The 72,089-nt window shown below is 42.9% G+C and overlaps 3 protein-coding genes, 1 long non-coding RNA gene and 1 pseudogene across 5 annotated transcripts in view; 1 reads left to right on the top strand and 4 right to left on the bottom strand.

Moving 5' to 3' along the window:
* Positions 1 to 25,500: 25,500 nt before the first annotated feature.
* On the top strand, positions 25,501 to 26,799 carry LOC311128309 (prolactin-releasing peptide receptor-like; the record flags this gene model as incomplete). The annotated part of the gene is made up of 2 exons (XM_084160399.1): positions 25,501 to 25,946; positions 26,163 to 26,799. 2 exons carry the CDS (start codon positions 25,501 to 25,503, stop codon positions 26,797 to 26,799), a joined length of 1,083 nt encoding a protein of 360 aa, XP_084016525.1.
* A 4,526-nt stretch (positions 26,800 to 31,325) lies between these two features.
* brf2 (BRF2 general transcription factor IIIB subunit) lies at positions 31,326 to 34,189 on the bottom strand. Its single transcript, XM_084160398.1, has 4 exons — positions 33,925 to 34,189; positions 33,509 to 33,568; positions 33,054 to 33,375; positions 31,326 to 32,919 (listed from the first exon to the last, which is right to left on the bottom strand). Exons 1-4 carry the CDS (start codon positions 34,079 to 34,081, stop codon positions 32,049 to 32,051), a joined length of 1,410 nt encoding a protein of 469 aa, XP_084016524.1. The 5' UTR covers positions 34,082 to 34,189; the 3' UTR covers positions 31,326 to 32,048.
* A 325-nt stretch (positions 34,190 to 34,514) lies between these two features.
* rab11fip1b (RAB11 family interacting protein 1 (class I) b) lies at positions 34,515 to 60,276 on the bottom strand. The gene is made up of 5 exons (XM_084160391.1): positions 59,784 to 60,276; positions 52,538 to 52,971; positions 50,287 to 52,414; positions 46,078 to 46,192; positions 34,515 to 35,984 (listed from the first exon to the last, which is right to left on the bottom strand). Exons 1-5 carry the CDS (start codon positions 60,131 to 60,133, stop codon positions 35,787 to 35,789), a joined length of 3,225 nt encoding a protein of 1,074 aa, XP_084016517.1. The 5' UTR covers positions 60,134 to 60,276; the 3' UTR covers positions 34,515 to 35,786.
* Positions 60,277 to 68,325: 8,049 nt separating this feature from the next.
* LOC311128313 lies at positions 68,326 to 69,221 on the bottom strand. The gene is made up of 4 exons (XR_014613201.1): positions 69,146 to 69,221; positions 68,874 to 69,026; positions 68,705 to 68,771; positions 68,326 to 68,454 (listed from the first exon to the last, which is right to left on the bottom strand). It is a non-coding gene; the product is annotated as an uncharacterized lncRNA (long non-coding RNA).
* A 2,084-nt stretch (positions 69,222 to 71,305) lies between these two features.
* Positions 71,306 to 72,089, bottom strand: part of LOC311127440 (E3 ubiquitin-protein ligase NEURL3-like) — a 12,652-nt pseudogene continuing 11,868 nt past the window's right edge. The window contains exon 3 of the transcript XR_014615295.1: positions 71,306 to 71,470. The product of XR_014615295.1 is annotated as an E3 ubiquitin-protein ligase NEURL3-like (transcript). The remainder of the gene's footprint in view (positions 71,471 to 72,089) is intronic.

Below are 72,089 nucleotides of genomic sequence, written 5' to 3'. Positions count from 1 at the left end.
AAAACCCTTGCTGGCAATCACAGAGGTCAGACGTTTCTTGTAGTTGGCCACCAGGTTTGCACACATCTCAGGAGGGATTTTGTCCCACTCCTCTTTGCAGATCTTCTCCAAGTCATTAAGGTTTCGAGGCTGACGTTTGGCAACTCGAACCTTCAGCTCCCTCCACAGATTTTCTATGGGATTAAGGTCTGGAGACTGGCTAGGGCACTCCAGGACCTTAATGTGCTTCTTCTTGAGCCACTCCTTTGTTGCCTTGGCCGTGTGTTTTGGGTCATTGACATGCTGGAATACCCATCCACGACCCATTTTCAATGCCCTGGCTGAGGGAAGGAGGTTCTCACCCAAGATTTGACGGTACATGGCCCCGTCCCCGTCCCTTTGATGCGGTGAAGTTGTCCTGTCCCCTTAGCAGAAAAACACCCCCAAAGCATAATGTTTCCACCTCCATGTTTGACGGTGGGGATGGTATTCTTGGGGTCATAGGCAGCATTCCTCCTCCTCCAAACACGGCGAGTTGAGTTGATGCCAAAGAGCTCGATTTTGGTCTCATCTGACCACAACACTTTCACCCAGTTCTCCTCTGAATCATTCAGATGTTCATTGGCAAACTTCAGACGGGCCTGTATATGTGCTTTCTTGAGCAGGGGGACCTTGCGGGCGCTGCAGGATTTCAGTCCTTCACGGCGTAGTGTGTTACCAATTGTTTTCTTGGTGACTATGGTCCCAGCTGCCTTGAGATCATTGACAAGATCCTCCCATGTAGTTCTGGGCTGATTCCTCACCGTTCTCATGATCATTACAACTCCACGAGGTGAGATCTTGCATGGAGCCCCAGGCCGAGGGAGATTGACAGTTATTTTGTGTTTCCTCCATTTGCGAATAATCGCACCAACTGTTGTCACCTTCTCACCAAGCTGCTTGGCGATGGTCTTGTAGCCCATTTCAGCCTTGTGTAGGTCTACAATCTTGTCCCTGACATCCTTGGAGAGCTCTTTGGTCTTGGCCATGGTGGAGAGTTTGGAATCTGATTGATTGATTGCTTCTGTGGACAGGTGTATTTTATACAGGTAACAAGCTGAGATTAGAAGCACTCCCTTTAAGAGTGTACTCCTAATCTCAGCTCGTTACCTGTATAAAAGACACCTGGGAGCCAGAAATCTTTCTGATTGAGAGGGGGTCAAATACTTATTTCCCTCATTAAAATGCAAATCAATTTATAACATTTTTGACATGCGTTTTTTCTGGATTTTTTTGTTGTTATTCTGTCTCTCACTGTTCAAATAAACCTACCATTAAAATTATAGACTGATCATTTCTTTGTCAGTGGGAAAACGTACAAAATCAGCAGGGGATCAAATACTTTTTTCCCTCACTGTATACACACATGTCACATACACTCATTAATCTCCATTAGAAAGAACAACCTGGTAGCACTTCATAATAATTGGCTGAGAGTTGCAAGGTTTGAGACTTCGCAAACACATATGGAATTGAATTTAATCACACAGCTGCCCAAATGATGCAATATTTTAGTTCTGGGTTAACCAATATTAGACTGCTCTAAGGAGTGACTGCAAACCACATTGGTTGAAAATGAATTGCCAAGAAACGCTTATGTTAGCATTTTCGGACTAAAAACTTTATTTTACTCAGCATAGTGTCTGAAGTTACACATCACACTATTACAACAGTGACTGTTTTGGAATAAAATGTTCAATATATTTTCTTATTTATTTATTTTATTTTATTTCACCTTTATTTAACCAGGTAAGCCAGTTGAGAACAGGTTCTCATTTACAACTGCGACCTGGCCAAGATAAAGCAAAGTAGTGCAATAAAAACAACACAGAGTTAAATATAGGGTAAAAAAAACATAAAGTCAGAAATACAACAGAAAATATATATACAGTGTGTGCAAATGTAGCAAGTTATGGAGGTAAGGCAATAAATAGGCTATAGTGCAGAATAATTACAATAGTATTAACACTGGAATGCTAGATGTGCAAGAGATTATGTGCAAATAGAGATACTGGGGTGCAAAAGAGCAAAATAAATAACAATATAGGGATGAGGTAGTTGGGTGGGCTAATTTCAGATGGGCTGTGTACAGGTGCAGTGATCGGTAAGGTGCTCTGACAACTGATGCTTAAAGTTAGTGAGGGAGATAAGAGTCTCCAGCTTCAGAGATTTTTGCAATTCGTTCCAGTCATTGGCAGCAGAGAACTGGAAGGAATGGCGGCCAAAGGAGGTGTTGGCTTTGGGAATGACCAGTGAGATATACCTGCTGGAGCGCAGACTACGGGTGGGTGCTGCTATGGTGACCAATGAGCTAAGATAAGGCGGGGATTTGCCTAGCAGTGATTTATAGATGGCCTGGAGCCAGTGGGTTTGACGATGAACATGTAGTGAGGACCAGCCAACAAGAGCGTACAGGTCACAGTGGTGGGTAGTGTATGGGGCTTTGGAGACAAAACGGATGGCACTGTGATAGACTACATCCAATTTGCTGAGTAGAGTGTTGGAGGCTATCTTGTAAATGACATCGCCGAAGTCAAGGATCGGTAGGATAGTCAGTTTTACGAGGGCATGTTTGGCAGCATGAGTGAAGGAGGCTTTGTTGCGAAATAGGAAGCCGATTCTTAAAGGTGCAATATGAAAAAATTGCTCTGACATTGCCTGGTTGCTAAAATTCGAATAGTTGGCATAATTTCAGTTTATGTGACAAAACAGGCAATGAAGACAATCATTGTACCATCTCTAGTCTGCTGTGAAATATCTTTTCAATAATCCAAAATTTTGTATTTTCAGCTGTTTGAAGCTGGTGTACAAAACCAAAAGTAAAAGATGCAAAAACTAAATTTAAGAACGGGAAGCATAGAAATAGCGCACATAGAGCAGATCTACCACTTCTTAGACTTGCTTTCAATGAGAATGACAGAACTATAACTCACATTTCTATGTGAATTTGGTCAGTCGCCCAAAAAGTTACACATTGCAATTTTCTTAAACATCCTCGGTATTGTGTGCTTGTTGTGTAGACCTTTACACTCTACCCGTATACGGCTTGAAAATGGCAGATTTGGGCACTGATAAGCCCTAAATTGGAACGCAGGGGCTTACAGTAACATGCTATCAATGACATCAGAGCTCAGGCTCTGCGCTTCACAAAGCTGTCTCATTTACACTATACAAATGGCACTTAACCTAGCCACGCTAGCCTCGCCCTCCTGTGGGTGCTAACAAGCTAGCAAGCATGCTAGGTAGTGCTACATATCAACAGCCATTGTCAGCCAATCCAGTAGGGGTTGGAAGCTTTGGTGAGCTTCGATTGGTCACTCGCGTCGCGATATTGCGGACGATTTGAATAAAGTTAAGCTTTCCACAATTTTAGTCCCACAGTGTTCAGCTCCCTCGCCCAACACGCTACAGCCGTTCTGAACATGAGCACTGCATGCAACAAGAAGTTGCCCCCATCCCTCCCGCTAATTGGGCAACTTTTGTACAGTTTTCGTTGTCTGAGTGATGGAAATGCTGTAAATTAAGGGGACTCTATGTATTTTGAAAGATGAGACGTTAAGGATTATAATAAATAATGCTTTAATGTCATACAAGCCAAACACCCGTGAGACCAAATGTGCACTTCACATTTCCATATCATAAAACTCAAGTTATATACTGTTTATGTTTATGATCACTATGTTTGATGTACAGTTACAAGATGACATGGCGTCATACCCTGGGTTGTTCTGAACAGAATGAGCCTATGTTTGTCTATTGTGAAGAAAATATGCCGCGGAACACGCATCTGAATGCACGCATGACTCCTTTCTATGCGCACCAAAATTACGATCTGTTTCTCTGAATTGCCCTGTGAAAGCCTAACACTGTAAAATCGCATTTTATAGATTTATAATGATGCCCACCTGACCCAGATTGAGATTTATAATGTGCCATTTTTGGATTGGGTAAGCAACAACAGTAATTATGTGATGGTGTGGATGCAAGGTTGTGTTCCAAACAAAACAACTACAAGTGTGCTTGCTCTAGTTCCTCAACGGCACAGATAGGAGAGCTTAAAAAAAAGCACCTTATAGTTGAAGACTCTTCTTTGAGTCAAAAAAGTGCATTGAAATTACTTAACAGCTGTGCACACTTTGGAGATGTGTGTGGCCACTTCGAGACACCAGTTAGTCCTCTCCTTCAAGCCCTTGTAATTTTGTTATCTTATGTTGCACCTACAGTACCCCACATTTTCCAGGAATATTCTTATCATGTTATTGAATGTATCCTGAGTATTTTCAGATTTCGTTATCAACAAATGTGGCAAAAAGTACATTTCAATTTAGCCCTATCCATATACAATAGGCCAAATGCCACGAATGTAAAGGGTTAACCATTGATATGTTCTAAGGGCCATTTTGAGACCATAAGGAGCATCAGGTACTGCTGGAATGTCTAGCAATGGCATGCCCATCTTTTTGTGAGAAATTACACTGGTCACTCAAAACATTTATACAATATTTATCAAGTTTAAATAGCCCTCACTTTAGATGAGGCCATGCAAAAATACGTAACTAATGATTAGTAAATGGTTTATAAGGACATATATTAAACATCTTATGAATGATCGTATGAATTGTTATTAAATACTTTAAAAGTTGTTTAGAAATGTGTGAATAAATAGGTTACCAACATTTATAAATGTGGAAGTAATGATTAATAAATGATTAATAAACTATTTATTCATCCATTATAAATGCTTTATTACGTGGAGTTATTATAAAGTGCTACCGAACCTCTATTGGGAGACAATCGCGAATAGTAGACAGCCATTAAAATCAACAATTTAAAGCTGCAATATGTTACTTTTTGGTGCGACCCGAACAAATATACTTAGAAATGTGAGTTATTGAACCTCATTCTCATTGAATGCAAGTCTAAGAAGTGGTATATCTGTTCTATGTGCGCTATGCCTATTATTCCTGTTTTTAAGTTTTGTTTTTGCATCTTTTACTTTTGGTTTTGTACACCAGCTTCAAACAGCTGATAATTCAATAATTTTGGTTATGAAAAATATATTTCACAGCGGTTTAGATGCTACAATGATTCTCTACACAATGACTGCTTGTTTTGTCACATAAACTGAAATTAGGAGAACTCTTAGAATTTTAGCAACCAGGAAATAGTGGAACAATTTCTGCATATTGCACCTTTAAAATATATACACTACTGTTCAAACATTTGGGGTCACTTAGAAATGTCCTTGTTTTCCATGAAAACATACATGAAATGAGTTTGAATAGGAAATATAGCAAAATGAATAGGAAATGTAGTCATTGACAAGGTTAGAAATAATGATTTTTAATTGAAATAATAATTGTGTCCTTCAAACTTTGCTTTCGTCAAAGAATCCTCCATTTGCAGCAATTACAGCCTTGCAGACCTTTGGCATTCTAGTTGTCAATTTGTTGAGGTAATCTGAAGAGATGTCACCCCATGTTTCCTGAAGCACCTCCCACAAGTTGGATTGGCTTGATGGGCACTTCTTACGTACCATGCGGTCAAGCTGCTCCCACAATAGCTCAATAGGGTTGAGATCCGGTGACTGTGCTGGCCACTCCAATATAGAAAGAATATCAACTGACTGCTTCTTCCCTAAATAGTTCTTGCATAGTTTGGAGCTGTGCTTTGGGTCATTGTCCTGTTGTAGGAGGAAATTGGCTCCAATAATGCGCCGTCCACAGGGTATGGCATGGCGTTGCAAAATGGAGTGATAGCCTTCTGTCAGAGCTGGCGTAGGGGTGGTGTGGAAATCAGATGCAGGATGCAGAAGTAGTCCAAAATACTTTAATAAAGTCCACAGAATGAACGGCTACAAACAGAGCCGGAGGCACAAGAAAAATAACGCACTCAGCGTAATAAACCAAACACGCACAATAGTGCGGACTCTCTACAGAAATAGAGCATAAACTTGACATGGAAACACCTGCTGACAATGAACAACTACACACAACCACAAGACAGAAACAACGAGAACTTAATGGACACATAATCAAGACAAAATGAGAAACAGGTGTACCAAAACAGACCAAACCACACGAACACAGAAACAACGAATGGTGGCCGCTAGTACTCCGGGGACGACGACCGCCGAAGCCTGCCCGAACAAGGAGAAGGAGCAGCCTCGGCAGAAACCGTGACACCTTCCTTCTTCAAGATCCCTTTTACCTTGTACAAATCTCCCACTTTACCACCACCAAAGCACCCCCAGACCATCACATTGCCTCCACCATGCTTGACAGATGGCATCAAGCACTCCTCCAGCATCTTTTCATTTGGTCTGCGTCTCACAAATGTTCTTCTTTGTGATCCGAACACCTCAAACTTTGATTTGTTTGTCCATAACACTTTTTTCCACTCTTCCTCTGTCCAGTGTCTGTGTTCTTTTGCCCATCTTAATCTTTTCTTTTTATTGGCCAGTCTGAGATATGGCTTTTTCTTTGCAACTCTGCCTAGAAGGTCAGCTGATAATTCAGTCGCCTCTTCACTTTTGACGTTGAGACTGGTGTTTTGCGGGTAATATTTAATGAAGCTGCCAGTTGAGGACCTGTGAGGCGTCTGTTTCTCAAACTAGACACTCTAATGTATTTGTCCTCTTGATCAGTTGTGCACCGGGGCCTCCCACTCCACTTTCTATTCTGGTTAGAGCCAGTTTGTGCTGTTCTGTGAAGGGAGTAGTACACAGTGTTGTACGAGATCTTCAGTTTCTTGACAATTTCTCACATGGAATAGCCTTCATTTCTCAGAACAAGAATAGGCTGACGAGTTTCAGAAGAAAGTTATTTGTTTCTGGACATTTTGAGCCTGTAATCGAACCCACAATTCCTGATGCTCCAAATACTCAACTAGTCTCAAGAAGGCCAGTTTCATTGCTTCTTTAATCAGCGCAACAGTTTTCAGTTTTCAGTTTAAAATGATAAACTTGGATTAGCAAACACAACGTGCCATTGGAACACAGGACTGATTGTTGCTGATAATGGGCCTCTGTACGCCTATGTAGATATTCCATAAAAAACCTGCAGTTTCCAGCTACAATAGCCATTTACAACATTAACAATGTCTACACTGTATTTCTGATCAATTTAATGTTATTTTAATGGACAAAACAAGGACATTTCTAAGTGACCCCAAACTTTTGGACAGTAGTGTATATATATTTCAATGGTACACAGTGGGTCACTGGGAAGAATCTTGCTGTTCTCTTGACTTATTATAAAAATAGGGGATTACTCTATACAGGGTTTAGTCCATTTCTGTTCAACTGACTTCTAGTTGATTTTACAAGAATTCGTTTTGCAATGGTCAAAAAAGAAGCTGCATGGATGTAAAAAATGTCAGACAAAATGTCACTCTCAAGTTCATTAGTAAATCCATACAGATTTGACAAAACATGAAAGTGTCAGAGGAAGATTTTAACTGGACCTCATGGGGGCTTCGATGACACAAACGAGGGCTGGTATTGAATGAAAATCAGTGTGTGCTCACAGTCACCTAAGTCTTATTCTAGAGAAGCTTCCGCTGAAGAGAGCAACAAATCAGATATTAGAATTCTCACTCACTCTTCCATATTACAAGGGCAAAATGTGGATAAGCTTAAGTCTGGGGCTGTTTGTGATTTTAAGAAGAAAATTGAAAATGTTTTACAGTAGTCATGTCCTATTATAACAGATAATTAATATGACTAGAAATAGACTGAAACTGTATAACAACTTGAAACTTGAAATGAGAACTTTTAGAGCCAAGAATGGTAGCTTGGCAAGCAACAGATAGACTATGATGGACACCATATCATCTGCACAGGCAAAGAAAATTGCTTGCCCATTTTCATGACAGATTATTGACATTGCGGCAGAAGAGACGAATGGAGTTTAAAAAACGTAGTTTTGACGTAGGCAGGCAGTTTGAGGCGATCTAGAAGAGAACAGAATAAGATGCTCTGTGAATCGCGACTGATGGAGTTATAGAGAGAGGGAAATACAGAGATCGACACACTTGATAACAGCAACAGGCGTTGTTGGACAAGCCCAGTGTGTGATCATGGTAATAGAAACAGTGTGATTAGTGCTGACAAGATAAGATTATATTTAACCCACCAATCAAAAGTGTGGGATTACTTTGCTTTTCTCTTACTGGGATTCTAAGCAGTTTTACATAGCAGTTTTGCATGCTAATATTATTCCATAGTAATTGGATACTCTTTTTCAATATAACTGGGCTCTTTCTCTCTTATATTTGATCATTCTCTGCCTAAGAACTCAGAAGACAGTTCATACCTCAACAAAAGCCAGAGGCAGAAGAGGCAGACAGCAAATAATTCGTTCTGAGACAACAAAATAATGACACTGACTGCATTTAAAATGAAAAATGAATGAAAAGATATATCGAAAATGAAAAGATTAAAAAACCTGAGGGGTTTGTCATCTCATTCTGCTGCTGCTGTAAATAGTTTTCCTCAGTAATGACTTATAACATTTGTGTGACTGTCCTTGTCTATAAGTGTATCATTTTGTTAGTTGTCATGTTTTGTGTTTTTTGTGGAACACAGGAAGAGTAGCTGCTGCTTGTGCAAAAGCTAATGGGGATCCAAATAAACAAATAAAATGATGAAAATGAATCTAGATATGATTGCCTGTCAAAACCAGTGATGTATATAGACGGGTTAGCTGACAACGTCATGAAAATGATGCGCGCCGATTGATGGGGGAGGAAGCCGTGCTTTGTTATGATTCTTGTCGGTCAGATAGCTAGCAACAATGACAATAAGCTGTTATGTGGGGAATCGTAGGTGGCTCATTTCAGCAAGTTTTAGCTTGTTCTTAATACCATGTCTTGTTTTGAGGTGGTTTGACTGATTTCATATCAATGCTAATATGACAAAAAACTGGCTAGCTAGTTAATCAACAACTGTAACAATGTATTTGAGAGACAATAAGTGCTCATTGTGCAAATGTATTTATGTTTTCAATAAACATTTGGAGACTAAATATAGTTTACATGTTGTCAAAAAATCTAAGCCAACCCTGTCTGTTTTGCTCCATAGGTGCGGACGTGTCGGTTTTGTTGCTAAACAACCAACCCGTCTATAAACCCTGGATTGCTGACGCTATGTATTGGCCAGTGAGGGTTTTGATGCCAACGCTCGGCCATATTGGTACTCCCCAGAAGAAGCAGTCCCCCATAGGAATGAATGGAATTCTACAGTATTTCAATTCAATGTTTCAAGGACAAAATTACATGTATTTAAATATTTTGTTGTTGTAGTGGGGGGACAGTGACATTATAAATATATATATATATATATATATATATATTTATTTATTACATTTTGTATGTCTAGCTCACATAATATTATGCAGAAGTATGCATTAAGGTTTCTGTTATAGAATACAAACGGCAAAAACAAATATAGACATTTCTATAGCTTCCTAAATATATTTTTTTTAAAGGTGGGGGAGTGCCAAGATGGAGGCCCAGTGGCTTCAAAACAGCGCCCCCTGACTAATCTAGTTTTATAATGTAGTTTATATATAAATCATTTGTCAAAACAATGACAGCTCTTATAACTACTTAACAATTTTTCCACTGTTCAACAAACTAATTTAATGTATTATCATTTGTCTTGAAGGATAAATAAACACTACCCAAAATGACTGCAGCCCTGTCATCTAATGCTGCCAGTGGAGGTAACAGTGCTGACATAGACAGTAGCCTCTGCCAGTGCAGGTAGCAGAGTTGTCATCTACAGCAGCTTTTGCTGGTGAAGGTGGCAGACAAGCCATTTTTAAGATACATTATGGTGTCACGGCAGAAGTTGAGGGTAAAATAAATGGAATTTTCTCTATTGGAATCGCTTCATTGACCTTGCTCTTTTCTATTTTTAGCTAATTCCTCCTCCTAAAATGTCTCAGCCTCAGTAAATGTCAAGGGTAGTTTGTTTGAACCAGTCATTGGCAAAAACCTTTAAAGAGCAACTGCCCCTAAAAACCAACTTCTCATTTAGAAACAGCCTACAGTATGTGACATTGATAATTTTGGTCATAAAGTCAGTCTTGTCCATAACAGAGTTTTGTGAGACTTGTGGTCGTGAGAGCATCACAACATAAATTAAGGATGGGTTTGTTTCAATCCTGCCCACATGCCCACAGCTGGCAGAACAGAAGTAATCATCAATTCAGAGTGCAGCTTCATGCGACCCCATCGTAATGCCTGTGGTAAATTTGGGTTGACTTTGGATATCCCTATGGGGCTAGTAAATTACACAATATACATGGAACAATATGTAAAAATTCCAATAGCTCCAAATGTCAATGACTTAAAAACCTCAAACCAACTATAAAATGTAGAAACCATATAAAAATACTGAAAGCATTTAATGAGAAAACGAAAAGGTGTGCAACACGAAAATATTGTCTCATTTACGTTGTGTAATTTATTGACAGTCTCTAACTAGCCCCGGAGATAATCTATCCAAAGTCAAATCAACTTTGCCACTGTTCAAATCAAATCAAATTGTATTTGTCACATACACGTGTTTAGCAAATGTTATTGCGGGTGTAGCGAAATGCTTGTGCTTCTAGCTCCGACAGTGCAGTAATATCTAACAAGTAATATCCAACAATTTCACAACATAGAGTATATCCAATACACACAAATCTAAGTAAGGAATATAATTAAGAATATATACATATATGGACGAGCAATGAGAGAGCGGCATGGACTAAGATACAGTAGAATATTATAGAATACAGTATATACATATGAGATGAGTAATGCAAGATAAGTAAACATAATTAAAGTGACTAGTGTTCCATTTCTTAAAGTGGCCAGTGATTTCAATAGGCAGCAGCAGCCTCTAATCTGCTAGTGATGGCTATTTAACAGTCTGATGGCCTTGAGATAGAAGCTGTTTTTCAGTCTCGCGGTCCCAGCTTTGATGCACCTGTACTGACCTCGCCTTCTGGATGATAGCGGGGTGAACAGGCAGTGGCTCGGGTGGTTGATGTCCTTGATGATCTTTTTGCCTTCCTGTGATATCGGGTGCTGTAGGTGTCCTGGAGGGCGGGTAGTTTGCCCCCGGTAATGCGTTCGGCAGACCGCACCACCCTCTGGAGAGCCCTGCGGTTGCGGGCGGTGCAGTTGCCATACCAGGTGGTGATACAGCCCGACATGATGCTCTCAATTGTGCATCTGTAAAAGTTTGTGAGTGTTTTAGGTGCCAAGCCAAATTTCTTGAGCCTCCTGAGGTTGAAGAGGCTCTGTTGCGCCTTCTTCACCACACTGTCTGCGTGGGTGGTCCATTTCAGTTTGTCAGTGATGTGTATGCCAAGGAACTTGAAGCTTTCCACCTTCTTCACTGCGGTCCCGTCGATGTGGATAGGAGGGTGCACCCTCTGCTGTTTCCTGAAGTTCACAATCATCTCCTTTGTTTTGTTGACGTTGAGTGAGAGGTTATTTTCCTGGCACCACATTCCCAGAGCCCTCACCTCCTCCCTGTAGGCTGTCTCGTCATTGTTGGTAATCAAGCCTACTACTGTTGTGTCGTCTGCAAATTTGATGATTGAGTTGGAGGCGTGCTTGGCCATGCAGTCATGGGTGAACAGGGAGTAAAGGAGGGGGCTGAGCACGCACCCTTGAGGGGCCCCAGTGTTGAGGATCAGCAAAGTGGAGATGTTGTTTCCTACCTTCACCACCTGAGGGCGGCTCGTCAGGAAGTTATGAAAGGAACTAGACACGGACACGAATGATCTGTTTAGTGTGTTAACACACTATTGGTAGTCTGTTGTAACCAAGTATTGGTGCTAAACTGTGTGTTATTGGATGCTAGCATGCTAGTTAGCTATGGTGTCATAGTTAGGCATCGTGGGCTGTTGTGGGTAGTTACTGTAGGTTGGCATTCTCTTCGGTGTAGCACGAAGCTAGCTAGCTAGCCGTTTTCGAACAGAGTCAACACAGTAGCCATTGTGTGCTGTACTGTGGCAGCTAAATACAATATATTTGTGCTAAGCTAGCCAACGTTTAATTATTGCTGCGTTATGAAAGGAACTAGACACGGACACGAATTATCTGCTTAGTGTGTTAACACACTATTGGTGGTTTGTTGTGACCAAGTGTTGGTGCTAAACTGTGTGTTATTGGATGCTAGCATGCTAGTTAGCTATGGTGTCATAGTTAGCTAGCTGAATAAAGTGGGTTGAGTCTACTCCTTTAAACATTGAACCGCTGTGGTTCACAACAATTCTGATTTCTAAAGGTGAAAGTTGGGAGAGTTTTTGTTCGGGTGGTTCAGTGAAACAATTATAGTTTCTGAGGTGGATGTTTTGGTGAGGGAGGCCCTGCTCTCTCCTCTTCCAGATGTTTAGTTCATTTCATTCCGATCTCCTCTGCATTATTGTAGCCATTTGCTACAGCCTGTCAACTATGCCTCTGCCTATCCCTGTTCTCTCCTCTCTGCACAGGCTACACAAACGCCTCACACCGCGTGGCTGCTGCCTCTCTAACCTGGTGGTCCCTGCACGCACCCCACACCTGGAGTTCCAGGTCTCAGGCAGCCTCTGGAACTGCCGTTCTGCTGCCAACAAAGCTGACTTCATCCCAGCCTATGCTAACCTCCAGTCCCTCGACTTCCTGGCGCTGACGGAAACATGGATTACCACTGAAAACACTGCTACTCCTACTTCTCTCTCCTCGTCTGACCATGTGTTCTCGCATACCCCGAGAGCATCTGGTCAGAGGGGTGGTGGCACAGGAATCCTCATCTCTCCCAAGTGGACATTCTCAATTTTTCCCCTAACCCACCTGTCTATCTCCTCATTTGAATTCCATGCTGTCACAGTCACTAGCCCATTTAAGCTTAATATCCTTGTCATCTATCGCCCTCCAGGTTCCCTTGGAGAGTTCATCAATGAGCTTGACGCCTTGATAAGTTCCTTTCCTGAGGATGGCTCACCCCTCACAGTTTTGGGGGATTTCAACCTCCCTATGTCCACATTTGACTCATTTCTCTCTGCCTCCTTCTTTCCACTCCTCTCCTCTTTTGACCTCACCCTCTCACCGTCCCCCCCTACTCACAAGGCAGGCAATACGCTTGACCTCATCTTTACTAGATGCTGCTCTTCTACTAATCTCACTGCAACTCCCCTCCATGTCTCCGACCACTACTTTGTTTCCTTTTCTCTCTCGCTCTCCTCCAACACTACTCACTCTGCCCCTACACAGATGGTAATGCGCCGCCGCAACCTTCTCTCTCTCTCTCCCACTACTCTCTTTTCTTCCATCCTATCATCTCTTCCCTCTGCTCAACCCTTCTCCCTCCAATCTCCTGATTCTGCCTCCTCAACCCTCCTCTCCTCCCTTTCTGCATCCTTTGACTCTCTGTGTCCCCTATCCTCCCGGCCGGCTCGGTCCTCCCCTCCAGCTCCGTGGCTTGATGACTCATTGCGAGCTCACAGAACAGAGCTCCGGGCAGCGGAGCGGAAATGGAAGAAAACTAAACTCCCTGCCGACCTGGCATCTTTTCACTCCCTCCTCTCTACATTTTCTTCATCTGTTTCTGCTGCTAAGGCCACTTTCTACCACTCTAAATTCCAAGCATCTGCCTCTAACCCTAGGAAGCTCTTTGCCACATTTTCCTCCCTCCTGAATCCTCCCCCCCTCCCCCCCCCCCCTCCTCTCTCTCTGTGGATGACTTTGTCAACCACTTTGAAAAGAAGGTTGACGACATCCGATCCTCGTTTGTTAAGTCTAATGACACTGCTGGTCCTACTCACACTGCCCTACCCTATGCTTTGACTTCTTTCTCCCCTCTCTCTCCAGATAAAATCCTGCGACTTGTGACTGCAGGCCGCCCAACAACCTGCCCGCTTGACCCCATCCCCTCCTCTCTTCTCCAGACCATCTCCGGTGACCTTCTCCCCTACCTCACCTCGCTGATCAACTCATCCTTGACCGCTGGCCATGTCCCTTCCGTCTTCAAGAGAGTGAGAGTTGCTCCCCTTCTCAAAAAACCAACACTCGATCCCACTGATGTCAACAACTACAGACCAGTATCCCTTCTTTCTTTTCTCTCCAAAACTATTGAGCGTGCCGTCTTTAGCCAACTCTCTTGCTATCTCTCTCAGAATTACCTTCTTGATCCAAACCAGTCAGGTTTCAGGACTGGTCATTCAACTGAGACTGCTCTTCTCTGTGTCACGGAGGCTCTCCGCACTGCTAACGCTAACTCTCTCTCCTCTGCTCTTGTCCTTCTAGACCTGTCTGCTGCCTTTGATACTGTGAACCATCAGATCCTCCTCTCCACCCTCTCCGAGCTGGGCATCTCCGGCGCGGCTCACTCCTGGATTGCGTCCTACCTGACCGGTCGCTCCTACCAAGTGGCGTGGCGAGAAGCTGTCTCCGCACCACGTGCTCTCACCACTGGTGTCCCCCAGGGCTCAGTTCTAGGCCCTCTCCTTTTCTCCCTATACACCAAGTCACTTGGCTCTGTCATATCCTCACATGGCCTCTCCTATCATTGCTACGCTGACGATACACAACTAATCTTCTCCTTTCCCCCTTCTGATAACCAGGTGGCGAATCGCATCTCTGCATGTCTGGCAGACATATCAGTATGGATGACGGATCACCACCTCAAGCTGAACCCTGGCAAGACGGAGCTGCTCTTCCTCCCGGGGAAGGACTGCCCGTTCCATGATCTCGCCATCACGGTTGACAACTCCGTTGTGTCCTCCTCCCAGAGTGCGAAGAGCCTTGGCGTGACCCTGGACAACACCCTGTCGTTCTCCGCTAACATCAAGGCGGTGACCCGCTCCTGCAGGTTCATGCTCTACAACATTCGGAGAGTACGACCCTGCCTTACACAGGAAGCGGCACAGGTCCTAATCCAGGCACTTGTCATCTCCCGTCTGGATTACTGCAACTCGCTGTTGGCTGGCCTCCCTGCCTGTGCCATTAAACCCCTACAACTCATCCAGAACGCCGCAGCCCGTCTGGTGTTCAACCTTCCCAAGTTCTCTCACGTCACCCCCCTCCTCCGCACACTCCACTGGATTCCAGTTAATGCTCGCATCCGTTACAAGACCATGGTGCTTGCCTATGGAGCAGTGAGGGGAACGGCACCTCTGATCAGTCCCTACTCCCAAACGAGGGCATTGCGTTCATCCACCTCTGGCCTGCTGGCTCCCCTTCCTCTGCGGAAGCATAGTTCCCGCTCAGCCCAGTCAAAACTGTTCGCTGCTCTGGCACCCCAATGGTGGAACAAGCTCCCTCACGATGCCAGGACAGCGGAGTCACTCACCACCTTCCGGAGACATTTGAAACCCCACCTCTTTAAGGAATACCTGGGATAGGATAAAGTAATCCTTCTACCCCCCCCCCCATAACCCCCCCCCCCAAAAAAAAAAATTTTGTAAAGTGGTTATCCCACTGGCTATAGGGTGAATGCACCAATTTGTGAGTCGCTCTGGATAAGAGCGTCTGCTAAATGACGTAAATGTGCCCTTGAGCAAGGCACTTAACCCTAATTGCTCCTGTAAGTCGCTCTGGATAAGAGCGTCTGCTAAATGACTAAAATGTAATGTAAATGTTTAAGAACCAATGGTGTCATTCTATACGGGAAAGCACTGGCACATTTCACCCACTGGCCTATAGCAGTTGAGTTGTGTGGGAGAGAAGTCGTGATACCTTGGTTTAAATGACACTAACAGCACCCTCTGTGGGTGAAAGGCATCTGCTGCAGGTGAAAGTCATCTGCAGCAACAGCAAAATATACAAGAGTGTACAAAACATTATGAACACCTGCTCTTTCCATTACATAGACTGACCAGGTGAATGCTATGATCCCTTATTGATGTCACTTGTTAAATCCACTTAAATCAGTGTATACAAAGGGGAGGAGACAGGTTAAAGAAGGATTTTTAAGTGTTGAGACATGGATTGTGTATGTGTGCCATTCAGAGAGTGAATGGGCAAGACAAAATATTTAAGTGCATTTGAACGGGGTTTGGTAGTAGCACTGGTTTGAGTGTGCCAAAAACTGCAACGCTGCTGGGTTTTTCACGCTCAACAGTTTCCCATGTGGTCCTCTGTAGCTCAGCTGGTAGAGCGCGGCGCTTGTAACGCCAAGGTAGTGGGTTCGATCCCCGGGACCACACATACACAAAAAATGTATGCACGCATGACTGTAAGTTGCTTTGGATAAAAGCGTCTGCTAAATGGCATATTATTATTATATGTATTATTAAGTCCAGGACCCAGTTGCACAGGGTGGGGTTCAGACCCAGGGTCTCGAGCTTAATGATGAGCTTGGAGGGTACTATGGTGTTGAATGCTGAGCTATAGTCAATGAACAGCATTCTTACATAGGTATTCCTCTTGTCCAGATGGGATAGGGCAGTGTGCAGAGTGATGGTGATTGCATCGTCTGTGGATCTATTGGGGCGGTAAGCAAATTGAAGTGGGTCTAGGGTGACAGGTAAGGTAGAGGTGATATGATCCTTGACTAGTTTCTCAAAGCACTTCATGATGACAGAAGTGAGTGCTACGGGGCAATAGTCATTTAGTTCAGTTACCTTTGCTTTCTTGGGTACAGGAACAATGGTGGCCATCTTGAAGCATGTGGGGACATCAGACTGGGATAGGGAGAGACTGAATATGTCCATAAACACACCAGCCAGCTGGTCTGCGCATGCTCTGAGGACGCGGATAGGGATGCCGTCTGGGCCGGCAGCCTTGCAGGGTTTAACATGCTTAAATGTCTTACTCACGTCGGCCATGGAGAAGGAGAGCCCACAGTCCTTGGTAGTGGGCCGCGTCGGTGGCACTGTGTTATCCTCAAAGCGGGCGAAGAAGGTGTTTAGCTTGTCCGGAAGCAAGACGTTGGTGTCGGCAACGTGGCTGGTTTTCCTTTTGTAGTCCGTGATTGTCTGTAGACCCTGCCACATATGTCTCGTGTCTGAGCCGTTGAATTGCGACTCCACTTTGTCTCTATAATGATGTTTTGCCTGTTTAATTGCCTTGAGGAGTGAGTAGCTACACTGTTTGTATTCTGCCATATTCCCAGTCACCTTGCCATGGTTAAATGCAGTGGTTCGCTCTTTCAGTTTTGTGCGAATGCTGCCATCTATCCACGGTTTCTGATTAGGGTAGGTTTTAATAGTCACAGTGGGCACAACATCTCCTATACACTTCCTGATAAACTCAGTCACCGTTTCAGTGTATTCGTCTAAATTATTTTCGCAAGCTACCCGGAACATATCCCAGTCCGCGTGATCAAAACAATCTTGAAGTGTGGATTACGATTGGTCAGACCAGCATTGAATAGTCCTTAGCACGGGTACGTCCTGTTTGAGTTTCTGCTTATAGGAAGGCAGGAGCAAAATGGAGTCGTGGTCAGATTTGCCGAAAGGAGGGTGGGGGAGGGCCTTATAACCATCCCGGAAGTTCTAATAGCAATGGTCGAGAATTTTAGCAGCCCGTGTACAACAGTCGATATGTTGATAGAACTTCGGCAGCCTAGTCCTCAAATTTGCTTTGTTAAAATCCCCGGCTACAATAAATGCAGCCTCAGGATATGTGGTTTCCAGTTTGCATAAAGTCCAGTGAAGTTCTTTGAGGGCCGTCGTGGGATATATACGGCCATGACTATAACCAAAGAAAATTATCTTGGGAGATAATACGGTCTGCATTTGATTGTGAGGTATTCTAGGTTGGGTGAACAAAAGGACTTGAGTTCCTGTATGTTACTACAATTACACCAATTGGCTAAAGAATTTGGCTAACTCTTCCCACCTGCGGACACACATACGAGACACCCACATTAAACCACACCCCGAAACCAACTCACATTTGAATTCAGTCATGGTCGCTAGCATTTCTTAATGAACCAAATCTAAAACTTAATGAACCAAATCACTGGAGTACTGGAGGCATACTACTGGATCTGCTGGTGTGTTGCAACATTTGTAGAATTGTAGGAATTTAGCTGTTTCCCCCAAAAACAGACCTTGCTTGGGGGCCCTGTGAAACTGCGGTATATCACCGATGAAAATACAAAGTTTTCATGAATATGAAAATATTCTTTGCACTTAAGACATTCAATTGTAAGTCAACTTTCCATAACAAAATAAATTAAATAACATTTTATTTGTCACATGCGCCGAATACAACAGGTGTAGACATTACCGTGAAATGCTTACTTTCAAGCCCTTTCCCAACAATACAGAGTTAAAAAGTATGAACAATTTGCAAGCAAATTTAAAGGAAATAGTAACACAATAAAACAACAATAACAAGACTATACACAAGGAGTACCGGTACCGAGTCAATGTGCAGGGGTACGAGGTACTGTAGTTGAGGTAATTGAGGTAATATGTACATGTACTGTAGGTAGGAGTAGGTAGTCCCGTGTAGCTCAGTTGGTAGAGCATGGCGTTTGCAACGCCAGGGTTGTGGGTTCGATTCCCACGGGGGGCCAGTATGAAAATGTACGCACTAACTGTAAGTCGCTCTGGATAAGAACGTCTGCTAAATGACGTAAAAGTGACTAGTCAATCAGGATAGATAATAAGCAGAGTAGCAGCAGTGAGTGTGTGTTTTGTGTGTGTGTTAGAATGTCAGTGTAGTATTTGTGAGTGTGTGGGTAGAGTCCAGTGAGTGTGCATGGAGTCAGTGCAAATAAAAAAGGGGTCAATGCAAATAGTCAGGGTAGCCATTTGATTAACAGTCTTATGGCTTGGGGGTAGAAGCTGTTCAGGAGCCTTTTGGTCCCAGACTTGGCGCTCCGGTACTGCTTGCCGTGTGGTAGCAGAGAGAACAGTCTATGACTTGGGTGGCTGGAGTCTTTGACAATTTTTAGGGCCTTCTGACACCGCCTGGTATAGAGGTCCTGGATTGCAGGGAGCTCGGCCCCAGTGATGTACTGGGCCGTATGCGCTACCCTCTGTAGTGCACTACGGTCGGATGCCAAGCAGTTGCCATACCAAGCGTTGATGTAGCAAGTCAAGATTCTCTCGATGGTGCAGCTGTAGATCTGAGGGCCAATGACAAATATTGTCAGCCTCCTGAAGGGGAAGAGGCGTTGTCGTGCCCTCTTCACGACTGTGTTGGTGTGCTTGGACCATGATAGATTCTTAGTGATGTCAATGTGAATGGGGGCATGCTTGGCCCTCCGTTTCCTGTAGTCCACAATCAGCTCCTTTGTCTTCCTGACGTTGAGGGAGAGATTGTCCGGGAACCACACTGGCAGATATCTTGGCGGGTACCCAGGGGTAATGCCATGCATGAAGCAGTATGTAGCATTTGCCTAATGTAAATGTCAGCCTGACTCTGAGTGGGTGGGAGGAGAAGTGGTGTGGGGAAATGGGGGCATAGTGTGCTAGCAAGCGGACAATGCCTCTCTCTCAATCGATAAACACTGGAACTTTGATCTGGTCACACAGACAGCTAAATGAACATGCACACTTGAAACCCCAATGACAATGTAAAAATAGAGTATGACTCTCAAAGAACAAGGAGATGGCAGCTGGAAAATTACATCTCACACAACATAAAATGCATGCAGGGGCATCTCAACAGCATATACAGATCTATTAATTACATCTGTTTAAACAGTCAAGTGAGCCCTCTCTTTTTTTATTATTCAATTCTCAATTTTTATTATATAATATGAAAACCTATGCAGAGAATATGTTCTGCTAATGGACATGGTAAGAGATGCTTCGGGTGATAAGATGTGTTGATTGCTGAAGTAATTCATGCATTTACTAATTGAGCATCTGGTTACAGGGGGTGAACAGCATTCATCGCAATGTTCAGGCTGCTCTCATTATTTAATCCTCTGGTTCATGTTACAAAGAGGAGTCAGGACCCATCACCATTTTCTCAGAACAGAACAATTGGAGCAGCTTTCTTTCTTTCTTTTTCAGAGCTATGCACACAACTGTTTTCTTGGAAACCTTAAAAAATTTTGTGAGTTGGGTTGCTTTGGTGATGTGACACTCAAGCTTCATTGCGACTTAATTTTTTATTACTGACGTTTCTCCGAATATTCCATGGCTAACACGTTTTCTACACATTGTGTTAAATGTCAAATACGTATAAAGAAAATAGTCAATTATTTTAGTCTTGTTCCATTTCCCCAGGCCCCTCTCAACTGCACCTGCACCTGCTACGGTTAGTAAAAGCTTGCTTTCAGCTCGTCATTATTTGACTCTTTCTTACTGAGAAATACTGGGAATGGGGTTATTATTACACCATAGAAATATAATTTTTATTTTATGGATTACACACTGTCAATGAATAACGTTCCCCCATACGGTTCTGAGACATGGGTATTAATGGACAGAATGGGATGTGAGAAAACCATCAGCACCTCACTGAGTTTAACCTTGGCTCAATAATACCTTCAAGGTAGAGAGATTAATGTGCAGGTAGAAACCCTGTGGTGAACTCACCCCTGAGTGATCAATTGATTCAAAGGAAATGGCCTCCTGTCAATGAACTTTTCCCTGTGTGACATGAAGTGACTGTTCATGGCTTGGTAACAACCCAATAGTTTAGCAGCACACAAATAGGTACCCATGGAAACATGAAATACGTGTTATCAAATGATAAGTGAGGACCAGTGAAATGGAAACGGCATTACCTACACTTTGGGTAATACTGACCGACTTTTTCATTATACTGAAAGGTATGAAATAAGGTAAAACCCACCCAAGTCTAACCCAGCAAAGGAAATAGGAATTGTACGTGTTTAGTTTGCCTGTTCTGTTCCATTCTCCTCTGCTGTGTTTGAGAGAGGTATTAATGCTCTCAACCTGCACTTCAGACATGATGTGGGTTGGAGAGGTCTGAATAGACACAGACACAGATATCTAGACATCTTCGAAAGAAAGAGACAAAACACTGAAATAACAACAACATCCTTTAGTGCACTGAGTAAACAGGTAGGCTGTTCTCAGTGAAGAGAGGATTAATTATAAATCTGTCTGCAGCTCACAGAGATCATCTCCAGCCTGGCCTTCATCTTTGGTCTCCATATTTACAGATGTAGGATCTTCATGTGATCACTCTTTTGTTGCTGAGAATTTTCCTACATGGCAGGAAATGCAAACTTGTACTGTACTAGAGGTTTAAAAAAGCTTCTAAAGTTTGTAATTTCCACTTAGAAATTTCAGGCTTGATTTGCCCTAACGAAAAGTATATCAACCCCTACAAAAATGTGGATTTCCTGTTGCTGCAGGATTATTTTCTTGCTGTAGCAAACTGGCTCAAATGAAGATCCTACATCTGCCTCAAAACATCCAAGTCATCCTGTGCAGGCAATTTGTCTATATTTCACAGATCAGTAGAGCAGAACAAGGCAGATTTAAAGCTATAATCCTTAGAGTCTTCATCCATTTTTGGACGTATAAATGTATGATATACTGTATACCCATTGATTCTTGAAGAATATAACTTATAAATGCCTAATGAGCGTAGTTCAACTGTCATACCACATCAGAACACAAAATATAAGATTGTTTTACTCCAATGTTTGTAAACAATGTAAATGTAAACACATACTGTATAGTCTCAAAACATGGTTAAAACTATAATTTTGATATCATGGATGGTCAGTCCTTGCATCCATAGCTCTGTCAATGAATTTGAGAGTGGTAACATTTCTCCAGGCTCATACCTCAGCTTTTTACCAAAACAGAGGCGGTGTGGCCGCTTTGTTATTGTTTCAATTAAGGACTCTAGCTTTAAACAGGCAAATGGAGTTCAACCTCTATCCTGTTGTAAAGTCTTACCAATCTATCTAGATTATATTGTACTTCATGGAAAACATGGGAGGCATGTTCCCAATAATTCATGAATGTGCAAGTGCAAAAGATTTCCTTGGAACATCTATGGGCCCTAAACCCCATCCTGGACTGACAATAGGTGAGCCAGGATTAGATTGCCATAGAATAGTTTATAAAATACACATTTATTCATGTAATTTACCGTTGAGGCACATTGTGTATGTGCCTATATTCAAATGTGTCCCTTTCACCTGAGCATTGCAGTAACAGCTTGTATTTGCCAGGAGCATTCTCCAACCAACTGAACAATTTGGACAACAACTATGTCACCCTGCACATGGACGACTGACACAGGAGGACCACGTGGTGTCTGTAAGTAATGGACTTGAAGAGATAAATCTTGACCAATCAATTGGTTTTCTTCAGAACACATCCTGCTCTGTAACCAAGTTAATTTCCAGGATGCCCATTTTTTTTCTGGCTGTTATTTTATAGCCTATGGGCAGCCAATTACAGGTAGGTCTATTAAAATTAAAATAAAATGTATAATTGAGTCTGACATTAGAGAAAATAAAATCTCCACCCCTGACTGGGAGATAACCGCCTGTCTCTCGCTCTCTCTCTCTTGCTCTCTCTTTCCATATCAGCAGCAGTGGCTCCGCAACGTGCTGTATACTCGCCACTGTTCAGGAAGGATATGAGTGTGTCGAGAGCGCACTTGACGGAGGTTCTCAGTCTTTCAAGGAGTTCACTTCACCTTTTGCTCGTCAGCACTTGAGGTACCATGCCTTTGATCAAATATATTTGTTTCCTTATCTTTAAAAGAATTACGACTTACATTTTTACTTCATAAGCAAGGTAGCCTAAGAGTTTTAGGATAAGTTCATTTCTGATTTAGTGTTATTAATTGCTATCATTACTTTACTATAAAACGTGTTTGATCAAGTGTTTTTTCCCCAAAATAATTTGTTGTAGATATTAATCAGGATATTACTGTGGTTATCATTATGTTGTGTAGTAAGTTGTTGTAGTAATAATAGAAGTGGTAGTAAAAGAAGTATAGAAAAAGTACACTAGTATTTTTTGACACGTTTATTAGAACAAGATTCCACATTGAATGAATGTCTAAACCTTTATTTCCTTCACCCTGCAGTTGTCCTTTTAGCAAATATGAAAAAAGATCCCTGGAAACAATTACTCCAAATTGAATAAAAATGACTAGCAGGCAAGAAATAATAAAATACATTAGTTATCATGAACCCATACTTTATTGGAGGTCAAGAGGCCATTGGCATAAATATATTGGGAACAGATCTGTTGAATGCAGGTTTTAAAATAATTGCATATTATTGAGTTGCAGCCAGGTAGCCACTAGATTTATTTCCAAAAATAGAATGCGTACATTTAACATTGCATCTCACATTGCGGAATCATATCCATCTTTATCCCTATATAGTTGTCTCTGTGGCTTAGACAACGGGTGTAATTATTTTATGAATAATTGTCTAGATTCTCTACTTTGTCTCCAATCAGCCAACATCGTATGCCCTAAACTAGTGGAAGTGGGTACGCAGACCCACGAGCCACTGCGGCCCTCATGATAAGTAAAAAAAAATGTGTGGCCCCCACCCCCATCAAAGTTGCTCATCGCTGCATTATATAATGTTAATTGTATATATTCATCATTATAACACTCATTATTAACCAGAGGTACTTGTACATCAAATTGAGGGTCATGTAGGCATGTCAGCAATCTGAACTGTTTCATTTCATCAAAGCCAAAATTGTCAAAAATATTTTTTGAAATAGCTTCTTAGCAAAGAGCAATTTCTCAAGCAACAATTTAGCTAGGACTGTCTGGGAGTTCTGAGTTAGGAGGGGAAAACCGAAAACTAGCTGCAATTGGCAGAGATTTGGAACTCTCTTTCTTATTGGTCTATTAACCAATTTACCGCCTGGTGATGTCACCAGCATGCCAAAACTCCATCCCACCACAACAGGCTGAAATTTCAGGCAGTCTTTTCAAACAGCTCTTACACTAAAAGGGCATTATCATCATTTTCACAATTTCACAGTATTATTCCAGCCTCATAGTGTGGAAATATATATAAAACACAAGAAAATCACGTTTTTGACTGCACTGGGCTATGAAGTGGCCATGCATGCACTTCTACAATAAGATATTTTAACATCAGTTTTGTAGAAAATTCTTTACGTTTCACAAGAGCTTCCCCCCATAATGAAAAATACATTACAGACAAAAAAAAGACTTTACAATTTACATACTCTACCGTTCAAAAGTTTGGGGTCACTTAGAAATGTCCTTGTTTTCGAAAGAAAATCAAATTTTTTGACCATTAAAATAACATCAAATTGATCAGAAATTGGCAATTTCTCGCATGGAATATCCTTAATTTCTCAGAACAAGAATAGACTTATGAGTTTCAGAAGAAAGTTATTTGTTACTGGCCATTTTGAGCCTGTAATCGAACCCACAATTGCTGATGCTCCAGATACTCAACTAGTCTCAAGAAGGCCAGTTTTATTTCTTCTTTAATCAGCACAACAGTTTTCAGCTGTGCTAACATAATTGCAAAAGGGTTTTCTAATGATCAATTAGCCTTTTAAAATTATAAACTTGGATTAGCAAACACAACGTGCCATTGGAACACAGGACTGATGGTTGCTGATAATGGGCCTCTGTACGCCTATGTAGATATTCTATAAAAAAATCTGCCGTTTCGAGCTACAATAGCCATTTACAACATTAACAATGTCTACACTGTATTTCTGATCAATTTGATGTTATTTTAATGGACAAAAAAATTGCTTTTCTTTAGAAAACAAGGATATTTCTAAGTGACCCCAAACCTTTGAATGGTAGTGTACATAAAAAAATATGAACATGTAGTTTGTGTGTGTGCATCTATCAGATACACATACAGAGTACATGTCAGTACATACACACAACAAGTAGGTCACATGGGGAGAGGCATTGTGCGGTGTGGTGTTGCTTTATTTGTTTTTTGAAACCAGGTTTGCTGTTCACTTGCGCTATATAAGATGGAAGGGAGTTCCTTGCACTCATGGCTCTGTATAATACTGTGTGTTTCCTTTAATTTGTTCTGGACCTGGGGACTGTGAAAAGTCCCCTGGTGGCATGTCTGGTGGGGTAAGTGATCTATTGACTGTGTCTGTGTTGTGTGTTGACTACCTAGGGGGTCATCTAAAACATGGCTGTTGGCCATCAATGATCACTTTAATAGTCTGGAGCATACCACAAGCATTAAACTCAACCGTTAAACCATTCAAATATCATACGCGTAACCAATCATGGTGAGACTTTCATTTTCATGCAGCATAGAAGGAAATTAAGGAAAGGAAAAAGTCACATAAAAGAAAAAGTAGGTCAGTTTGGCTTTGTTGATGAATATATACTGTACATTAATGTATGATCTACTGTATAGCATTCACTTGTTTGAATGCCATTCATTTCCAGTTATGATGAATATACCGGTAGTTAAAACACATGAGCAATTATTGCTTATTGTTTGTCACTAAAACTTTCCCAACCCCTGTGCTCTGACTCTTTCAGGGTAAGGTGCTAAGAGGTTGGTACCCAGGGCTCCCTACTGCTGTGCTGGTAATCAGATACAGTATGGACGGCAGTGGCTGGACTGGAGGTCTGCTGCCCTCTGTAAGCGAGGAGACAACAGAGGGGCACTCAGTCTTTGAGATGGCTGTTCAGAACGACTCGGCCAACCACAGCTCCCTGTTTGCAGATGTGGCTCTGCTGCAGAGCTTTAAGCTGCTCATCATCCCCTGCTACTCCCTGGTGGTGGTGGTGGGTGTGTTCGGGAACTACCTGCTGCTCTATGTCATCTGCCGCACCCGCAAGATGCACAATGTCACCAATTTCTTCATAGGGAACCTGGCCTTCTCAGACATGCTGATGTGTGTGACCTGTGTACCCTTCACCCTGGCCTATGCATTCAACCCTCGTGGCTGGGTGTTTGGGAGGTTCATGTGCTACCTGGTGTTCCTGATCCAGCCGGTTACCGTCTATGTGTCTGTCTTCACCCTCACCGCCATCGCTGTTGACAGGTGAGTGTACCCACTTTGACTCGAGAGAACGAAAAACCCATTGGTTTTCAAAGGACAGTTTCAAATGAAGTGAAACATGAAATGTGAAGAAAACCCCCCACAAAAAACACATCTGAAATAATGACATTGGAATTGTTGATCTATATCTATGATTTTTTTTTTTACTCAATTAATTAAAATGAATACTGCTGTCCACTTACAGTATTTCCCTGCCAGGTACTACGCCACTGTGCATCCTCTGAAGAAGCGCACCTCTGTGTCCACCTGTGCTTACGTCCTGTCAGGGATCTGGCTGCTGTCCTGCGGCCTGGTGGCTCCGGCCGTGGCCCACACGTACCATGTGGAGTTCAGAGAGGAGGGCCTCACCATCTGTGAGGAGTTCTGGCTGGGGCAGGAGAAGGAGAGGCTGGCCTATGCCTACAGCACCCTACTGGTAACCTACGTCCTGCCACTCTCCGCCGTCTGCACCTCCTATCTCTGCATCTCTTTCAAGCTGAGGAACTGCGTGGCACCGGGACATCGGTCCCGAGACCAGGCAGAGGCACAGCGAGCCCGAAAGCGGAAGATCTTCCGTCTGGTGGCGTTGGTGGTGGCGGCCTTCGGGGTGTGCTGGCTGCCCATCCATGTGTTCAACGTGCTGCGTGACATCGATATCCGCCTAATCAACAAGCGCCACTTCCTGCTCATTCAGCTGCTGTGCCACCTGTGTGCCATGAGCTCGTCCTGCTGTAACCCCTTCCTGTATGCCTGGCTGCATGACCGCTTTCGTACTGAGCTGCGCAAGATGTTCACCTGCCACCACCGCATCGGCATCCCCGCCAACCACTGTGCTATGGCCAGTGTGGTCCTCTGACTGTGCAGGGACAAGGAGATAGAAGAGACACAAGGCCTCTGATACCTGTGTAAGCATGTTGTAGGTCCAATTTCCTGATACTGTTCATGTTTGTTGTTGACCTAACGTAGACATGACAAGAGATCATCATGAACAATACAGGAAATCTTGGATTTACAGCTGATTACAGAGATATGAGGTGGTTTCCTCATTGTTCATAGGTAAACAAATCAATTGAACATTCATTAGGTGATTGACTGGAGATAATCAATAAATGAGCAGATTGAACAACAATAATAAGGTGAAATACAAGAGACAAAAAGAGCAAGAGAGGGGGAGAGAGAGAGAGAGAGAGAGAGAGAGAGAGAGAGGGAGAGAGAGAGAGAGTGGGGGGGAAAGAGAGAGGGGGAGGGAGGGAGAGAGAGAGAGAGGGGGGGGCAAGAGGGGGAGAGAGAGAGAGGGAGGGGGGGGGAGAGAGGGGGGAGGGAGCGAGAGAGAGAGGGGGGGAGAGCGAGAGAAAGAGAGAGAGAGAGAGAGAGAGAGAGAGAGAGAGGAGAAAAGAGGTGGCAGGACCACCAAACAGATTTCCGTTTGAAGTTTGGGAACAGAAAAGGCAATTATGTATACAGTCAATGTTTAACTAATCTCAGTTACCCAGAAGTAAAATTCTAGCGAAAGTTGTCATTTCCCATCAATCTGTCCACGAGAGATTAATGTTTAACACAAGGAGAACAGTAGCAAACAGGAAAATCTGAATCCACAAAATGTTGTCTATGCTCATAAGAGGTCTTGTAGATAATACCATTAGTTAAGTAATCATCACAATAGTTGCTACAGGAAGACATCTTCCATTCATCCAGATGGACAGCTGTCTGCTGAGGTTAGAGGGAAGCACTCACTGGACAGACAATACAATGTCAATGAACTCAGTGTCCTGTATGCTTCTGACTGCTGTGTTAATAGTCAACTGCAGGTTTGGTCCCCAGACTGGTCAGCCTGGTCTCATAGACTAGACGTAACATAGTAAATGAAAATCCGGAAGAACAAATTAGTATGATATGTTACGTTTGGTATGGTTACAAAAACGAAAGTAAGGTGGTTGGTCGGGGTGGATGGGTTCTAACGCAAATGTCTAGCAACCCAAGGATACGTGTTCGAACCTTACCACGGACAACTTTAGCAATTTAGCAACTTTGCAACTACTTACTACATTTTAGCTACTTTGCAACTACTTAGCATTTTAGCTTCCCATAACCCTAACCTTAACCCTTTAACCTAACTCATAACCCTCACCCTAACCTTAACCCTTTAACCTAACCTCTAACCCTAACCTAAACTTAACCCCTAAACCCTAGCTTACATTAGCCACCTAGCTAACGTTAGCATTAGCCACCTAGCCACCTAGCTAATGTTAGCCACAACAAATTGGAATTTGTAACATATGGTAAGTTTTGCAAATTCATAACATATTGTACGAATTGTAATTCATAACATATTGTACGAATGGCAATTCATAATGCATCATACGAATTGTAATTCATAACATATCATACAAAATGGATAAAGGACATCCACAAATTAATACATACAAATACCCAGAAGTAAAATACCACACTAATTTATTATCTCGGAAATAGATTTACTATGTCACGTCTACCCCTGAGTCCAGGTTGGACTGGTATGTGGCAGTGGATGACAGAGTTGGGGGGCGGTGGGTGTGTGCACATCCCTGGAGCACTGCTGAATGATGTGAATACAGATATCTCTGTCTGCACCCTGTGAATAAACATGCTTAATAAAACAGTAGCTGAGCTTTGTTCCCCTATGGTTAAATTCCTCTTTTTATTGCAGTCTTCTCAGTCTCTTACATATCTTTGTTTCTGGGGAACGTACCACGCCTCTGAAAATAGTCATTCAGCATTTGCTAAGGTCATGCTTGCCACTGCATGATTGCATTATTGACTGATTACCATAACTCCAGAAAGTTTCACTGAGGTGTTGATTCTCATTGCTTTTTTAGACCAACAACAAGAAATCTCCACACTTTCAATACATTTAAGCTAAATGTCATGGTGGTTTGCTGGAGTTGTTGTGTGTCCCTTTGTAATAAATGGCCTTCTGTGGTTTGTGTCATGCCATATAAAATCTGTGTCCTATTAAGTGATTGCATGCAATTATGTGTAAAATTCTGAATAAACAAACACTGAGAATTGGCCAATTGTTGATTGAATTCCCTTTGGAAGTGCTAATAAGCTTAAAGGGGCAGTGCACTCAAAAATGTGATTTTCAGGATATTTCCACACAAGAGTTTGAAATAACACAGAAACTGTGAAGATTATGATAATGCCCTTTTTGTGTAAGAGCTGTTTGAATGCCTGGAATTTCTGCCTGTTCAGGTGGGATGGAGTTTTTGGCCCAGATCTGATCAGATTACATTTTAGATTTACATTTTAGTCATTTTAGCAGACGCTCTTATCCAGAGTGACTTACAGTTAGTGAGTCCATACCTTTTTCATACTGGTCCCCCGTGGGAATCAAACCCACAACCCTGGCGTTGCAAGCGCCATGCTCTACCAACTGAGCTACAGTACTGACCAATGACCAGTCATCTTTTATTTGTATATGTACCCAAGGGGTAGCCTAAGCGGGGTATTATCAACCAGCTAATTATTAGAATCAGGTGCGCTAGATTGGAGTTGGAGCAAAAACGTACAGGATGGTAGCTCTCCAGGAACAGGGTTGGAGACCCCTGGTCTAGAGGATCCTATCCGCCAATCAGGGTTGTGTATGTAAATATGTTTACATTTGTATCAACACGCCCACATGATCAGACTGAGCATTTCAATGGCAGAGGCTCAGGGAAATAAATGATAAAAAATATATTTTTAGATATTTTCATGAAATAAAAACCCAATGATTATTAGACATTATTAGTGATGATTAAAAAATGTAATTGAAAAGATGGTTTATGTATTACAGATGGCAAATGTCTTAATTAATAAAGACTTAATGAAATCACATAGACCAACACCACAGAACAATATTTACACAGGACTAATTCATATACACTTTAATTAGGCTATTCCACCAATAGAGTGCCTTTTGGGTAGTTTAATTTGGTAATTTATTTATTTCACACAATTTTTGCATTCTGTTATAAAGAGCACCTGCTTTTACACTATGATTTGACCATTAGATGTTCAGTGTTTCTTGAAAAATAATTTTAAAAGGAATAGTTTCACCATATTAAAACGAGAGTTCAATTCATGTAAAATGGTTGACCTTAAAATGAGGGACAAATGTAAATTAATCACATGAAATACATTTACATTTTAGTCCTTTAGCAGACGCTCTTATCCAGAGTGACTTACAGTTAGTGCATTCATCTTAAGATAGCTAGGTTGGACAACCACATATCTCAGTCATAGTAAGTACATTTTTCCTAAATAGAGTAGCAATCAGCAAAGTCAGTGCTAGTAGGGGGAAAAGTAAAGTGTTAGTTCAAGAAAGGCAAGTTGTTTGGGGGTGGGAGGGGATGGGGTGAGGAGGGGGTGCGAGGGGGATTGCTGTGGGATTATTTATGATATTCTTTGAAGGAGCAGGGTTTCAGAGAATAGCTTTGACTGGGCTGAGCGGGAGCTGCCCTCCCATAGGGGTGGGATGGCCATGAGACCAGAGGTGGCAGAACGACTCGGGATGGGGTGTAGGGTTTGAGCATGGACTGAACGTAAGGAGGGCCAGTTCTGCTGCTCCGTAGGCAAGTACCATGGTCTTGTAGTGGATGTGAGCTTCAACTGGAAGCCAGTGAAGTGTGCGGAGGACCGGGGTGACATGGGAGAACTTGGGAAAGTTGAACATCAAATAAAATAAAATAAAATTGTATTTGTCACATGCGCCGAATACAACAGGTGTAGACCTTACCGTGAAATGCTTAGTTACAAGCCCTTAACCAACAATGCAGTTCAAGAAATAGAGTTAAGAAAATATTTACTAAATAAACTAAAGTATAAAAAATATATATAAAAAGATAACACAATAAAATAACAATAACAAGGCTATATACAGGGGGTACCGGTACCGGGGGTACAGGTTAGTCGAGGTAATTTGCACAGGTAGGGTAAAGTGACTATGCATAAATAATAAACAGCGAGTAGCAGCAGTGTCAATGTAAATAGACCGGGTGGCCATTTGATTAATTGTTCAGCAGTCTTATGGCTTGGGGGTAGAAGCTGTTAAGGAGCATTTTGGTCCTAGACTTGGCGCTCCGGTGCCGCTTGCCGTACGGTAGCAGAGAGAACAGTCTACGACTTGGGTGACTGGAGTCTTTGACAATTTTTTGGGCCTTCCTCTGACAATATTGATTCAAGCAGTGTGTGCCCAGTGGGATATGAATGGACTGACAAGAGGAGTAAATGGAAGATTTGGAGAGGCAAGACTGTAGCTAGAAAATAACTAGAGTGCACTAATCCAAGTAAAAAAAATATGTATATTTTATATATGGTAATATGTTTATTTTTTGCTATGGTAACAATCCTCTCACCACAACATCAGTTAACGTCCGGAGGGCAAAAAAAACACACACTAGAGAACAATGTGGCTTCAGCAACAGAGTTCAAATCTAGATGACTAATGCCTAACTTCTGTAAAAACTAAAATTCCAACAAAAAAATACAGAAATATTTTAGGCTGACAGCTGTAGACAACCTAATAACCAACAGTATTGACTGTTTCAAAAAACAATTTTAGGCTACAGGCGGTGCTGTGACAACATTGACACTAATTAGGCGAATGTGCTCTAAAATCACTGACAGCCGGCCTGAGACGATGAACTGGGTTTAGGCCACTGTAATTAGTCAAATAGATAATTTGCAGAGAACCACAAAGCAGAGGAATCCATTTGGCCACTTCAAACAGAAAAACATGCCCATATACTGTACTTGAAGTACAGACTGTTTAGTAACATAGGTGTGTGTGCATCCAAATTCAATGCAATAAAATTGATCAGCCAAAGAAGAACCTTTCAATTAAACTAACAAATTAAGGATAAAATCACCATCAAAATGAATATAGTCCTCAACACTGTTGGTGACTGTTTTGAAATCAGTAGATTTAATGTGTAGCCTTATGACCTGAAGGGTACAAGAGATTATTCAATATTCATACAAAATAAATAGTTAGCCAAATAGTTGCATATTTGTACATTATAATGCATTACAGATCAGACAGTGCAGTATAACTAAATCACCTGGTTACAAGGTGATCCCTTCCTGTCAGAACTCATCATCAGAGGAAGCTAATGCCTCTTTAGCCTCAACGTAGTCTCTGATCTCCTGAGGAGTACGGATGTAACTGTCAATCTCACTGTCTGAGATCTCCTCATCACCTGTCACCTCCACCACCGGGACCTGCACCCTCCTTATCTTAGCGTACCTCACAGAAGGGGGTTCAAACAAACTCCTCTTGCCAGAGTTTGGTGCTGAGGGCTGGTTGTGCTGAGAGTCTGTGTCAGGCAAAGTATGGGACAACCCATCCTTTACAACAGTGTATGTCAGGTCAACATCTCCTTGTTGCTGGATGCTCCCTGTGTCTGGTTCCCCCACAAAGGGTTCTTGAGGGGTCTGCACTGGGGTCTGGGATGAAGCTGAACCCTCCAGGCAGGGCGTGTTGTTGTGGGGTCCAGGTAGGGAGCCCTCTAAGCTTGGTGGGAGTTTTGATTCAGAGGCCAGGGCTTCCTCGTGGCTGCTCAGGGCCCTCCTCAGTAGGGTGAGTCTATGGTTCAGGATGTCATCCACCATCTGGATCACAGTCTGAGGTGTCACCTCATCCCCCCTCAGCCAGGGCAGCTCCTGGCCCAGCTTACACAGCACCTCCTTCAGCTCGGTCACCCGCTTCGGAGCTATGGAGGACTTGGTCACCTTGGCCATCTGGCAGAACCTGGCCAGTGTGTATTTGAGCCGGGTCTGGGTGGGTTTCAGGGACTGCCAGGCCAGGAAGATGGAGGCCGTGAGGATGGGGATGGGCTGGCGGCCAGTCACCAGCCAGGCATCTGCAGCCAGCTCCAACAGGACAGCAGCTCGCTTTGTCAAATCCTTGGAGGACACCGACAACTCTTCATGGACATGTTGAGAGCTTAGTTTGTATCTGACAGTGAAAGCAGAGAAAATACAGTTTCTCAATAAGCATCAAATGTCTACCAAATAACATTTGTCAGGCAATTTATTTATCAGGCAATCAAGGCTAATGTTTTTAGTTGAAGTGATTGATTACACACTTACGCCTGACAGTGTGTCTCCAGTAGGTCAATGATGCTGGAGGGGGGAGCCTCTATCTTCAGAGTCTTCACCATCTCCTGGTAGACCACACCTATCAGCCTGGGGTTCGCCTCCAGGAGACAACTAATGGTTCCCATGGCGATGGGCCAGCTGTGCTGCCTGCAGGTCGCCAGCACACAGCATCCTGCCAGAACCTCTTTCTTCTGCAGGCTGACCCTGATGAAGTTAGGGTGCTCATAGGCCTGCTTGAAATAGGTCTCTGCAGTCTCCTCCATGAGGAAGGTGAGTCTGAGAATACGACAGAGAGCACGCACCCGGTGTATGCCTGTTTGGAAGAAGTGATACAGTATTGCCAGCCAGACATGATTAAAATACACAGTATTTTGTGATATCCAACCCTCACATTGTGTCAGAAATAGGTAGTCAGTAGTTCTACAGGGAAACTGTGCAGTTCCTACCTTTGATTTGATTCCGGCATGGCTTCTTGTCTACTTCTGTGCTATTACTGTATCTTACATCTACAGGACCAAAACAAGCAGACAAGGAAATACAAACAAAGTGTTCAATTAAATCACAGTCACAATATAGCCAGCAGGCATGTTGATAGCCTTACAGAAGACTGCATGACCAACACTCAGTAGGAAAGCACATTCTTCCAGGCAGCTGCATAAATCATTGTGCTAAGAAGGTGACAGATCAATAATATAATATGCCATTTAGCAGACGCTTTTATCCAAAGCGACTTACAGTCATGCGTGCATACATTTTTGTGTATGGGTGGTCCCGGGGATCGAACCCACTACCTTGGCGTTACAAGCGCCGTGCTCTACCAGCTGAGCTACAGAGGACCATAGTTAGTTAGCTAACTAGCTACCTGTGCCCTGTGTCTCTTCACTTCGGGTAGTGGTGAGTAGACCTTCGGATACCACAGCGCCACAATCTGCACATACAAGTTGTGGCTGTGAATAATGTTGGTCGTCCACTACGTCGATCGAGCCACACTCCGGACACATCACACCGACAGTAGCCATCTTCACTTTGATGTATGTTAGTTAACGTTAGCTAGCAAATCATAAACTTGTGAGCTAGCCAGAACCTACTATAGTACCATGCATGTGCTGTGAACGACCAATGAACGTTTCGAAGTCTTATTGTGAGCTCTGCCTTTATAATCCGTGTAGAAACAAGGCACCGTTAATTTAGTTCCGCTATTGAAAGGGACTGCAACTTTTTACTTGTATTGGAAGCGACTGCAACTTTTTACTTGTATTGGAAAAGCGCATAAATCCATACGTTACGTTCATAGCGTGGAATCGATGCGTCAAGCTTTATTTGAAACTTTATCACAAGGTATTAATACACACTTTACAGCTGAGAGAGAGAGTGTGCTAGTGAGATACAGAAAGAGAGAGAGAGAGAGAGGGGGGGGGGGGAGTGGGAGTGTGTGCTAAATAAATTACATGATTGATTGAAAATAACTCTTTATTTTATCATTGTAGAATAGGCTATACATGGACCAAATAGACACTTTCTGACTTTCACCTATCTCTCGTGGACAGATGTAATTGAGCATCTGACGCAATTACGTGAGATTTTAGTTCTGGGTGTCTGAGATTAACTTTCACCCAACTATACAGTAATCCTTCTTATGACCAAAGGCAGACCAACATACTCTGACACATCTTGCTATCTACCTATGGCCAGTGGTAGCTGGTGTAAGAAAACAGTCTCTGAATCCCAATAGCTTTCTTCATAAGGAAATGCCACTTTGAACAGTGTCTATAGGTTACACCCATGCACTTTGTTTCTGGAGGTGCACCTGTCAGTGAGATAGCAATGAATCGAGTGCATTAATCAAAAGGCATAGTCCACACATCCCAGTAAACCTGGTTTATCTGTAGTCTAAATTGTATTAATTATCAATCCATGTTTATATCAGACTAGCAATTTGTCAATTATTTCCTCTTCAAAGTGATTCAACATAAAGTTGACAATATAGGAAAAGGACATCTCAATATGTACAACATTTTACATGAGTTATACAGTATCAGGGAATAATATCTGTACCTCATAGACAAGCAATACAAAGTAAAACTTTACCGGCAGGTATTACTCATTATGTGATTATAATTAATTGTAATACTTGTCATAAGCATGTATGACCCCTTATTATACTGGTCTGTCTGCTTTACATAAAGTGTTACCAAATATGCGAACTCTACTGTTCTGTTGGAGCTTTCATTATTCATTTTTTTATTCATTACTATTCAATTCATTCTTCAGTGTCGTTGCTCTGGATTTAACCTTCATATCATACTCATCTCAAGAAAATCAAAACATTAATAGAATATCATACTCATGGAAAGAAAATCAAAACGTTAATACTAAGAAAAAACTAACTGTCAAAAATGTAAAGGAACTTCCCACAGGCCTATGTAGACTTGTGCTTGGTTTTGTTCTTATACTGTCTTTACAAACCATAAAGTTGTAGTTTTTAAGAAACCCTTTAGACAAAATGTAATGAACAATCAAAAGTACATCTGTTCAGTAGGAACAGACAAATCCAGTGCTTGTTATGGTATACATGGGTGTCAGGTGAATTCAAAGTTATTTGGGACGAAAGCCAGAAATCTTCAAACAGCCCAATACATGGGCATTGAGGAAGATAAACATTTTAGGAAAGCCCTGCTCTGAAAGATTAGGAACAGGATGGAGTAATATATATTTCTAGAGTTCTCATTTGAGTGAGTTCATGGACATCAGGATACTGGGTTGTTCCTCGATGATGCGCACCAGCAGGTTGTCAATATACTGCTCCAGCTCCTTGATCTTGTCATCCCTTTTGGACAGCTGCTCCTGCTGCTTCACCACCAGGGAGATCAGCTCTTCCTGGGTCAGCTGGGAGTAGGGACCTTTGACCCCTGTGTCTTTGCCCTAGAAGGAAAGGGAGAGAATGGAGGTGGTACTATCAGACTTCTCCAAAGATACTGTATGCCATGCATTATCTATAATGTATGGCGGCAGGTAACCTAGCGGTTAAGAGCGTTGGGCCAGTAACTGAACGGTCACTGGTTTCAATCCCCAAGCCAGCAAGGTGGAAAAATCTGCCGTTCTACCCTTGAGCAAGGCAGTTAACCCCGAACAACAACTGCTCCCCGGGCACCGATGACGTCGATTAAGGCAGCCCCCCACGCCTCTCTGATTCAGAGGGGTTGGGTTAAATGTGGAAGAAACATTTTGGTTGAATGCATTAATTTGTGCAACTGACTAGGTATCCCCCTTTCCCTATAAAGCAATGTTTTAACTATGCACAAACCCTTACAAAGAGCACCTTAAAAAATATAGCAAAACTTGAACACCCAACCAGTGCTCCTGTCTGTTTCTTTACATTAGCAGAAAACATTCAAGTTCTAGCTTTCAGACACTTATAATGGAGGGCATTGGGTGGGTGCAGTGTTACCTAAATCTCCATTATAAAAAGTAATGGTGCCTATGATGTGGGCACAGCGACTCAGTGAGAGGTTTGTGAAATCTGTGAGCTCTGACAGCTTTGTGAGAACTCTGTTAGACCTCTTATGTCTCAGATCCCAACATGATAGGCAAAGCCCAGTGTTATTCACAGTGAGCTTAAGGTGCGTCATTGAAAAGAGAAAGAACGTGTTTGCAAGGGTTGTAGAATAGATAAATTAATCTGTGGCAATTCTTTCCAGGGAGCATTTGGTGGGAGGGCTTGTTGCGACTGTGTTTGTGCGTGCTACGCGTGTGCCCGCGTGCGCGTAGCAAGAATGGGAATTTATTGTACTAATGTTTCATTAAAACCAACTGTGCATCAAAGAACTTGTTGGATAATTTGAAACAGCAGCACAGGACATTTGCATGAGGTGCCTGAGGGGTTGATTTCAAATATATCCTGGTACCTTAATTGCATAAGATTATTATGATCATACTATCAAAAAGAGCCCCTGCTGTGCATATTAACACATGAACAGTATGAAAATGTATGCACTTACTAAACTGTAAGTCGCTCTGGATAAGAGTGTCTGCTAAATGACAAAAAAAAAAAAAAAGTAAAGAAAAAAAAGAAAAGAACATGCACACTTTTCCCACACTCTTAGAAAAAAGGGTTCCAAAAGTGTTCGTCGGCTGTCCACATAGGATAACCCTTATGGGTTCCATGTAGAACCCTCTGTGGAAAGGAATCAAAAAGGGTTCTTCAAAGGGTTCTCCGATGGGGACAGCCAAAGAACCCTTTTAGGTTCTAGATAGCACCTTTTCTTCTTAGACACAATGGGGTCTGATTATTCAGTACACATACAGAGGGGTGTAGTGCCATTCTTTTAGGTGCGGGAACGCATTCGTTTTTTTAAATGACGTCATCATTTCTCAATCAAAGTTTGTAAGACAGATGTAGCCGATTGAATATCATTATAGAATAATGCATCCTCCAATTGCAACGTGTCCCTATGCCCACACATATTGTCTCAATAAATGCTTCTATTTTTAATACCCTCAAACACCAAGTTAGGCATACCTATTTCAAAATATGCCATCACCACTGTCAATCGTGAAGGATAATTATTCAAGTTTTACCGGTGAAATGTCCAAAATCCATGCCAATCATTTGATCTCAATCTGTTTCATGGAATATGCATTTAGATCTTCTTGAATTACTGTTCCGTAAACTAATTAGAGCAGATGGTGTTAAACTATTAGCCTTTCTTGTATTTTGTTTCTATCTAAGCATACATCCTGCCTAGTTGCGCGCTCTGTTGAGTTTTGGCCGCAAAAGGAAAAAAAACTAGACTGACTATTCAGCGAGAATCCTAAAAGTCATAAAAAATGACTGAGGAGGTGTTTTTGGTGTAACAGTAATATAGGCCTACTACTATGCTATTATATTTGGTTCTGTAAAATACTAGGCCTATGTGATCTTGCAAAACAAAGGCTACACTCGGACAGGGCAAGTTCATTAAGTGCGTTGTACATGAGCCCAAGTCCATAACAAACTGTTTTGAGGACAGACGTCTTAGCAGCCTGGTCTCATAGACGTAACATAGTAAATGTAAATCCGGGTCACTCAAATTAGTATATGTTACAATTGGTATGGTTACATAAGACAGAAGGTTACTTAAGGCAAAAATAAAAGTAAGGAAGCTGGTCGACTGTATAACGTGAACGTCTAGCAACCCAAAGTTTGCTTGTTCGAATCTCATCATGGACAACTTTAGCATTTTAGCAACTTTGCAACTACTTTTTAGCTACCTTGCAACTACTTAGCATGTTAGCTTCCCCTTCCCCTGCAAAGTAGGTGCAAAGTTATGTGAGAATGCTGTTCATTGACTACAGCTCAGCGTACAACACCATTGTTCCCTCCAAGCTTAGGACCCTGGGACTGAACAAATCCCTCTGCAACTGGATCCTGGACTTCCTGACGGGCCAACCCCAGGTGGTGAGGGTCGGCAACTTCACCTCCGCCACGCTGACCCTCGGGACCCAACAGGGGTGTGTGCTTAGTCCCCTCCTGTACTCCCTGTTCACCCACGACTGTGTGGACACAACTCCAACACCAACATCAAGTTTGCTGACGACACGACAGTGGGGTGCTGGGACAACAACATCTCCCTCAACGTCAGTAAGACCAAGGAACTGATCGTGGACTACAGGAAATGGGGGGCGCGAGCACGCCCCCATCCACATCAACGGGGCTGCAGTGGAGTGGGTCAGGAGCTTAAAGATCCTCAGTGTCTAAATCACTAAGGACTTAAAATGGTCCACTCACACACGCACAGTCGTGAAGAAGGCGCAAGGTTGAAAAGGATTTGCATGGGCCCTCAAATGGTTCTACAGTTGCACCATTGAGAGAATCTTGACTGGCTGCATCATTGCTTGGTATGGCAACAGCACCACCCTCGTTCGCATGGTGCTACAGAAGGTGGTGCGGACAACCCAGCGCATCACTGGGGCCGAGCTCCCTGCCATCCAGCACCAGTGGGTCAGAAGTTTACATACACTAAGTTGACTGTGCCTTTCAACAGCTTGGAAAATTCCAGAAAATTAGGTCATGGATTTAGAAGCTTCTGATAGGCTAATTGACATCATTTGAGTCAATTGGAGGTGTACCTGTGGATGTATTTCAAGGCCTACCTTCAAACTCAGTGCCTCTTTGCTTGACATCATGGGAAAATCAAAAAAGACCTCAGAAAAAACATTGTAGACCTCCACAGTCTGGTTCATCCTTGGGAGCAATTTCCAAACGCCTGAAGGTACCACGTTCATCTGTACAAACAATAGTATGCAAGTATAAACACCATGTGACCACGCAGCCATCATACCGCTCAGGAAGGAGACGCGTTCTGTCTCCTGGTGCAAAAAGTGCAAATCAATCCCAGAACAACAGCAAAGGACCATGTGAAGATGCTGGAGGAAACAGGTACAAAAGTATCTATATCCACAGTAAAACAAGTCCTATATCGACATAACCTGAAAGGCCACTCAGCAAGGAAAAAACCGCTTTGCAACTGCACATGGGGACAAAGATTGTACTTTTTGGAGAAATGTCCTCTGGTCTGATGAAACAAAAATAACTGATCATAATGATCATAGTTATGTTTGGAGGAAAAGGGGAGAGCTTGCAAGCCGAAGAACACCATCCCACCGTGAAGCACGGGGGTGGCAGCATCATGCTGTGGGGGTGCTTTGCTGCAGGAGGGAATGGTGCACTTCACAAAATAGATGGCATCATGAGGAAGCAAAATTATGTGGATATATTGAAGCAACATCTCAAGACATCAGTCAGGAAGTTAAAGCTTGGTCGCAAATGGGTCTTCCAAATGGACAATGACCCCAAGCATACTTCCAAAGTTGTGGCAAAATGGCTTAAGGACAACAAAGTCAAGGTATTGGTGGCCATCACAAAGCCCTGACCTCAATCCTATAGAAAATGTATGGGCAGAACTGAAAAAGCGTGTGCGAGCAAGGAGGCCTACAAACCTGACTCAGTTACACCAGCTCTGTCAGGAGGAATGGGCCAAAATTCACCCAACTTCTTGTGGGAAGCTTGTGGAAGGCTACCCGAAACGTTTGACCCAAGTTAAACAATTTAAAGGCAATGCTACCAAATACTAATTGAGTGCATGTAAACTTCTGACCCACTGTGAATGTGATGATAGAAATAAAAGCTGAAATAAATCATTCTCTCAACTATTATTCTGACATTTCACATTCTTAAAAGAAAGTGGTGATCCTAACTGACCTAAGACAGGGCATTTTTACTAGGATTAAATGTCAGGAATTGTGAAAAACTGAGTTTAAATGTATTTGGCTAAGGTGTATGTAAACTTCCGACTTCAACTGTAATATATATATATACACACACACACACACACACACACACACAGTGGGGGAAAAAAGTATTTAGTCAGCCACCAATTGTGCAAGTTCTCCCACTTAAAAAGATGAGAGGCCTGTAATTTTCATCATAGGTACATGTCAACTATGACAGACAAAATGAGAGAAAAAAAATCCAGAAAATCACATTGTAGGATTTTTTATGAATTTATTTGCAAATTATGGTGGAAAATAAGTATTTGGTCAATAACAAAAGTTTCTCAATACCCTTTGTTGGCAATGACACAGGTCAAACGTTTTCTGTAAGTCTTCACAAGGTTTTCACACACCGTTGCTGGTATTTTGGCCCATTCCTCCATGCAGATCTCCTCTAGAGCAGTGATGTTTTGGGGCTGTCGCTGGGCAACACAGACTTTCAACTCCCTCCAAAGATTTTCTATGGGGTTGAGATCTGGAGACTGGCTAGGCCACTCCAAGACCTTGAAATGCTTCTTACGAAGCCACTCCTTCGTTGCCCGGGCGGTGTGTTTGGGATCATTGTCATGCTGAAAGACCCAGCCACGTTTCATCTTCAATGCCCTTGCTGATGGAAGGAGGTTTTCACTCAAAATCTCACGATACATGGCCCCATTCATTCTTTCCTTTACACGGATCAGTCGTCCTGGTCCCTTTGCAGAAAAACAGCCCCAAAGCATGATGTTTCCACCCCCATGCTTCACAGTAGGTATGGTGTTCTTTGGATGCAACTCAGCATTCTTTGTCCTCCAAACACGACGAGTTGAGTTTTTACCAAAAAGTTATATTTTGGTTTCATCTGACCATATGACATTCTCCCAATCCTCTTCTGGATCATCCAAATGCACTCTAGCAATCTTCAGACGGGCCTGGACATGTACTGGCTTAAGCAGGGGGACACGTCTGGCACTGCAGGATTTGAGTCCCTGGCGGCGTAGTGTGTTACTGATGGTAGGCTTTGTTACTTTGGTCCCAGCTCTCTGCAGGTCATTCACTAGGTCCCCCCGTGTGGTTCTGAGATTTTTGCTCACTGTTCTTGTGATCATTTTGACCCCACGGGGTGAGATCTTGCGTGGAGCCCCTGATCGAGGGAGATTATCAGTGGTCTTGTATGTCTTCCATTTCCTAATAATTGCTCCCACAGTTGATTTCTTCAAACCAAGCTGCTTACCTATTGCAGATTCAGTCTTCCCAGCCTGGTGCAGGTCTACCATTTTGTTTCTGGTGTCCTTTGGTCTTGGCCATAGTGGAGTTTGGAGTGTGACTGTTTGAGGTTGTGGACAGGTGTCTTTTATACTGATAACAAGTTCAAACAGGTGCCATTAATACAGGTAACGAGTGGAGGACAGAGGAGCCCCTTAAAGAAGAAGTTACAGGTCTGTGAGAGCCAGAAATCTTGCTTGTTTGTAGGTGACCAAATACTTATTTTCCACCATAATTTGCAAATAAATTCATTAAAAATCCTACAATGTGATTTTCTGGAGAAAAAAAATCTCAATTTGTCTGTCATAGTTGACGTGTACCTATGATGAAAATTACAGGCCTCATCTTTTTAAGTGGGAGAACTTGCACAATTGGTGGCTGACTAAATACGTTTTTTCCCCACTGTATATACATACATGCATACACACATACACCTGTTCTGAAAGGCCCCAGAGTCTGCAACACCACTAAGCAAAGGGCACCACCAAGCAAGCGGCACCATGAAGACCTAGGAGCTCTTCAAACAGGTGTGGAGAAGTACAGATCAAGATCGGGTTATAAAAAAAATATCAGGAACTTTGAACATCCCATGGAGCACCATTAAATTCAATATAAAAAATTAAAAGAATATGGCACCACAACAAACCTGCCAAGAGAGGGTCGCCCACCAAAACTCACTGACCAGGCAAGGGGGGCATTAATCAGAGAGGCAACAAAGAGACCAAAGATAACCCTGAAGGAGCTGCAAAGCTCCACAGCGGAGATTGGAGTATCTGTCCATAGGACCACTTTAAGCCGTACACTCCACAGAGCTGAGCTTTAAGGAAGAGTGGCCAGAAAAAAGCCATTGCTTAAAGAAAAAAATAAGCAAACACGTTTGGTGTTCGCCAAAAGGCATGTGGGAGACTCCCCAAACATACGGAAGAAGGTACTATGGTCAGATGAGACTAAAATTGAGCTTTTTGGCCATCAAGGAAAACGCTTGTCTGGCGCAAACCCAACACCTCTCATCACTCCGAGAATACCATCCCCACAGTGAAGCATGGTGGTGGCAGCATCATGCTGTGGGGATGTTTTTCCATCGGCAGGGACTGGGAAACTGGTCAGAATTGAAGGAATGATGGATGGCGCTAAATACAGGGAAATGCTTGAGGGAAACCTGTTTCAGTCTGCCAGAGATTTGAGACTGGGACGAGGTTCACCTTCCAGCAGGACAATGACACTAAGCATACTGCTAAAGCAACACTCGAGTGGTTTAAAGGAAAACATTTAAATGTCTTGGAATGGCCTAGTCAAAGCCCAGACCTCAATCCAATTGAAAATCTGTGGTTTGACTTAAAGATTGCTGTACACCAGCAGAACCCATCCAACTTGAAGGAGCTGGAGCAGTTTTGCCTTGAAGAATGGGCAAAAATCACAGTGGCTAGATGTGCCAAGCTTATAGAGACATACCCCAAGAGACTTGCAGCTGTAATTGCTGCAAAAGGTGGCTCTACAAAGAATTGACTTTGAGGGGGTGAATAGTTATGCATGCTCAAGTTCATTTTTTTTGGTCTTATTTCTTGTGTGTTTCACACAAAAATGTTTTGCATCTTCAAAGTGGTAGGCATGTTGTGTAAATCAAATGATACAAACCCCCCAAAAATCAATTTTAATTCCAGGTTGTAAGGTAACAAAATAGGAAAAATGCCAAGGGGGGTGAATACTTTCACAAGCCACTGTTTCCCCAAGCCAATAGCTAACAGACTGGCTGCACGGACTGAGTTGACCCTCTATGCACACTGACACTCCAACACACACATAACATGCAGACACATTTATACTGACTCCACACACACACACACACACACACACACACACATACAATCATAATTTACACTGCTGCTACTCTGTTTATCATATATCCTGATGCCTAATCACCTTACCCCTATACATATCTTCGTCTATCACTCCAGTATCCCTGCACATTGTAAATATGGTATTGGAACTGACCCTGTATATAGCTTCTTTCTTTCTTGTGTGTTTTTGTTCTACCTTATGTTATTCTTAGTGCTTCATTGATATTGATTACTGCATTGTTGGGTTTGAAGCCTGCAAGAAAGGCATTTCACTGTACTTGACATAAAAAAAAAAAAAACTTGAAACAGACTACTTTTTAGCTACTTAGCTTGTTAGCTAACCCTTCCCGTAACCCTAAACTTGACCCTTTAACCTAACTCCTATCCTTAACATTAACATTAACCCCTAGCCTAGCTAACGTTAGCCACCTAGCTAACGTTAGCGTTAGCCACAACTAATTGGAATTCGTAACATATCATACGTTTAGCTAATTCGTAACATATTGAACAAATTGCAATTCATAACATTGTACGAATAATATAGAGTTACATCCCCTTTTGGACTGAGAACAGCCTCAATTCATCAGGGCATGGACTATACAATGTGTCAAAAGCGTCCACAGGGATGCTGGCCCATGTAGACTCCAATGCTTCCCACAGTTGTGTCAAGTTGGCTAGATGTCCTTTGGGTGGTGGACCATTCTTGATAAACACGCGAAACTGTTGAGCATGAAAAACCCAGCCGCGTTGCAGTTTTTGACACACTCAAACCGGTGCACCTGGCACCTACTACCATATCCCGTTCAAAAGTACTTCAATCTTTTGTCTTGCCCATCCACCCTCTGAATGGCACACATACACAAGCCATGTCTGAATTATCTAAAGGCTTAAAAATCCTTCTTTAACCGATCTCCTCCCCTTTCATGTGGCGTCGACCGGTAAGACGCTTCAGGAGGGCGGTCACGTGGTTCTGGGTTTGAGCCTCGGTGTGAGATGAATCAGGAGGAAGTGGTACTTGCTAAGCAAGTAGCAAGACATATAATAGCCTACATAGAGAGTCAGTTCAACGTCTAGTTTTTATTTACATTTGGCTGAGTTGTCAACTAACGTGAAATCAACAAAAACAATCACCATGTCATTGGATTCAGGTTAAAAGTAGAGTAAAAAAAAGAAGGGAAAAAAAGCCTTTACTTTGATGATTATTTTCAAATCCAATCAGTTTTTCACGTTGATTCAACGTCATCACATAGATTTTTGGGGGTTGAAATGACATGGAAACGTTGATTCAACCAGTTTGTGCCCAGTGGGAAGTGGATGTCTGCTCACTGTTTTGCTGCTGACAAACTTGAACTTTTAATACAACTTTGGTGATTGAGATTTATTTAAAAGTGGTCTCACGAGCAAAACCCTTAATCAATAGTCTTGGCGAATTGGGTATGACACATTATTTTCCTTCATTGAGAGGAGGGGAGGCTATGCTGATATTGGCACTTTGGGGCACGTTTTTAAAGGACACACCTCAGATATTGCCACCCCTCCCACCTAAGCGCAAGCGAGCTCAAATAAGACAGGTAAATTACCAATCCTGGCACTTGGGTTCAAAAATAGAACAGCGTTGACTTTAACAGTTCGAAATTGCAAACAAGCGTGCGTTTGACAATTGTGCTGGCTTAACGCCAGCCTTAAATAGAGCCAATCATAGAACATTCCTCCATACAGAATCTTGAGGTACTTTTCTGCATATGCTTCTGTTATTCAATGCCAAACCCACCACTGGTGTGCGTGGCCAAAGAGCTGTATTTTCGTGTCATCCAACAAATGTCAATGCCTGGAGTTTGATAAACAGCATTGGCACTTGGATTGAAACTGGTGCTATGGTCAGATGACATGAAAATAGAGCTCTTTGGCCACGTACACCAGCAGTGGGTTTGGCATTGAAAAACAGAAGCATACACTGTATGCAGAAAAGTACTTCATACCTACGGTAAAATATGGTGGTGGATCTTTGATGTTATGGGGCTATTTTGCTTATACTGGTCCTGGGGCCCTTGTTAAGGTCAACGGCATCATGAACTTTACCAAGTACCAGGACATTTCAACTAAAACACCTGGCCGCAATTGGATCTTCCAGCAAGACAACCTCAACCACTAATCAAAATCCACAAAGAAATGGTTAATTGACTGCACAATCAACATTTTACAATGGCAATCTCAGTCTCCGTACTTGGAACCCATTGAAAACCTGTGGTTTGAATTGAAGAGGGCAGTCCATAAGAGCAGACGAAGGATATCAAGGATCTCGAAAATATTCTGTATAGAGGAATGGTCTAAGATCCCTCCCAACGTGTTCTCCAATCTTATAAAACATTTGAGAAAAAGCCTCATTATCTTCACAAGGGGAGGGCGCTAAAGTATTGAAAATATGGGTGCCAATGATTTTGACCCATCTTTTTTAATAGATTTTTTTATTACTTGTTAAACAAAATCGCTTTCTCTGAGCAAGCGTATTAGTATAAAATAATACAGCTCAGTATTTGTATTATTTATTTTATACAGTATTTTTTGCTCATCTTTATCAAGGGTGCCAATAATTATGGAGCTGACTGTATATTTCTTTAAAATACCTTCATCTTCTCTTGAAGGCCACCGAGGATCCGTGTAGATTTGCCAGCCTGTCCCTCTTGGATGTCGGAGGCTGGCTGGTTTTCCAGGGAGCGCAAGGGCTTTACTGGGTGTGGCCTGAATCGAGATAGACAGGAAGACAGCGACAGTGAGAGAGGCTCAAACTTTTCTGAAAAGTATTGTGTTATTAGAGGGGATGCAGCAGGTGGATGTGGGGGATATCTGGATAATTGCCTTTTCTCAAAAAGCAGGTCTAATTATTATCGGTCTCCTAGCACAGAAAAAAAGAGCTGAAGCTTGCTGCCAACAGTGGGAAATGATTTGTTCGATCAGTTAGACATGACAAGAAATCCGAGCAGGGTTCTTCTTTACAATTGACTCATTCCCATCATACATGACACAATGACAAGCGTATCTGTACTCTTCTATCCCTCTTAGATAAGGTTAGACTGCAGAGGAGCCACAGTGTACACACGCTCTGAGTAATGGCATTTTACATGCTCCACTGAGCTTTGTCTGAGATTCTACAGGAAAAATAACATGACAAAAAGCAATGAAAGCTAGAAAGGCTGGCATTTCTATAGACATGATTCATACTGGCCGAGGGCATTGTGTGAATGACATCGCAATTAAACAACTAGCAGAGAAAAATTACATCTGCAGTAATTACTTAGTAGCTAAGTGCTATTTGATGACATAATATACTGCTAATTTCTCTTGGAATCTATGTTCCTTTTGCTTTATGCTAAACTCCATAACAATTATAGTATTATATAATAATTAATAAAGTAGTACCAGCTATGATTTTGTTTGCATAATGAAAGTATTGCAAATACAACCTAGTCATAAGTTAGTGTTTTAATTCAGGAAAGTGCAGCTAAACATTTGATAAGAGAGTAGAAGAGTTTTACCAGGGTCACATTCATTAAGTGTTCTCGAACAATGCATTTTACAAGCGATTGGGGAGGTTTAGTAATTCTAAATACAGTACATTCTACAGGAGACAGGAGAGGTTTGGTGGACAGTACATAGCTGCTACACGCTACAGGAAAAGGCTGAGATCTCTCTCACCTGCGTGTGCTTGAGGCAGGCCTGTCCCCACTCCCTCCCGCCTCCTCTCCACTGCACTGCTCTGCAATGGAGGGCAGAGCTCCAGCATGAAGCAGGGTCTTCTGGCCAGGGACAGAGCTTGTTGTCTGGGGAGGGCAGTCTCTCCTGCCCCCTGATCCCTTCAGGGGCTCGGGGTGGGGTAGGGAGGAGGGGGCCGGTGAGGGTACACATGGGGGCTGGGCAACGGTAACACATGGTAGTGCCACACCCACCCCGCCACTCTGCGTTTTTACTGAGATATCTGAGGAAAGCTTACTCGAAGTAGGAGCCCCTGGGCTTTGTAGTTTTCCAGAACTCTGTTTACCAGTTCCTTCCTCTCTAAAGGTGGATGTTTTCTTCACTGGAGGCAAGGGAGCACGGACCCGTTTCGCTGATGTGCTTTTGTTGGGACAGGAGCCATCCTCAGCTGGCAGAACATCTGGTGTTGGAAGCTCAGTTGTGTCCCCAACCACACTCTTCTGAAACAGACCTAGATCTGCATCTGTGGAGGTACAACTCTGTTGATTGTGAGAGTCCAGGCTCTCCTGACGCTCACCAGTTAGACTCTGTTCTTCACCACGTCCAGAGGACTTCTCCATTCTGCAGTCTTCTGCAAAGGGATTATTTGGATCAAACTCAAACTCAACCGAAGATTCATGTTCATCAGTATTTGATTGCTCATCTAACACATCAGCTTTTGGCATCGTCTTCCCTGGAAGGTGCTGGGGCCTCGAGGGTGCTGGACCTTTATTGTGTTTCGCAACAATCAACCCCCCAATGGCAGATGGCATGGATTCCCCTGCTTGGTTCCCATGGTGGGAAGAGCTCTGGCCTCCACTGATGTGTTCTGTTGTAGCTGTGGAGGAAGATGTCAGTGGTGTGATCATCTGTACCACACGTTGAGAGACCTTGGACATGGAGGCACCCACTCTGTCCTTATGTCCCTGATTCACACTGGTCATACTCTGGTCCCTCTGTGTCTCGCTTGGAGCCTGGTTTGGTCTGTCAGGAGGCAGTGGAGCAGGACGCTTGTCCCTCCTGACACTGGAATCATCCTGACTAACACTCTCATTTAAGTGCTGGTCATGTTCACTTCCCACCATGGACGTGGCAGAGTTGCGTCTTGGAGGAGGGTGCGGTTTTGTTGGCTTTATTTGGGTGAGGATAGAATTGGCAGAATCTGGGTTGGACTTACTAGGCCAGTTGTCCTTACGAGCCCATCGCTGGTTGTCTGGAGGCAGTGGAGCAGGACCCTTATCCTGTCTGACACTGGAATGGTCCTTACCACTAACACTCCCCTGGTCATCCCAACTTCCCACCAATGACGTGGAAGAGTGACGTCTGAGGGGAGGGGGCGGTTTTGTTGGCTTTGTTTTAGTGAGTTTAGGTGTGGCACAATGAGATTTGGCCTTACTAGACCAGTTGTCCTTACGAGCCCAGCGCTGTTTGTTGGGGGCAAGAGGGGTAGGGACTTTCTTCTCCATCAGCTCAGTAGACGGGTCAATAGCATCTCTGGTTTCCCCATCGCCTCTGGGGGAGTCCATTGAACTCTCCAGTTCAGGAGACGAGGACGATAAGAAGGGGTTGGAAGATATAACAGGCTTTGAAGGGTTCCCCCATGAAGAGGGTCTGGAAGAGCAGGGTTAGGAAGGGTAGGGTGCAGTGAGATTTTTTGTTGTTGCTGATGACAATATCGAACTACCACACATTGAAAATGGAAAAACCTTTACAACTTTTTAAAGAACATAGAATTTGTTTCTAAAACTAAATGATGAAATGTTATGAAATAAAAAATGCTAAATTGAAGTTATTCAATTCTTTTCTTTTTCTTTTCTCAACAAAAACAAAAGTCTTGTTGGAATCCACACACAGACACATTCCAGTTAGCGGACAGGTAGACAATGCAAACTACAAACTACAGATGTGTTACATAAAAGTTGTTACTAGTTGCTAGTAACTCACCAGACAAGAGAAAGTGGGAGGAATTTCATTTTATTAGGTCTTATGAGAGGGACATGAAGGTTAATTATAATGGTTAGTAACACAAACACACAGAAAGGTTTTACATGTAGATTTAAAATAACAAAACATGAATGAAACCTAGATCAAAATGAGAAATAAAGATAAAGCATCTTTACAGCCTCTGAACCATTGCCTGTTCACATTACGAAACAACCTTGCTTCACTACACTGAGTCATATCATCCTGTTGGTTTGTTTCAGCCTTATCAGCATACATACTCATGAGTCATTCAACATCAACACCCTAGTTAAAAACTTCAATCACCTAATGCTTTGTGTCTCGCTGTAACACCTTTAATATGACATCTGTAGAAACTGTATAACAAGCTATGATTCATGGGAGTAGCAGCCAATACTAGCTGAGCCAAAGGTTTCCAAAACGAACACGCACATCCACCTTTTCCACTGCACCGCAATTTTCATGAAGGTGTTAGATTACTTGAAGGGATTGTGCTTTAATGAGATGTGCATGTTGGAGTAGTGTCAAGCACCACAAGCCAACAGATACCATGACATCTTGCTTACACACTCCCTTAACACCAAATGGCCATGACGCCAACACACTGAGACTAACTTAATATTCTCTACAGAACACTATCCTATACCAAAGTCTTTGATAAGGCAACAGGTTTTCTGCTCAAATCTCAATTTTGTACGACAGCAGTAAACATCCAATAAAACCATCCCAATTACATCCAGCTGAGTCTCTACAAGCAGCTACACTGTGCCACAGCCATTAAGGGCTTGTTGCCTCCCTTGATTAACTGGTGGTATAAAAGTCTATCTCAGACAAGTTGGCAGGTTTTCCACATATATCTGACTTGTGCCACCCTGCTCTGACAGCACAGAGGAAAGAGAATGTTAGCATAATTGACATTGTTTTGTTAGATGATGAAATGAGATGTCTGAATCAGAGAATCTGAGGATATGAGAGAGGGAAGGTTCGTGTGTGTGGATGAGAGGAGAGATCTCAGGGGGTTCCAGAAGAAACTTGGGTGTTTTCCCCCTGCTGCTTTTGGAGACTAAATAAATAGTGCATCCATAATTTATGGCACCCAAGGGCTAAGAGACAGTGTGTGTGTGTGTGTTTGTCTGACTGACCTTGGCTTGACTGCTGATCCTTTATTTATCCGGCAGCTGATTGGCCCAGTAGAGGAGGTCATAGGGCTCTCCTCAAACAGGTTATTTGAAGAGGTGTCATCAAATGAACTGGTGGGAGAAACTTCCTCAAAAGGATTATTGCACAAGGTGGCCTTTGCCTCGCTATTCTGTTCCATCTGTTTCTCAACTTCCTCCAACGGTACACTCTCCTTCTCTTCCTCCATCTGTGCATTTCTCCTTTTCTCTTCCTCTCTCATCCTCTCTTCCTGTCTCAACTCCTCTTTTTTCATATTTTCTTCCTCCACCCTAAATCTCTCTTTCGCCTCCATCAGTTCTCTCTGCTCCTTATCCCTCCTTCTCTCCTGTTCATTTTCCCTTTCTTCTTCAAGCCTCACTCTTTCTGCTTCCTCCTTCCTCAGCCTCTCCTCCTCTAACATTTTTATTATTTTTTCCTCCTCCCTAATCTTCCTCTGCTCTTCTTCCTTTCTCTGCATATCATCCTCCTCTTCCCTCCTTAGCATTTCTTCCTCCTCCCTAATCTTCCTCTCCTCTTCCTCCTTTCTCAGCCTATCCTGCTCTCTCGTCACTCTTTCTTCTTCCTCCCTCATCCTTCTCTCTTCCTCTCTCAGCCTATCTTCCTCATCGGCCTTCCTCACTCTTTCTTCCTCTTCCCTAATCTTCCTCTCCTCTTCCTCCTTTCTCAGCCTATCCTGTTCTCTCTTCACTCTTTCTTCTTCCTCCCTCATCCTTCTCTCTTCCTCTCTCAGCCTATCATCCTCCTCGGCCTTCCTCACTCTTTCTTCCTCCTCTCTCATCCTTCGCTCTTCCTCCTTTATCAGCCTATCCTGCTCTTGCTTCACTCTTTCTTCCTCCTCCCTCATCCTTCTCTCTTCCTCTCTCAGCCTATCATCCTCCCCGGCCTTCCTCACTCTTTCTTCCTCCTCTCTCATCCTTCTCTCTTCCTCCTTTCTCAGCCTATCCTGCTCTTGCTTCACTCTTTCTTCCTCCTCCCTCATCCTTCTCTCTTCCTCTCTCAGCCTATCATCCTCCCCGGCCTTCCTCACTCTTTCTTCCTCCTCTCTCATCCTTCTCTCTTCCTCCTTTCTCAGCCTATCCTGCTCTTGCTTCACTCTTTCTTCCTCCTCCCTCATCCTTCTCTCTTCCTCTCTCAGCCTATCATCCTCCTCGGCCTTCCTCACTCTTTCTTCCTCCTCCCTCAGCCTATCCTGCTCTCTCTTCACTCTTTCTTCCTCCACCCTCATCTTCCTCTCCCGTTCCTCCCTTCTTTGCATATCTTCCTCTTGTTCTCTCCTAATCCTTTCTTCCTCCTCCTTAACCCTCTCCTCCACCTCCCTCATTTTCCTCTCGTCCTCCTTTCTCAGGCTATCCTCCCTCTTCATTCTTTCCTCTTCTTCCCACCTCTCTTGTTCCTCTATTTCCTCCTCTAACCTACTCATTTCCTGTTCTTTCTTCTTCACCCTCTCCTCTCCCTCCTCCTTCAGTCTCCTCTTCCTCTCTTCTTCCATCATTCTACTTTCATCCTCAACCTTAATATTTTCCTCCTCCATCCTCTTTCTGTTTTCCTGTTCCTCCTTCCTTCTTTTCTCTTCCTCCTCAAACCTCATCTTCTCCTCTTCAATCCGTATCCTCTCCTCCTCAAACCGAAGTCTTTCTTCCTCCTCCCCAATCCTCCTTTTCTCTTGTTCCTCCTTCCTCATCCCCTCTTCCTCCTCTAACTTCTTTCTCTCCTGCTCTTCCTTTCTCTTCATCTCCTCATCCATCTTAAATCTTTCTTCCTCCTCCTCTTCCTCCTCCTCTGCCCAGGGTGAGGGCTGCTTCAGGGCCATGAGAGAGTCCATGGAGGTGCTGGAGCTCTTACGACCCTGGGCCCTGCGCAGGTCTTCCATGGAGCCGCGGCCTGAGCTGGCAAGGCTGAAGGTGGAGCCGGTGCGTGCGCTCCGAGACTGGGGCTCTTCTGTGTACACGTGACTGCCGTTGATGCACAGGTTACTCTGTTCTGCAAGCGGGGCAGGGACCTTAGAGCGCCCCAGAGACAGGGAGCCCTGAGAAGCCTTACTGTCGGAACTGCCTGTGCGCTTATGGGTCAGAAACTTGAATTTATTTTTACCTGTGGATGAGAAAGAAAAAACAGGGGGGAAAGTTTGATTTGTAAACACATAGTGTAACATAGGTTTTCGATTAAATAAATTGCATATTTAAAAATGGAAGGACAGTCTGTGATGATGCTCACCTTCAGAGGAGTCCACATTGAGGCCTGAGGAGCGGCTGCCACTCAGTGAGGAGTTCTTCTCAGGCAGAGGGCCCAGGACAGACATGGACTGAGAGAGTCCATGACGCTGCAGGTTAGACTTGGGAGAAAACAGAGACTTCAGATTGTTCTTCTTCTTTTTCTCTCCTTTATCTGCACCCCCTTCCCCCTCTCCCTCGCTGTCCGTCAGAACCTGGGTGAAGGACGGCACCACGGCAGACGCAGAGTCCGACAGACCCTCCTTCTTCTTGCCTCGAACCTTGTCCTTGAACTTGCCCAGGCGGGAGCGCGGCTTGTCTGTAGCAGAGAGGTCGAACATGCTGGCTGTCAGGTTATTCTTCATAAACTGGATGTCCACTAGCACCTCTCCCCTGTCTTTGTCTGGCTTGCCTGCCTTGTCCAACAGCTTATGCCATCTGTTAAGAGAAAGTCTGTATTATTTATCAAATAATTTCATTGAATAGAATTGGTATGAAACACATGCTGTTCTTATCTGAGAGATGTCTCAAGAACTCAAGGTGTATGAATGTGAGGCAGTGAAAGAAAGAACCAACATAATGTTTTATTTGTTTAGATTACTGCTGAGCTTCTCCAATAACTTGTAAGGGCGCTCAGAAATAATTTGACATTTGTAATCATTCATCACCCTTTTCAGATAACACACACACTGTGCAGACTAATCTGTCTGAACAACCACAGCCTGCATAAGCAGAGGAAGGCTGATGATCAAAGAACGTGTCATGTATTCATCAGCCCCTGGGCCTCACCACCAAGAGAATAATTCCAGTAAGTTGGGGCTGCTGCTATTTTTCCTTTGAAATGTTAAAGAGTCCTTCCATGGAAACAGTGATCAGTACAGTAGACTTTATTTTTTTGGGCCCAAGGCTGGAGGAGCCAGGGGAAATGACTGATGATGTGGTAAGCGATCTGGTGAGTCAGTGTTTGAGCATTCTACTGGTCACCACCAGGAACATTGTGTCTGTCTTTATGTTTTCATCATTTCCATCCTCCTAAGTTGTAGCACACTACTCTTGTATGTTAAGACTGAACACCATGCCTTAAAATGTACTGCATAGACTACTACAGGCCAGGAGTGGAAATGGGGGGAACCGGGTTCTGGGAGTGAAATCATTTTGCAATGTGAAAATGCAGATTTCTACACTGAATTCATGGACTTTACATTGGAGGGTTCTAGGAGTGATTTTCTTTCTCAATTTCCACCCCTGCTACAAGCTATGCATGTAAAATATAGTTGGAGTCTGTTACAATTACACTCAATTTAGGTTCATATTTAATTAATGACTTACAAAATCCCCAGGCACTTGTCTTTTTATGAATGCAGTTCGTTAAATATAAAATCAGAACATCACAAAATTAGTGGTTATTACTGGTTCACTTGTATAGAACATGCCTTCTGAGAAAAAGAAGGCCAGAGTACAAAGAGATAGGCTCATTGTAAGAATTGTTCAACAAAGAATTGCATCAAGTCATTTCTTGTCATGCTGATTGGTTCAATGACTAAAAAAAATCCCTGTTGTATAAAACAAAAAATGCAGGTTTGTTTGACTATGTATTTTACATATCATTATTATGTTATAAAGAAGGTACTGTTCATACATCTGTATGTTTCAGTTGTACATATATTGTGATAACAGTCAAAACAATCATTCATTTATAGTTTAGAATGGAGCAATGCAGAGCTGGGTCAGCGTTAAAAGTCTCGGTCAAGCAAAACCCATAAGGCCTGAGGTTGTCTGTTCCTCGACAACCCAGCTGAAGTCTGGAAGGAAATGAGTGTTGGAGGCAGGAAGAGAGTCAACCAGGGGTCTCAGCCCTGTGAGGTGTGTGTGTGACCATGACTACCCTCTTGGAGGTTACAAAATGAACAATGAACACAATGCTGTGACTGCAGTTTCTTATCTTCAGTGAAGCACTCAATGTGAATCCAAACAGAAAGGCAATAAAAAAACAGACCGGCTGCTCACAGAATGACAAATATGATGAATAACTGTATGGGGTGAGAGAGAGCATCACCTCACTATTACTGCAGCGTTGTTGTTGAGAGGACAGCATGGGGAAACGTAGGGCAAGGTTAGTAGTGGTGGCAGCTTGCATTGTTGTTGTTATTAATTCACAGAAAAATAGAGCAATACATTTGGGAATCGTAAAACAATGTGGTCAGGCTTGTTCAACCTGTCCCTCCATTCCATTGAGTCAATTACTGTGAAATGTAAATAGAGAAGTTACATAATTGATGTACCTTACTGTGTGGGTAAACAAGTATTCTGTTTAGTTAACAAATATATGCCTTTATAAGGGAGGCCATTGAGTCTAAAAATACTGATCCAGTCTGGAATATTTGGCAGGTTCACACACCCTCCTTTCATGTTCCTGAGTGACTGACAACAACCCAAAGACTCATGCTTTCCTTCTACACCTCCCTGCTAGTGTTTGGAGTACTGAGCCAGCACGTCAGGGAAATACATGCCTGCTTGTGGAATCTACTTAGGGGCCACATAGCAGTCACAGCCGTTATACTGTACGCAGTACCTTAAACTTAGTAGCTCAGTAGTTTTGTAAACATAAACATTCTAAACCAACTCTCTGGCCTTACAGCTGCACGATCACAAGTTACATTGCCAAAGCAGTAAAGATAGGACACTTCCAGGAAGCCAATTATTATTTTATCCCAATATAGCTCTGTAATTCAATTGACGTTAGACAACAAAGGACAGTTCATTCTTCTCTCTGTGAAAATGTCAAGTTGTTTTAAAAGTTTCTCAGTGAACAGGACACACCCAGACAATCCTTGTAGTTATTCACTGATGCCTGTGTGGACGTCATATCACGCCTCTCAACAGACCCTTGTGAACAACACCCTGCTAGGGAAGGGCCGGGCATTGGAGAAGAACTAGAGGAGAAGTAACTTTACTGAGCATCAGTAAAAAGGAAGTTACAACAGCTACAGTTAACTGTAGTGGTGTTAGCTGACTAAGAACAGGATAGAACAGTCAATGAAAGGGTAATTTAATATGAAAAGGCCCGGCATCAACGTATCATCTGAACGCAGCAGTCTCATATCCCAGTGTGTAGCACAATGTGCAATACTACTGCTGCTCACAGACAGGATAGACTAATGGGAAGAGATGGAACAGTGTGAGTCAGCATTTAAGCTATTATTATTCTAACGCCTCTTTCAGCACATACTTCTTCCTGTGTAACCCTGAATGGCTGATAAAACAATGCCTTCCTTGACACAAACCTTTCTTATCACAATATGCAGCAGTCTCTCCCTCACACACACGCACATACACTCACAGAGAGAGACTTAACTGAAAGCCTTTTCACTGTATTCAAAATATGGCCACCATATTAAGGTTGCAGATGAAATTGTGTTTGGTGCAGTCACTCTTATAAAGTATCTGTGTATGAACAGCCTTGCCCTTGACACAGAGGAGATACTCCATGTACCTTCATTGTGATAAAAAAAGAGATGAAGAAAAATGTGCTGCCATGTTGCTTTTCCATATCACAATTTATCCTCATGACAATCATGCATTAATAATGAGTACGGTTACATGCACACAATAATACGATAATTATGAATAGTCAGGTTAATATAACAGTTCAATTTAAAATGTTTACATGCTTTGAAATAATTATTATTTCCCTAATAATCCTGTTTACATGGACACATCTGAAATCAGGCTACCTGGTGGGACTTAGATAAATGCAGGAAATCGCCAATCAATATAAACGTTCTACTACAGCAACCATTTTATTTTTGTGATGCCTATTTGATTCTGAGTTGGGACATATAAAGTTTGTATGTCAAAACTATTTAAGATGCATACTTTCAGTTTTACCGAACTCACGAAAGAGGGACGCTCGCGCTGTTCGTGCTAGCACATGCGCAGATCAAATACACCGCTTTAACTCTAAGGCGTTTACATGTACTAATAATTCGAAAGATTGCTCAGAAATCCATGTGTTTAATCGGCGTATGCTTACTTAGATTATGACTTTAGGCCGATTATGATAAACAGAGTAAGGTGTTTCCATGACTAAATGCCATACTCTGCCTACTGCCATAATCAGTTTAATATCGAATTATTAGTGTGCATGTAAACAAACTCGATGTTATATTAATACAATATGCAACATGAGGCATTAATATTCAAGAACAGTCTATAGTTTATGGTCCCCATTGTACAACTGCCCTACATCTATCCATGTGTCAGATCAGTAACATACACGGAAGGGATTTGACGCTGATATCTCTAAGAAATAATAATAATAATAATAATAATATGCCATTTAGCAGACGCTTTTATCCAAAGCGACTTACAGTCATGCGTGTATACATTTTTGTGTATGGGTGGTCCCGGGGATCGAACCCACTACCTTGGCGTTACAAGCGCCGTGCTCTACCAGCTGAGCTACAGAGGACCAATCAATGCCAGAGTGATATTTGTGCTGTGTCAATGTATGAAACTGCTCTTTGAATAAAACATTTAATTTTTCAAAGGCAAATCAGCTGGTCCTTTAGAAAAAGACAAAACTAAATGTCTGAATGAATCTGAATCAACTGCATCTGTTTGGGAGAGAGGTAGAAGCTCGCTGCAGCTGGCAGGGGTTAGTGAGAATTGGAAATGAGGCTGTGTAAACAGTAACACTGAGTTCTGCTTTAAGTCAAAGATAACACGGTCTGTTTGAGAGCTGGTAAAGCCACCAGAGAGAGGGGGAGTACAGGGTCAATAATTGGTTTGTTTTTCACGTTAAACACTCTGGAATGCGAGGCTAAGTCTGGATTTGGCCTCCGCAGAAATCAGGTACTCCATAGTCAAACTTGAGAAAGCAGAGCAGATCACACAATGAGAAAAACCCCTTAATACTGCTCATTGGTTTTAAGACATTTTCGGAAGAACTCAAAACGAAGGTTGATAGTATTGTATACAATGCATAAGGTGTATGAACCAGGTTTTATTTACATTTTAGTCATTTAGCAGACGCTCTTATCCAGAGCGACTTACAGTTAGTGCATACATTTTTTTCATACTGCCCCCCTGTGAGTTACCATGGACATCCTTTCACCAGACATAGAAAAACAGTTTTGAGAGGCTATGAAGATGGCATATGAAAGTAGCTCTGGGAAGAATTCAGGTCTGAGAAAAAAAAATATTCTGCTGAAGTTTGGCATTTGAGCTAAAGGGCAACGATAACAATAATGTCACATGAACCTATCATTGTCACACAGGGGGAAAAAACGATCAGCCGTGGAGATCCTCAGCCCTGTCTCCAGACTAACTCCTACTCAGATAAAGCATGTAGCATGAAACCAATTATCATCGTGGAGAATGCACTTTACATAGGGCATGAGAAGTCTGATCCTATATAAGGAGATGGCAAATCATGATGGATCTTTTTATAGGTCATCAGAAAGATGAAATAACCAAAGGAGATGTATTATAATACAGTGACCAAGAAGTGCTCTCCTTACACATTACAAGACCCAGCAATATCCACTTTCAAGAGTGTCCACTTACCAGACGTAAGTGCGTGCACTGCACATCACCTGGTGCTGTGTATAGCAGCGAAATAAGACATGGGCACATGTTGTGTGAGGACTGAAATACCCAGAGACAGCTTAGTGAGATGTAATATTTCTCAAGAAGTTGCTAAATAAATAAGCCTGCAGCCTAATTACTAAACCCCCGCTGCTATACTCTCTAAAGGCGTCCCCATACATAGGTTTGGCTTGCTCCTTGCAGAACGCAGCTAGGCGAAGCTAACGTCTGTGCTCGCATACTCGAAAGTGCTTCTAACCCTAATCAAGCGCACCTGATTCTAATAATTACCTGGTTGATAAGCTGAATCAGGTTAATTACAACTGGGGTTGAAGCGAAAACCTACAGGAGGGTAGGTCTCCAGGAACAGGTTTGGAGAGCCCTGAACTAGAGGGACTGGTTGAACAAGCCTGACCACATTGTTTTACGATTCCCAAATGTATTGCTCTATTTTTCTGTGAATTAATAACAACAACAACAATGGACAACAATGCAAGCTGCCACCACTACTAACCTTGCCCTACGTTTCCCCATGCTGTCCTCTCAACAACAACGCTGCAGTAATAGTGAGGTGATGCTCTCTCTCACCCCATACAGTTATTCATCATATTTGTCATTCTGTGAGCAGCCGGTCTGTTTTTTATTGCCTTTCTGTTTGGATTCACATTGAGTGCTTCACTGAAGATAAGAAACTGCAGTCACAGCATTGTGTTCATTGTTCATTTTGTAACCTCCAAGAGGGTAGTCATGGTCACACACACCTCACAGGTCTGAGACCCCTGGTTGACTCTTCCTGCCCCCCTCCCGCTAATTTCCTTCCTGACTTCAACAGGGTGTTTTTTCTAGAACCGAGCGTCTCGGAACAGATGACCGCAGGGCTCAGCTTTTGCTTGACAGAGGCTTTTACTGCTGACTCAGCTCTTCATTACAATATATGTACAACTGAAATATACAGATGTATGTAACGTTCCCTTTTTTATAACATGTAGAATACAGTCAAACAAACCCCTCTTTTAGGGCTTCAGTACTGCAAACCAATGGTTAGGAGAGAAGGCCTGTGATCAACTAAATTAGTTCCTTTACAAATATTCATAAAGGGAGAGTACACTGCTATGAACTAATGACTCACAGGAGACAGGCAATTTGTGAGGTATTGGTAATGGTCTTAAATGGGGTGTTGTGCTGCTGGCATACTGCACTGTTATGAGCTAAATCAGTAGGCTGTCAAAACAAACAGTGTCACTCAATGAGAGGCAAGAGGAGCGAAATGAAAAAGCAACAGGGCAGAAATCAATATTATTCCATAGGCTCTAACAAAAGGTTGCACTATATTGAGTGAATTGACAGAGTAAAACCATGTGGGATAACACTTTAGGCCTATAGCCTGCTCGTTTACTGTAATGTTGTAATTATTATATAACATTGTTGCATGTTGAGTTGGGTGATTATTACACAAGTGGAATATGGAGCAGTATAATTACAACCCCTATTGAAGGCCAACATAGTGACATTGTGGTGTTCCATTATTGTCTTAGATCGGCTATTACAACTACAGAGATTATTCATTTAAAAGGAATTGTGTAACTAACGGCAAACACTTTCTTGAGCAATGTAGAAATAGAAAACGGTGATTATTACTGGACAGAGAAGCGAACACTCACTCAGTCTTATTGCGGGATTTAACCTCGCTGAGCTCCAACAGGTTGATGACTGCGTGCCCGAGCAACTTGTCCGGTCCCACGAGAGCCCGGTGCATTACGTGGACGTGCAACGTACACTTCTCTGCGTTACCGTTGTGGAAGAGCGGCAGCTCGAACGTGGCCTCCTCTTTCCACACCGGTGCCACGCTCTTTTCTACCACCGATGTAGCGAATTTATCCTTGGCCACTTGCATGATGGCGTATGCGTCGTTGGTGCCATTTTTTCCCTTTATCCTCAGGCTTCTTGCCTGAAGCACAGTTACCTGTACGCTGGTGGGATACCACTGTTGGCTCTGGTCCGATAGAGACATGGCTGACACATACGGAGGTTTAGACGAGTGGGCCTCCGAATACCGTCAACAAACGTTTTGGTGTGTTGAATAGAAGTAGATACATTAGCGTAGCGCGACAGAGAAAAACTTTACCTATTGACGGTTAAGGAAACAGCTGAGTGGGCGTGGTATGTTGGCAGACTTGCGAGACAGGTCATTTGCTGAGCCAAGACACTCCCACAGATTAACAAAGCTCGATTTTCGACCGGATGCCTGAGAAATATACCCACATCATTAGTAAACAGTCTTTAGGATGACCCGGTCCCCAACGGTCTCCGTGCCCTGCCAGTGTAAACGCAACATGTAAAGTGTTGGTCCCATGTTTCATGAGCTGAAATAAAATATCCCAGAAATGTTCCATACACACAAAAAGCTTATTTCTCTCAAATGTTGTGCACAAATTTGTTTACATCCCTGTTAGTGAGCATTTCTCATTTGCCAAGATAATCCATCCACCTGACAGGTGTGGCATATTAAGAAACTGATTAAACAGCATGGTCACTACACAGGTGCACCCATTTTGTAATTCAAAACAATGCCACAGATGTCTCCAGTTTTGAGGGAGCGTGCAATTGGCATGCTGACTGCAGGAACGTCCACCAGAGCTGTTGCCCATTTTGTGGGGAAAAACTCATTCTGATTGACTGGGCCTGGCTCCCAAGTGGGTGGGCCTATGCCCTCCCAGGCCCACCCATGGCTGCACCCCTGCCCAGTCATGTGAAATCCATAGATTAAGGCCTAATTAATATATTTCAATTGACTGATTTCCTTATATGAACTGTAACTCAGTAAAAATATTTGAAATTGTTGCATGTTGCGTTTATATTTTTGTTCAGCATAGTATATGCTTCATATTAAAGTAGTAGGGTATTAATAGTCACAACAATTTTTACTTTAATCTCAATTTCCCACTGAATGCTGAAATTGGTTTGATCATGGTAGGCTACGCCTACAGTAAACGATAGAGGTAGGCCTAAATTAGGACTTATTCCGTTAAAAATATATTATTTTCGAAATAATTCCTGTCAAGACTTTTCTCAGTGTGCAGACATTTCCCTGCATCCTCTTAAAAAGTTTTGTTGTGACATTTATGCTGCAATATGGAGAAACATAATATTATGCATGCACATATAACATAACACTATATTTTTGTCCATGTCTTCACTTAATGCCAAACTAGACAGTATAGGCCTACTCATGTGAGACTTCGTAGCTACTACCAACCTGTCCCTGATAGTTGACCAACCTGTGTCAGTTAAGTCGTCATGGCTTTAATGACAGATCCAGCCTCACCAGGACAGGTCTATTGAAGCAGGAGCCTGTAGGAAATGGGCGCGTTCCCCTCCCCAGGTGTTGCTGACGCCTGCTAGATCTTGCAACGCCTAGATAGGTATTTTACGTATCAGCAAACCACATCATATGTTATAGCAATCTGCCAGTCAATGACGTGGTACGCAACCATTGGTTGATGCATGCAACATCGGAGCAGGGGAACGTGACCAATATCTACCCAGACACTCAGACCAAGTAGCAGCGAGGAGGAACAATGAATCTCTGCACAGACAGCATCATCTCCTCCCATGTACCTTACCCATCTTTATTTACATCAAAGTAATTGTCATTCCAGTAGAATTGACTCTGAGCAGAATTCAAATGAACCACATTTTCTCTCTCTCTCGCTCTCTCTCTCTCTCGGAGAAGATTCATTTTGTCTGTTGGAAGAGGACTGAATTGCCTTTTTGTGGCAAACAAACAAAACACCCTATCATGGTTTGAGTTCTAAAGCTATACAATAAAAAAATATTCTCAGTGTTATCCTGGAAACCCAGTGGCCAGTTATGATTGAATGCTTGAGGCATTCAGTATTGAAAGAAGTGGTTTATAATCATTTTGGCTTCTGGCCCCTGCTGAATGTTGAATGTCCATTTTCCACATATACCTTCAGGGCTTTCTTGTATCTCTCATGAAAATGTCTCACCTCTTATTCAAAAGTGACCACTTTATTGTTTATTTACATAATAACAGCATGATTTTTATTTTGATCATTCTATTTAAAGTCATCAATTTGATATAACAGCCCAATATCTAAATTCAATTCATAGCATGGTTACACATAATTAAATGATGTAGTTTTATCATAATAAAATCGCACACACTTTGGATAAACTAACTCAGCCAGCAAATGTGTAAAGGTTGCCCCCTACCGCTTCATTCTGTAGCTAGAGGACTCCTGATATCTCCAGGAGTGATAAGTATCATTTTTGTCTTTATCTGTTGTTGTCTAGTACAGTCTTTTTGCTAGATGGGGCCATCTACTTTAAGTGCTGCCTGTCTTCTCATTAGCCTACTTGGTGTGTGAACTGCTGACTGCTCATAACTTGCAGATGATTGTTGACACAACAACCAGGATTACGGGGCAGGGCAATATGTGACTGTTGTTGTTTTGGTAATCAGTGGCTGTATTGGAGGGGGAGTGGTTTCTCCTCTCCTAGGCAAGTAGTACTGGGAAGTGTGCTCTAAACCTTTGCAAGGCAATTAGGAATTAGTATTAGTACTTCAGTCTCTTCTGTTTTCTCAGCGGCAGCTGTAAGCAGCGGTCTCGTCGCAAAACTAAGACCGTCACCGAAACAAAGACGGTTCTGCAGAGTTATTCGAGGATGGAAAGAGAGGAAGGCTCCACACCACTCTCTCACTTTAGTATCTTACCTAGTTATTTTCAGATCTCATTTTGCTCTTTTGTAGCTTTGGCAACTATGTGTGTGTTTTCTATACCTGTTCGCTCCTCTCCCTGTAGGCTTTACATACGCTCCCCACCCCTTGGCTGCAATCCTTCTAATTTAGTGTACCCTGCGCGCACAACCCATGTGGAATTCCTGGTATCTGGCAGCATTTGGAACTGCCGATCTGTGGGCAAGAACGACGAGTTCATCTCAGCCTATTCTGCTCTTCAGTCCCTTTACTTTTTGGCCCTGACGGAGACATGGATCACCCCAGAGAACACTGCTACTCCAGCTGCTCTCTCTTCATCTGAATATGTTTTCTCTCATAGTCCAAGAGCATCTGGTCGCCACGGTGTTAGCACAGGGCTACTCAGTGGAGATTTTCAATTTTCTCCCTCTCTCACCTGTCCATTTCTTAATTTGAATTCCATGCCGTCACTGTCACTTGTCCACTCAAGCTTAACATTGTTGTCATCTATCGCCCACCAGGTATCTTTAGAGTTCCTCAATAAGCTTGACACCTTGATAAGCTCATTTCCTGACGATGGCTCACCGTTCTTTGTACTTGGCGACTTCAACCTCCTGACATCTGCCTTCGATTAATTTCTTTCCAACTCTCTCTTTCCCCTCGTTGCCTCTTTTGACCTCACCCTTTCCCAGTCCTCTCCCACTCACAAGGCAGGCAATACGCTTGACCTCATCTTTACTAGAGCCTGTTCGCCTACTATTCTCACTGTAACCCCACTCCAGGTCTCTGATCACTACTTTGTTTCCTTTTCTGTCTCCCTTTCCTCCAACCCTAGCCACTCACCCCCTACCCAGATGGTCAAGCTCCGTCGCAATCTTCGCTCTCTATCTCCCACTACTCTCTCCTCTTCTATCCTATCATCTCTCCCTTCTGCTAAATCCTTCTCCCTCCTGTCTCCTGATTATGCCTCTTCGACCCTACACTCCTCCCTTTCTGCATCCTATGACTCGCACTGTCCCCCCTTTCCTCCCGGCCGGCTCGGCCCTCCCCTCCTGCTCCGAAAATGGAGGAAAACTAAACTTCCGGAAGACCTATCATTCTCTTCCTCTGTATCTACTGCTAAAGCCACTTTCTAAAGTTCAAGCTCCTGCCTCTAACCCTAGGAAACTATTTTCTACCTTCTCCTCCTTTCTCAATCCTCCACCCCCTCCTCCCTCTCTGCGGATGACTTTGTCAACCACTTTGAAAAGAAGGTTGACGACATCCGCTCCTCATTCACTCAGCCTATTGAGTCCACTGGTCCCGCTCACACAGAACTTCCCTATGCCTTGACCTCTTTCTCCCCTCTCTCTCCAGATGAAATCCTGCGACTAGTGAGGTCTGGCCGCCCAACAACCTGCACGACTCCATCCCCTCCTCCCTTCTCCAGACCATCTCTGGAGACCTTCTCCCATTCCTTACTTCCCTCATCAACTCATCCTTGACCACTGACTTCAAAATGGCCTGAGTCGCTCCCCTCCTCAAGAAACCAACACTTGACTCCTTTGACTTGAAAAACTACAGACCGGTATCCCTTCTTTCTTTTCTTTCTGAGTATGCTGTCTCTGACCAACTCTCTCGCTATCTCACTCACATCTTTTTTACCCTAACCAGTCATGCTTCAAGACGGGTTACTCAACTGAGACTGCTCTTCTGTGTCACGGAGGCTCTCTGCACTGCCAAAGCTGACTCTCTCTCCTCTGTTCTCATCCTCCTAGATCCATCTGCTGCCTTCAACACCATGAACCACCAGAATCCTCCTTTCCACCCTCTCAGGGATTGCATCCTACCTGGCAGGCCGCTCCTCCCAGGTGATGTGGAGAGGATCTGTGTCTGCACCATGTACTCTCACTACTGGTGTCTCCCAGGGCTCGGTTCTAGGCCCTCTCCTTTTCTCTCTATACACCAAGTCACTCGGATCCATCATATTCTCACATGGTCTATGCAGATGACACTCAACTACTTTTATCCTTCCTGCCTTCTGACACCCAGGTGGCGACACGCATCTCTACATGCCTGGCAGATATCTCAACTTGGATGTCGGCCCACCACCTCAAGCTCAACCTCGACAAGACTGAGCTGCTCTTCCTGCCCGCTCCAAGACCTCTCCATCATGGTTGACAACTCCATGGTCTCCCCCTCCCAGAGTGCAAAGAACCTTGGCATGACCCTGGACAATATCCTGTCGTTCTCTGCAAACATCAAAGCAGTGGCTCGCTCCTGCAGGTTCATGCACTAGTGAAACTTATCCAGAATGCTGCAGCCCGCCTGGTTCTCCCATGTCACCCCGCTCCTCCGCAAACTCCACTGGCTTCCAGTCGAAGCACGCATCCACTACAAGACCATGGTACTTGCCTATGGAACAGCAAGAGGCACTGCCCCTCCCTACCTTCAGGCTATGCTCAAACCCTACACCCCAACCTGAGCACTCCGTTCTGCCACCTCTGGTATCCTGGCCGTCAAACCTCTATGGGTCAGCGCCCTCCCAGCCCAGTCCAAGCTCTTCTCTGTCCTTGAACCACAATGGTTGAACCAGCTTTCCCCTGAAGCTAAGACAGCAGAGTCCCTGCCCATCTTCTAAAAACATCTGAAACCCTACCTCTTCAAAGAGTATCTTAAATAATTCCCACAGTACAGCTCCTCATCCACCCAGAGGTGGCGCCTCTTGAGCAGGCTCAGCCCACAGTCCCTACAGGTGTAACACTGCTGGTGTCTGTGACGCCTCTCTCTGGTCCTGACGAGTAGAGTACTGCAGAGAGGAACTCCATTACCATCACAGTCAATGGCACAGAGGATCAAACATTAACCCAGCTGCATGGATCTCAGAATGGTATACATTACAGTATGTACAGTGCATTCAGAAAGTATTCAAACCGCTATACTTTTCCCACATTTGTTACGTTACAGCCTTATTCTAAAATTGATTAAATAAAAAAATGTCCTCAATCTACACTCACTAAACGATAGTGACAAAGCAAAAACAGGTTTATAGAAATGTTTGCAAATGTATGAAAAATAAAAAAACTGAAATACCGTAAAAAATAAGTATTCAGACCTTTTGCTATGAGAATCGAAATTGAGCTCAGCTGCATCCTGTTTCCATTGATCATCCTTGAGATGATTCTGCCACTTGATTGGAGTCCACCTGTGGTCAATCCAATTAATTGGACATTGATTTTGAAAGGCACACACCTGTCTAGATAAGGTCCCACAGTTGACAGTGCATGTCAGAGCAAAAACCAAGCCAGGAGGTCGAATTGTCCGTAGAGCTCCGAGACAGGTTTGTGTCGAGGCAGAGATCTGCGGAAAGGTACCAAAATAAGTCTGCAGCATTGAAGGTCCCCAAGAACACAGTGGCCTCAATCATTCTTAAATGAAAGAAGTTTGGAAGCGCCAATACTCTTCCAAGAGCTGGCAGCCCGGCCAAACTGAGCAATCGTGGGAGAAGGGCCTTGGTCAGGGAGGTGACCAAGAACCCGATGGTCACTCTGACAGAGCTCCAGAGTTTCTCTGTGGAGATGGGAGAACCTTCCAGAAGGACAACCATCTTTGCAGCACTCCACCAATCAGGCCTTTACGGTAGAGTGGCCAGACGGAAGCCACTCCTCGGTAAAAGGCACATAACATCCCGCTTGGAGTTTGCCAAATGGCACCTCAAGACTCTCAGACCATGAGAAACAAGATTCTCTGGTCTGATGAAACCAAGATTGAACTCTTTGGCCTGAATACCAAGCGTCACATCTACGGTGAAGCATGGTGGTGGCAGCATCATGCTATGGGGATGTTTTTCAGCGGGAGGGACTGGGAGACTAGTCAGGATCGAGGGAAAGATGAACGGAGCAAAGTACAGAAAGATCCTTGATGAAAACCTGCTCCAGAGTGCTCAGGACCTCAGACTGGGGCGAAGGTTCACCTTCCAACAGGACAACGACCCTAAGCACACAGCCAAGACAACGCAGGAGTGGCTTCGGGACAAGTCTCTGAATGTCCTTGAGTGGCCCAGCCAGAGCCCGGACTTAAACCCGATCGAATATCTCTGGAGAGACCTGAAAATAGCTGTGAAGCGACGCTCCCCATCCAGCCTGACAGAGCTTGAGAGGATCTGCAGAGAAGAATGGGAGAAACTCCCCTAATACAGGTGTGCCAAGCCTGTAACGTCATACCCAAGAAGACTTGAGGCTGTAATCGCTGCCAATGGTGCTTCAACAAAGTACTGAGTATAGGGTCTGAATACTTATGTAAATGTAATATTTCCATTATTTATTTTGTATACATTTCTAAAAACTTCTGAAAATCTGTTTTTGCTTTGTCATTATGGGGTATTGTGTGTAGATTGATGAGGGAAAGAAAACGATTTAATCCATTTTAGAATAAAGCTGTAACGTAACAAAATGTGGAAAAAGTCAAGGGGTCTGAATTCTTTCTGAATGCACTAAGTTTGTACTTTGGACAGTTTGTTAGCTGACTATTTACTCCGTGTGAAGGCTTTACTAGAAAAGTTCAAAAAAGGTATTTCAAAATACTTGTGACACAATAATTGGCATAAATAAAAAATAAATAAAAAATGTATGCACGCATGACTGTAAGTTGCTTTGGATAAAAGTGTCTGCTAAATGGCATATAATTATTATTATTATATTCACTTTCTTCTCATGAGAAGAAAGTGAATATAATAATAATAATTATATGCCATTTAGCAGACACTTTTATCCAAAGCAACTTACAGTCATGCGTGCATACATTTTTTATTTATTTTTTATTTTTTGTGTATGGGTGGTCCCGGGGATCGAACCCACTACCTTAGCATTACAAGCGCCGTGCTCTACCAGCTTTATTTTACTGGAGACCAAGAGCAGGGTCATATTCTTACACGATGAGAGTTCCACAGCTTTCTCTTTTGCGGAACCTCTACACTTTCAACAGGAAGGTGTTGCTGGGTGGCTGCATCTGACCACACACATAGACCGCAGACAAAAGGAAAATCAGTCCTCTGCCGAAATCATTCACACTACAATTAACTCCCTATCTGTTCTCACAGATAACCTCTTAGTGTGTCCAAAAAAGGTAGAAGAAACAGGACTGAAGTGAATGCTAAGTTTGACCTATAAATTGTCTCACTTCTACAGTCTTCCTCCAGCACCTCCTCTTTCAGGCGGAAAGTGTTAAGACTGCTGAGGGGCTGTGGGTGTCTTTCTCCTGCCCTGGATTTTCTGTCCAGAAGAGGATACCACTGCCTGGGGACATCACAACTGTGACAAATGGGAGGGAGCGGCAAATAATGATGCAATTATGACACTCATTATACACCATGTACAGATGCGTTACCTTTAGGTAATAAAAATGCATACAGTAATTGGAAGCATCACCTCTCCCTGCAAGGGACACTTTAAAGAGTAGCCACATGGGGGCAGCAAATTACTTTAAATCACAATCTGTTGACTACGATCATCGATTTACTGTCCTGAATCAGTCACCTCTTGCTGTTGTTGGGGATATGATCTTCCTGTCCACAGGAATCATGGAAAGTATGTTAGGTACGGAAATCAAACTGGGCAGAACTTTCTGTACCGGCGCTGTGATGGAATATTTTAGTTTGCTGTATTACTCTGTTGACTCGCTTCTAAAACATTTGATGCAGCAATCTAGAGACATTATTAAATCATTAAAAACATATACTTGAATGCTTTCTAAACTGCCTATAGCTGCTTCAATCTGTATAGAGTATAGTCATATCTATATAAAATGTATATCAGAAATACAGCACATAACAAAGATCTGTTTCAATAAATCACTTTACAGTAAACACACAGTAAAAGAACCAACCTGGTTATGACAGACTAAGTCCTGAGGAAAAGCCACCCTTCTGGTCAGTCCAAATACTGTTTTAGGTCTGTCATGAAGGGACAGAGAGAAACAAAGTGAACAGAACCCAGTCATCCGTTTACAATACGCTCATGAAGTGAATACATAACTCTTCTCTTTCTCAGCCTACCTGTCTATGAGGAGTGTAAACTGGGGGTCTGGATTCCTTGCTGTTTTTCTGAGCCTGCACATGCAGCATCCCTGCAGTACTCTCTCCATGTATCTCCACTATGATATCACCCACTCACTAGTTAGCCAGCTCAGCTTTGATTAACCCATTCACCTGAAGTTGTAGATAAAGACACTGTGTGAGAAAAGACACTGACATTTTACTAAATTAAGAATGTTGTATCTGTTCATTTGTGTAGTGTGTGTGGCAGTACAGTCTGTGTTTGCAGCTACCTTGGTGACAGTTAGAGGCGGAAGCCCCATGGAGGAGGTCCAGTCAGGGTCACCATGATGTCATCAGGGTCAGAGGTAGAGGAAACAGAGCAAGCTAAGTAAATCCAGTGACCTGACAAGTGAGCTTGCGTCTTTTTAACTGTGTGATATAACGCAGATACAGCAAAGAGCGTGGTTACGGCAGCTGAGCACATTTACATTACATTTACATAATTTAGCAGACGCTCTTATCCAGAGCGACTTACAAGCACCCATGCACTTATGAGATATGAAGCCTCCACCCAAGAACATCTGTACATAACGTTCCCCAAAGATTGTATCTCTGTCAGTAAGTAGACTTACTGGTATACACTTAAGCAATAAGGCACGAGGGGGTGTGGTATATGGCCAATATACCACGGCTAAGAGCTGTTAAGCACGACGCAACACGGAGTGCCTGGATACAGCCCTTAGCCATGGTATATTGGCCATATACCACAAACCCCCGAGGTACCTTATTGCTATTATAAACTAGTTACCAACGTAATTAGAGCAGTAAAACATGTTTTTTTTGTCATACCCGTGGTATATGGTCTGATATACCATGGCTGTCAGCCAATCAGCATTCAGGGCTCGAACCACCCAGTTTATAATAGAGTAATATATAACACAGAGTTAAAGCCTTATGTTTGTGGAATTTAACCCAGACATATGACATTACTTTTACAATGTCTGCCTAATAAACTATTTTTATTATTGCACTGCCTTCCCTTCCACATGAATTACAAATGCTTATGCTTCTTGTTTATAGCAAAATACTCAAAAAGGACAAAACTCATGTAGCATAAACAACATTAGATATGTCATAGCCAGGAATAGCGAATCATTATTTATTTGACAAATATGAATAGATAGTGCTTTAAATTCAACAAAATATTAATCTCACCTGCCTTGTCATGTAGGTAAGCTTGGAGACAGTTGAAGACTAATAGAGAACCACGACCTGTATCCAGGTCCAAGCCCTGAGACTGCCCTGAGCCAATTAGGGTACTGATTACGTGCAGGTTCACTTCCAGAAAGTGATAAGGCTGCTCCACCGGCCCTTGTGAGTCTTGAACAAACTTTCCGTGGGCCAAAGTATTGTAAGTGAATAAAAGTAATATAATAAAAGGGAGATTAGCAAACCGATGTTTGTTCACAGTTACAGACATGTTTCAATTTACTCTGTAATGTGCAAGTTACCTTTCATTGTTAGTACTTCGTATTCAACATAGTGGCACCGTAAACCCGCCCAACGGTTGCTGCATAGTGCGTTGCGCCGGCTGGTACAGTCGGCGCACCTACTGCACAGTGCACACCGAAGTTGCACAAGATCTCTGCTGTAGCCTAGTATAGAAACTGTGTTTGTAGCAGTGCCGATTTTAGCATGTAAATCTTGGTGGAGCAAAAAAATAAATAAAGTGGGATGCATGCCAGCAAAATCACTACACATCACAACACTAAACAATACATGAATTGCCCTAGAATGGTGACAAACTGTGCCCACAAACTGTTAGGGCCTACATAAAGCTGCCCCAACAGCAGAGTCCCAACAGCAGTCCCAACACCATACCACTGCTACACCTGGCTATCAGCGGAGCCTTGTCTGCAGCGAAACAGTTCATTTAGCCTAATTTACTGCCTTTAAAAAAAACATAGCTGATATGGCTGACTTGCTTAAACAAATGTGGTTTCTAATGACAATTGAGATGTACAAACTATGGCATAACGGGACGACAAGCGGATAAGAGGCAATCCGTAATTTCGATTAAGACATTAATGACCGAGCTAGGACGGACGTAGTCAATATAACTATTTCTTTAGCACTTTTGAAATGTACAGTGACAGAATTCAGAACATGGGTCATTCTTACAGTATTCTCCCTGTACATCAAGTCAGAACCGTAGGATAAATAAAGGGGGCATATAAGCAGACAATGAAAGCTCTTACAATATTCGATTATGACATTTCTCTAAAACAGTTATAGGCTAAATGTGCACCACCAAGTCAGAACAGTATGCTAAGTTATGATGGGAAAATTGACCAAATTATTAGGGTGAGGCACATGGGCTACTAACAGCTTACTACACAACATACACTTAGTATTACTTTCTTATCTTCAGTATACATATCTCCCTGGCATATTACATCATTTATGCAGCAGCATACAATACATTTTTTGGACTCACCTTGTTGTGCTGTGCTCACTTGAACAGGAAGGTGGCGCGGCGGTCCTTCGTGGGCAAATTTTGTAATCAAAGTCTGGCATTCTCTGGATTTATGGTTCTTTCAAGACAACTGGGAACTCTGAAAAAAAAACAAGGTCGAATCATGATGACGTCATTGAACTTCAGGTCATAGCTCTAGAAAGAGGCCCGAGTTCCAGATTTACAATTACGAGTTGGATGACCGTTCAAAACGTATTTTCCCAGTCTGGCTAATTTCTTCCCCAAGTTCCCAGTTGTCTTGAACTCACTGAAGTCAAGTTTCCGCAGTTCCGAGATAACAGTTGTTTTGAGCACGGCACAAATCATGCTTCATTGACAGCATGACCAATGTTGAATGTTTTAAACTTGGAAAAGAGACCCTTAATCCCAGATTTGGGACCACACAGCCACTCCACTGAATAGCAGGCTAGTGATTGCTTTGCAATGCTTGCAGTTAGCCACTGTCACTGATTCCTTCCAAACCACTCATTGTTGAATTTGTGATTTCCAACTTCTTGTGTAATGTTTATGTCCAATGGCCAATGAGCACCGATACTTGTTCCTATAATTTCCCTTCATTATTTCTCTTCATATGACAAGGATTAAAAGGGATTTGCCAGTAGATTGTCGACTTGATTCACGATGACTGCTAGCTAATATTTTGAAAGTATGATGTTTACATGATTAGTCCAATCAAAGCTACTGTAGATATAACGTGA

Source organism: Coregonus lavaretus (assembly GCF_964263955.1).
Source record: "Coregonus lavaretus genome assembly, chromosome: 4".
Taxonomy (NCBI): domain Eukaryota; kingdom Metazoa; phylum Chordata; class Actinopteri; order Salmoniformes; family Salmonidae; genus Coregonus; species Coregonus lavaretus.
Note: the sequence above shows the minus strand (reverse complement) of the source record. Positions and strands in the feature narration are given on the sequence as shown.

Excerpts from the sequence above, each read along its gene's own strand:
- brf2 (XM_084160398.1), bottom strand. The coding sequence starts at position 34,081 with ATGGCTACTGTCGGTGTGATGTGTCCGGAGTGTGGCTCGATCGACGTA. Across the intron at positions 33,569-33,924 it reads TGAAGAGACACAGGGCACAG|ATGTAAGATACAGTAATAGC; the intron begins GTAGCTAGTTAG and ends TTGGTCCTGTAG. Across the intron at positions 32,920-33,053 it reads CTGGAGACACACTGTCAGGC|ATACAAACTAAGCTCTCAAC; the intron begins GTAAGTGTGTAA and ends TTTCACTGTCAG.
- rab11fip1b (XM_084160391.1), bottom strand. The coding sequence starts at position 60,133 with ATGTCTCTATCGGACCAGAGCCAACAGTGGTATCCCACCAGCGTACAG. Across the intron at positions 52,972-59,783 it reads AAATCCCGCAATAAGACTGA|ATGGCATAAGCTGTTGGACA; the intron begins GTGAGTGTTCGC and ends TTCTCTTAACAG. Across the intron at positions 46,193-50,286 it reads GGATCAGCAGTCAAGCCAAG|GCCACACCCAGTAAAGCCCT; the intron begins GTCAGTCAGACA and ends ATCTCGATTCAG.